This window comes from Mus caroli, unplaced genomic scaffold (assembly GCF_978045245.1).
Source record: "Mus caroli unplaced genomic scaffold, Mus_caroli_1 scaffold_13, whole genome shotgun sequence".
Lineage (NCBI taxonomy): Eukaryota > Metazoa > Chordata > Mammalia > Rodentia > Muridae > Mus > Mus caroli.
In genome coordinates, this window is record NW_028227268.1 from 102,060,415 (window position 1) to 102,132,503 (window position 72,089).

Sequence of the window (72,089 nt, forward strand, 5' to 3'; positions counted from 1 at the left end):
TGATTTCTCCTCTGCTGTAATGTTTCATGTGAATATTAGGATACCCAGATGCTGTGGGATGTTCTGGGGAGAATTATACTTGATGTTAATTCCATTCTCATGTGAGTTGTGTTTTCATTACCGGGGCATATTTAAGTTGGAGATTTATGGCAACACCCAAATGTAACAATGAGAGACTAATATGGAAAATAAAAGCTAAATGAATAGCCTGTTTGCTCCAGTCTGAGCTTGTCTCAATCTTAGAAGATCACTGAAGTATTTGAAAAGTTGGTTAACTGAGAATGCTCTGACAGGTCAAATGTCTGTCTCTACATGAAAATGATAGCAGCAGCCAGATAAACAATTAATAAATAGGACCTCATGAAACTGAAAGGCTACTGTAAGATGAAAGACACCATCATGCTGACAAAGCAACAAACAATAGACTAGGCAAAGATTTTTTTTTTTTACCAACTACACATCCAATAGACTAATAGGCAAAATATAAAGAGAAATCAAGAAACTAGATACTAAAGAGGGAAAAAAAAACCCAAACAAAAAAAACTTAAAAATGGAATACAGATATAAACAGTAAATGCCCAAAAGAGGAAAGGAGAATGTCTAAGAAACACTTACAGAAATGTTTAACATCTTTAACCATCAGGGTCATGCAAATCAAGAGAACTTTGAGATTTTACCTTACACACATATGAATGGCTGAGAAATTAGGGCTCCACCTCTGCTGCTTGAATCCCACGCCTCTATCTGCATAACCCTGAGCCATAATGATCCTGCAACAGCCCCTGTAGCAAGGTCCACCAAGTCAGGACCACAGGCTACCACTGGGGTGATTTGTGGCCTGGACATCAGGGAATATTTCCACAAGCAGTTCTTGATTGAGAACATGGCCACACATTTCTCCTGACTCAGCCTACATAATGACCACCCCTACTGCAGCCCCTCTGTGACTTTTCCCAAAGCCCTGCCACCACTTAGGAGCCCTTGCTCAGAGCTGCATCTCTGGTACTATCCTGGAGCCTGATTCCTGATACCCTCAGGTTGCTGAGGCTGGGGGATACCACCAGTCCCTACTACTCTGCATCTCCAACTGGGATATCATGGAGCTCTGAGTGTGGATGGCCTGTGTCCCTCACCATCTTCTTCCTGACATCAAACAGCAGCAATTCCCAGAAAGGGATGAAGTCCTTCTCCAAACCAGGTGCCTGGCCAGGAGGAAATACAGAATGGATAGAAGGTACTATATAAGGTCAGTTGTAGAAACGAGAGTTATAAGTGGTATGAATGCTTCTGTTTTAGTTTGTTAGGAATACATGTTTTTGTATAGATATTTGCACTTTCTTCCAATTTCTTTAACATCAATTATGAGAATCTCCATCAGTATTTAAGTTGAGATACTAAAAGAATGTTACCTCCCTACCTATTCAACATTGTACTTGCAGTCCTAGCCAGAGCAATTCAACAACAAAAAGAGATCAAAGGAATACAAATTGGAAAGGAAGAAGTCAAAATATCACTTTTTGCAGATGATATGATACTATATGTAAGTGACCCTAAAAATTCCACCAGAGAACTCCTAAACCTGATAAACAACTTTGGTGAAGTAGCTGAATATAAAATTAACTCAAACAAGTCAATGGCCTTTCTCTACACAAAGAATAAACAGGCTGAGAAAGAAATTAGGGAAACAACACCCTTCTCAATAGTCACAAATAATATAAAATACCTTGGCATGACTCTAACTAAGAATGTGAAAGATCTGTATGATAAGAACTTCAAGTCTCTGAAGAAAGAAATTAAAGAAGATCTCAGAAGATGGAAAGATCTCCCATGCTCATGGATTGGCAGGATCAACATTATAAAAATGGCTATCTTGCCAGATTCAATGCAATCCCCATCAAAATTCCAACTCAATTCTTCAATGAATTAGAGAGAGCAATCTGCAAATTCATCTGGAATAACAAAAAACCTAGGAGGGCAAAAACTCTTCTCAAGGATAAAAGAACCTCTGGTGGAATCACCATGCCTGACCTAAAGCTGTACTACAGAGCAATTGTGATAAAAACTGCATGGTACTGGTATAGCGACAGACAAATAGACCAATAGAATAGAATTGAAGACCCAGAGATGAACCCACACACCTATGGTCTCTTGATCTTTGACAAGGGAGCTAAAACCATCCAGTGGAAAAAAGACAGCATTTTCAACAAATGGTGCTGGCATAACTGGCAGTTATCATGTAGAAGAATGAGAATTGATCCATTCCTATCTCCTTGTACTAAGGTCAAATCTAAGTGGATCAAGGAACTCCACATAAAACCAGAGACACTGAAACTTATAGAGGAGAAAGTGGGGAAAAGCCTCGAAGATATGGTCACAGGGGAAAAAATCCTGAATAGAACAGCAATGGCTTGTGCTGTAAGATGGAGAATTGACAAATGGGACCTCATGAAACTGCAAAGCTTCTGTAAGGCAAAAGACACCATCAATAAGACAAAAAGACCACCAACAGATTGGGAAAGGATCTTTACCTATCCTAAATCAGATAGGGGACTAATATCCAATATATATAAAGAACTCAAGAAGGTGGACTCCAGAAAATCAAATAACCCCATTAAAAAATGGGGCTCAGAGCTAAACACAATTCTCACCTGAGGAATACCGAATGGCTGAGAAGCACCTGAAAAAATGTTCAGCATCCTTAATCATCAGGGAAATGCAAATCAAAACAATCCTGAGATTCCATCTCACAACAGTCAGAATGGCTAAGATCAAAAATTCAGGTGACTGCAGATGCTGGCGAGGATGTGGAGAGAAAGGAACACTCCTCCATTGTTGGGATTGTAAGCTTGTACAACCACTCTGGAAATCAGTTTGGGGTTCCTCAGAAAATTGGAAATAGTACTACCGGAGGATCCTGCAATACCTCTCCTGGGCATATATCCAGAAGATGTTCCAACTAGTAAGAAAATATGTTCATAGCAGCCTTATTTATAATAGCCAGAAGCTGGGAAGAACCCAGATGCCCCTCAACAGAGGAATGGATACAGAAAATGTGGTACATTTACACAATGGAGTACTACTCAGCTATTAAAAGGAATGAATTTATGAAATTCCTAGGCAAACGGTTTGACCTGGAGGGCATCATCCTGAGTGAGGTAACACAATCACAAAAGAGCTCACACAATATGTACTCACTGATAAGTGGATATTAGCCCAGAAACTTAGTATACCCGAAATATAAGATACAATTTGCAAAACACATGAAACTCAAGAAGAATGAAGACCAAAGTGTGGACACTTTGCCCCTTCTTAGAATTGGGAACAAAACACCCATGGAAGGAGTTAAAGAGACAAAGTTTGGAGCTGAGACGAAAGGATGGACCATCTAGAGACTGCCATATCCGGGGATTCATCCCATAATCAGCCTCCAAACGATGACACCATTGCATACACTAGCAAGATTTTGCTGAAAGGACCCTGATATAGCTGTCTCTTGTGAGACAATGCCGGGGCCTAGCAAACACAGAAGTGGATGCTCACAGTCAGCTATTGGATGGATCACAGGGCCTCCAATGGAGGAGCTAGAGAAAGTACCCAAGGAGCTAAAGGGATATGCAACCCTATAGGTGGAACAACATTATGAACTAACCAGTACCCCGGAACTCTTGACTCTAGCTGCATATGTATCAAATAATGGCCTAGTCGGCCATCACTGGAAAGAGAGGCCCATTGGACATGCAACCTTTATATGCCCCAGTACAGGGGAACGCCAGGGCCAAAAAGTGGGAGTGGGTGGGTAGGGGAGTTGGGGGGAGGGTATGGGGGACTTTTGGGATAGCATTGGAAATGTAATTGAGGAAAATACCTAATAAAAATATTTTTAAAATAAAAATAAAAGAATGTTACCAAGGGACATTGATCTATTCTAAATTTACAATGCATTTGCATATGACTGTATGAGGATAGTCATGTCATATTAGGTGTATTCATGCCCTGGTTATTGTTTCATTTGGACATGATATATGATTTGTGTCAGGTTGACAAGGAGTGGATTGTGATGGCTGTTCCTGGTTGTCATCTTGATAACATCTGGAATGAATTACAATCCAGAAATGGAAGGCACACCTATGATCCAGATCTTGAGGCTGAAAGACATAGGCTTCTGACCCAGATGATGACATGGGGATCTTGAGACATAGCAGACATGAAAAGATTAGGCCCTGGCAAGATAGTACAAACCTTTAATCCCAGGAGGTTGAGGCAAGCAGATCTCTGAGTTCAAAGTCAGCCTGGGAAAATGCAATTTACAGATCCAGTTGTGGTGAGACACACCTTTAATCTGAGCCATACCTTCTGGAGACCTACTTCAGGACAATGGAAGAAGGAAGACTCACTCTTCCCCTGCTTGCCTTTGCTTGCCAGCACATCTGTTCGATCCTACTTCTACAGAAAACCAGCTGAAATAACTAACCTTGAGGGCTGAGCAACTACTAGACTTTTGAACTTCCAATTCACAGCTGCCTTTCATTGGGTTAGTTGAATTGAGGCTGTTAAGTCATTACAATGAATTCCCTTAATATTCAGAGACATTCCATAAGTTCTGTGACTCCTGTGAACGCACACATGCACATTCACACGCATATGCATACACACCCACACATGCACACAGAACTTGTAAGGGTGGAGTAACCCACAGTACGGTGGCATCTCTCAAATCATTAATTCAAGAAAATGGGTCCTATAACCTTCCAACAACTGAAAAATCACAAGCCCAATTTCAGGCACTCAGCACATTAAACCTCTTTTTTGTGATCCATGACTCTGGGGAAATGGCTGGATGAGGAAAATATTATATTGAGTTGACGAACCAAGATCTAGATAGTCAAATGCCATTAGTTCTTTATATCTTTATATCCCAACCACTAGATGTGAGTACAAAACCTGAAGGAAGTGATAGTTGAAGTGTTAACTAGTAGGACTTGACACCTATCCTTGTATTTTGAACTTTGGCTTTAGTGAAGAGGCTATCAAGCAGGACACTATACTGAGGTTTGTATTTGTATTGGGACTTGGGCTGTAGGGCAGGGGTGCCTAGCAGGAGCTGAACCCTAACTCTGTATGTGTATGTGTGGCTTTGACCATTTGTGTGGTATTTTGGGAGAAAATACAACATAGAACCAGACACAGCCATGTACTGTATGAAGATTTTGGTTGCAGGGGAGGAGACACCTAGACCAGCATCTAGATGTCTGTGTGGAACATTGGTTGAATATTTAGCAGTAACTGACACTTAGTCTGAATGAGTGTGTGTGTGTGTGTCTGTGTGCCTGTGTGTCTGTGTGTACACAGAGCTTTGTATCTAGCATGACCTAACAGTTTGCCATGATAGCATGCTCACATCTGTATAAAAATCTAGGTATCTGTGATTTGTGGTTTATATATATGCTTGGCCCAGAGAGTGGCACTATTAGAATATGTAGCCCTGTTGGAGTAGATGTGGCCTTGTTGGAGTAAGTGTGTCACTGTGGGTGTGGGTTTTAAGGCCCTTATCCTAGCTGTCTGGAAGCTAGTATTCTGCTAGCAGCCTTCAGATGAAGTTGAAGAACTCTCAGCTTCTTCTGTATCATGCCTGTCTGGATGCTGCCATGTTCCTACCTTGATGATAATGGACTGAACCTCTGAACCTGTAAGCCAGCCCCAATTTAATGTTGTCCTTATAAGACTTGCCTTGGTCATGGTGTCTTTTCACAGCAGTAAAATTCAAGCTAAGACAGAAGTTGGTACCAGGGACTGGGGTTTTGTTGTCATAGGCCTGACCATGCTTTTGGGGACTTTGGATTTGGAAAGCAGTGGATTGCTTTAAGTGGGGCTTAATGGGCTATTATAGTAGGAATATAAAAGACTTTGTTACTGAGAGGTATTTGAACTGTGTGGACCTGGCCCAAGAAGTTTCAGTGGAGAATTTCATTTATTTATTTTTCTTAATATATGAGTACACTGGTGCTGTCTTCAGACACACCAGAAGAGGACATCAGATCCTATTACAGATGGTTGTGAGCCACCATGTGGTTGCTGGGAATTGAACTCAGGACCTCTGGAGGATCAGTCACTGCTCTTAACTGTTAAACCATCTCTCCAGCCCTCAATGGAGAATTTCAATGTGTAGCCTAGAGACTGTTTGTTGTTGGTGTTGGTGGTGGTGGTGGTGGTGGTGGATTTTGGTGAAGAGTGTGGCTACTTTTTGTCCTTATATGAAGAGTCAGAGGCTAATACAAAGAGATTTATATTAATTATATTGACAAAGGAAATCCACAAAACGCCCAGCAGAGACTTTGATCTGGGGTTAAGTTTCAAAAAGAACATTTTGACCAAGTGGAGCAAGCTTAGAAAGGAAAAATGTAAAAATATGGTATTAAAGGTTATCAGGAAGTTAGATGGAGCTGAATTCTTTGTTCAAGGATTAAATTAAATCAAGGGGGAAGTGACCACCCAGCTAAATTTAGGTCCAAGCATGGTAGTATAAACCTTTAATACCAGGAGGCAAAGACAAGCAGATCTCTGAGTTCAAGGCCAGCCTAGAATACCTCAAATTCTAGGTGAAGAAAAGTTTAAGTCCAGGTGTGGTGGACCACACCTTTAATCCCATTGCTTAGGAGATAGGCATGCAGATCTCTGATTTCAAAGTCAGTTTACAGAGCAAGTTCCAGGACAGCCAGACTTAGGCAGTGAAGGAACAGAAAGCTAGTGATAATGTAATAGAACAAGGAGGCCATGTTTCAGCTTCTGCAACCAGCAGAGCTTGGTAGGTGTGGCAAGTAGCTCTGGCTTTAGAGTCCAGAATAGAAGGAACTACAGGGACAATTGATGCTGATTTGCTGGAGCTATGAAATTAGGTGATTAAGAAGAGACCAGCATTACTGAGGTGAAATGTGGGAAGTGTTTTCTGAGAGCACAAAGAAGTTGTGTCCCAGAGATAGCCAAGGTTGTGTACCTCATGCTCTAGCTTCTCTTATGGGGAAGTGTATTGGTAGCAAGAGTTGACACATCTGTATGAGGGCTCTAATTGTAGAGGAAGGGATACACAGTAGGACCTGATACCTAGCCTATGTGATTGCAGGTTTTTGGATATAGAAGAGGGTGCCAGACTAGTCACATGGCATGCATGTGAAGCTTTGGCTGGAGTGGAAGAGAGAAATAGAACTTGACTCTAGGCTAGTATAAATATGCAGAACTATAGTTTTGGGGCAGAGGGTATATAGAAGGTTATAATACCTGGTGGGGTTAAGATAGTTATATAGCATAAACTTGTACATGGGCTTTTCCTGTAAGAGAGAAGAGCCTTAGCAGGGACTGAGAACTAAAATATGTGACGCACATTCTCTGTAAAGCAGTGGGTGTCTAGGTGGCCTTGTCCACTACCACTGTATTTGCATTTGCATGTGTCTGTGTCTGTGAATGTACCTGCATGTGTGTGATAGACAGAGAGGGGAGAGAGAGAGAGAGAGAGAGAGAGAGAGAGAGAGAGAGAGAGAGAGAGAGAGAGAACAGAACATTTACTTATAGGTTTGTATGTAGGCTTTGGCAGTAGTGAAGGGAGAAATGGCCCCCCATTGTGTGTGTTTGATTTGGCTATGTTTGAGAGGGAGCCGAGCAGGAAGTGATACCTATCCACACGTGAGTTTCAATTTAGAAGAGTGGGTACACAAATTAGGTAAAATGATGTGCTGCCTATAATATATATGCATGTAGGCTTTGTTTGTGAGAGGGGACAACTTGAAGAACCTGAATTCTTATAGTGCTTGTAGTCTCTCTCTCTGTGTCTCTATCTCTCTGTCTGTCTGTATGTCTCTCTCTCTCTCTCTCGTGTGTGTGTGTGTGTGTGTGTGTATGTGTGTGTGTATGTGTGTGTGTATGTGTGTGTCTGGTTTGGCTGTAGAAACAGGTATACATAGTAGGGCATGTATATCTTGATCTGTGGGGCTTTGTTTGTAGAGAAGGTGCTACTGTAAGAACCTGAACCATAATAGGGTATAGGGGGCCTTTGACTGTAGGTAGGTGTATCAGCCAATCTAGCTCTGTCCAAAAGAGCAAGCAACTGAACATCTCTGGTATTTCTTCCTCTTTGGGAGATGAATTTTACTGGCCATCTTTGGGATGATGTTTGTACAGCTCCAGGTACAAACAGCTCCTGTTGACAGCAACTCTCCAGGTATGTTCATCTGGTAGACAGCAAGGGAAGGAGAGTGTGAGTCTGTGAGTGTGGCCCTAATAAGCTGACTTCTTTTTTCTCAGATAACAGGCTAAAGGCAGCAACACATTCCCTACAGTGACTGGAACACAAAATGCCCGCATTATACTCTTCTGGCTTCTTGAGCATCAACTCTGCACTATGAGATTCACATTCTTAGAGTCAATGACACATGCTTGTAGCTACAGACCACTTGTGCTCTCTCTATCTCTCCTGGGACTCTGTTATAAGGCTACTACTCAAGTCTCTCTTTGCTCCATTCCTGTTTTCAGTAAAGTGCATCAGGATCGAGGTTCGTTTAACTGTCACTAACTGACAAGCAGATCAGCTATCAGCCAAGGGAAAAAAATGGTTACCTGCCTCTTGACAGACTTTCTCTGCTAAGTTGTATGCACTCTCATGATCAGGGCGCTGGAACCCAATACAAATGCAGTAATAACCCAGTGGCAGAATGAATATCAAGACATAGATGTGAGTGAAGATGCTCAACCTGTTTCAAACCTTGCTCTTCAACTGTTTTAGGACAGACAATCAGCTATGCAAAGTTATCTCAGGTTCCCTTTGAGGTCATTCCTTAATATCTCTCTCTCTCTCTCTCTCTCTCTCTCTCTCTCTCTCTCTCTCTCTCTCTCTCTCTCTCTCTCTGTCTCTCTCTCTCTCTCTCTCTCTCTCTCTCTCTCTCTCTCTCTCTCTCTCTCTTTTATGAACTGTAATTAGAGGTCAGTGACTCGTTCCTCTCATTCCTTGGGGATTGTGAGAAGCCTGCCTGGACAGACTTATGGTTCCTGACCTGTAGACCAGTATGAAGTTAGGCGAGATTTCAAGAGCTTATCTTTTAGAATCACTGTTATAGGCTAAGTAAACCCTATGAACCTTCCAAAGTGTGGCAGCGTCTATGTATTCCATGTATAGTGGTACCCAATTCCCTCCAGCTTGCAGGTACTCTCCAGTGAGGAGACAGATATGGTTCTGAGAAAATTCTGCACACTGAGGCTCCTTAGCACACAGATTAAACTGAGCCAGCATTCAGTGAACTATGACTTCTGTGCTGGGAGGGATACAGGACTAAAGGCAGGCTGCAAACATAGCAGCAGGGAGGGGACCTAGAGGAAGGAGGAGATGGAGCTGTTCTGTCCTCATGTGGATAATCTGATGAGAATGAGAGAAATGAGTATTGCTGTGGTATTTCTCTACAGGTTTGGGCACAGAATTGGCACATTCATGGGCAGCTTGGTCATGGTATTGGCTCAAAGTGTCCTATGAAAACTTACTGTGAGAGGCCAGGCCTGGGCCATGTTTCCTTATTAACTGTGGTTCCCTGTGGAGAAACCCAGGGTAGATGGTTTAACTCTTCCTGTGTTGGATAGAGGCCTCTATGCTGGGTAAACATGCATTCTGTTCTCTGGATTTCTTGCAGGACCTTTCTTCATTATGCTCTCTTAGTCCACAGCAGGCAATCCCGTGTTTCAGAATATATAAAGCTTATCCCTTCAAAGAAGAATAATATGTGAAAGGGACCTTGTAAGACAGTAGTTCTCCACACTCCTAATTCCTCAAAACTTCCCACAGTTCCTGCTGCCTCCACAAACTCTGCTTCTCATCCTCTGCTGTCCATCTTGAGCTCAACTCCTTCATTTTACATAGAAGCAAGAAATTCTGGGGTACTGCCATTTTGAAATCAGATTTTTAAAATTTCATACCCATCCATGGAAAACAATTAATGTGTCTGTTTTAATGTAATAAGACAATCTCAAAAAGAAAAAAATTAATGAAAAACTTATATGAAGAGGATACAAGGAAAAAAAACACACTGTCAGCCTCAATGATGAAAATTTTCAGAAACAGATCAAAATGAATGGCCTATGTGTCACAAGCCTTTCCACAAAGACACAGATGGTTTCTTTTCACTCATATACAAGTTTGGTGGTTAGGAGCCTGAACATCAATGACAAAGTTGTAATGACATGGAATAGGACAGTGGTCTCCCTGAGATGTTCAACAACTTTTCGGGATGCAGACAGCTCACCTCTCCCATCACAGACACTCCAGAGTATGCTGCACAGTGCTTTGGGTGGTTCAGATCTGAAATTATTGCGTCCCTGGCTCTCTGTTTCCCAGCCAGGATGAACTAGTTTCAGTGGTTTAAATCTCAATCCAAAGTGGTTTGACAAGGAGAAAAGCACTGTGGGACCCATGAAAGCCAGACTAGAGCATAGAAGTCAGAAGATGATCAGACCATATCTGGGTGTTGGATCAAGAGAACAGGATGCTCTTCTCTGCCTTGGTGACCATGAAGTGAAAACTGCCTTCAACAATACGATACAGGCACCAGTTATCTCAGTGACCTACCTTGAGTCCTGATGTGTAACCTCTTGGCTCAGATGAAAAGAACTCTGTCAATCAGACTGGCTAGCCAGGTTAGCGTGTCCTGGGTTGTCAGGTTGAGGTCATATGTCTTGTGCCTGGACAGCACGTGAGAGATCCACTGAAAACAGGCAAGGTTATAGAGTCACACTCTGTGGCTTATTATCAAGGGTATGTCAGCTAGGGCACACTGACATCTCTCCACATACATACTCCAGATCAAATTCCCACCTCTGTTTTTCATTCCCATGGGAACATAGTGTTCAGTTCTGAAGGTGAGATTTGAGGTTGGTTGGCTGCCTGTGTCTAGTCCTCCCTAGATGGATTGGATGGAAGTGCCTCCAGTTCAATTCCTGTCTGTGACAAAATATAAACAAGCATAGAACTGATAGAATTCTACACTGAAAGATGAAAACAATTTATGATTGCTGCTATAAACTACTTTATGTCAGGTAGGGCAGTACAGATGCTTGGGAGATCTCTGAGAGTTTTAGAGCCAACAATGCTACATAAAATTTCCAGGGAAGTAAGGACTATGTAGACTTCCTATTTCAAAACCTTAAAAACCGTTTGGGATAGATAATTTTCCTCTCTCATTCATAGAATGCAACAGAACTCCCAAACCTTCCACAGCCATAGCTTCATTTATGTGCAATAGAAACACAGGTTGGCCCCATTTTATACCCTATATGTTAAAATTACTTTCACCCATTAGGCAAACAGTTTTTTATTCTGTTCATATGGGAATCACCAGATGATTCTGATTCTAGAACATATTGACAGCCCAAGCTTCCTCTCATAATTCTCGGAAGATGATTTGGCTAATGCTGTCAATATGCCCAAGTGTTTGACGGTACAACATTATTATAGTTCTTTGTGTTAATTAAGGATGTAGACAGAAGGAGGGTTTGCCCATTGGCCTCTGACTGTTGGGACAAGCTTGGTCTGGATAGGCTTGGCTGCTGTCCTAGCACCAACTCTGAAGTTATACTCTTCCTGAAAAAAAAAAAAAAAAAAAAAAAAAAACTTGTTCTCTAAGAACAAGTTGGCCAAGTTCCTCCGAGTCTGTCCCCAATATTTTCTCCATTGTAAGGTGGACGCCTGTGAGCTATGCTTGACTAATGTGTGTGAAGAGACTAGAATACAAAAGCTGTTAGTGACTGTAATTTCTAGCACTAATCAGTGTGAGACAGATGGAGTTAGACCATGTATGAGTTTGCCTATTTTCTGGGCTATTCACCTGTGTTATTTCTCCCACAGCATCGTGGCCTATGCCTGTAATCCCAGGACTCAGGATGGAGGAAGAATCTATGGGAGTTCAAATCTAGCTAGGAAGAGTGCATTTTTAGACTTCAAATATTATCCTCTTTCATGGTTTTTCCCCCTGAAAACTCCCCTGTCCCATCTCTGCTCCCCATGCTCACTAATCCACCCACTCCTGCTTCCCTGTCCTGGCATTCCCTACCCTGGGGCATAGAGCCTTCACAGGATCAAAAGCCTCTCCACTCATTGATGTCTCACAAGACCATCCTCTGCTACATGCAGCTGGTGCCATGGGTCCCTCCTTGTGTACTCTTAGATAGGTGGTTTAGTCCCTGGAAGCACTCGGGGTACTGGTTGGTACATATTGTTGTTCCTCCTCCTATGGGGCTGCAAAGTCCTTTAGCTCTTTCTGTCCTTTCTCTAGCTCCTCCACTGGGAACCCTGGGCTCAGCCCAATGGATGGCTGTGGGCATCCACTTCTGTATTTGTCAGGCACTGACAAAGCATCTCAGGATACAACTATATCAGGCTCCTGTCAGCAAGCAATTGTTGGCATCCACAATAGTGTCTAGGTTTGGTAATTGTATAAGGGATGGAACCCCAGGTGGGACAGTCTCTGGATGGCCTTTGCTTTAGTTTTTACTCCAAACTTTGTCTCTGTATCTCCTTCCATGGGTATTTTGATCCCCCTTCTAAGGAGGACCAAAGTATCCACACTTTGATCTTCCTTCTTTTTGTGCTTCATGTGGTCTGCAAATTGTATATTGGTTATTCCAAACATTCTGGGCTAATATCCACTTATCAGTGAGTGCATACCATGTGTGTTCTTTTGTTACTGGGTTACCTCACTCAGGATGGTACTTTCTAGTTCTTTCCACTTGCCCAAGAGTTTCATAAATTCATAGTTTTTAATAGCTGAGTAGTACTCCATTGTGTAAATGTACCACATTTTTTGTATCCATTCCTCTGTTGAGGGACATCTGGGTTCTTTCCAGCTTCTGGCTATTATAAATAAGACTGCTATGAACATAGTGGAACATACATCCTTATTACATGTTAGAGCATCTTCTGGGTATATGCCCAGGAGTGGGACATCTGGGTCCTCGGGTAGTACTATGTCCAATTTTCTGAGGAACTGCCAAACTGATTTCCAGAGTGTTTGTATCAGCTTGCAATCCCACCAGCAATGGAAGAGTGTTCCTCTTTCTCCACATCCTTGCCAGATTCTGTTGTTACCTTTTTGATCTAAGCCATTCTGACTGGTATGAGGTAGATTCTCAAGGTTGTTTCAACTTGCAATCACTTGATCACTAACGATAAACTTTTCTTTAGGTGCTTCTCAGCCATTGGGTATTCCTCAGTTCAGAATTCTTTGTTTAGTTTTGCACCTCACTTTTTAATAGGTTTATTTGGTTCTCAGGAGTTTAACTTCTTGAGTTCTTTGTATATATTGGATATTAACCCTCTATCAGATGTAGGGTTGATAAAGATCTTTTGCCAATCTATTGGTTGCATTTTTGTCCTATTGACAGTGTCCTTTGCCTTACAGAACTTTGCAATTTTATGAGGTCCCACTTGTCAATTCTTGATCTTACAGCATAAACTATAGGTGTTCTGTTCAGGAAATTTTCCCTTGTGCCCATGTGCTCAAGGCTCTTCCCCACTTTCTTTTCTATTAGTTTCAGTGTATCTAGTTTTATGTGGAGGTTTTTGACCCACTTGGACTTGAGCTTTCTACAAGGAGATTATATTCTACATGCCAATTGCCAGTTGAACCAGCACCTTTTGTTGAAAATGCTGTCTTTTTCCCACTGGATGGTTTTAGCTCATTTGTGAAAGATCAAGTGACCACAGGTGTGTGGGGTCATTTTTGGGTCTTCAATTTTATTCCATTGATCTACCTGCCTGTCACTGTACCAATAACATGCAGGGTTTTTTTTAATCACTTTTGCTCTGTAGTACAGATTGATGTCAAGGATGATGATTCCCCCAGAAGTTCTTTTATTGTTGAGAATAGTTTTGGCTTCATCCTCATTAAACTCTAAAAAGTCTTTCTTTGTTTCATCCTTGACCACGTTCTCATTGAGTAGAGTGTTTTTCAGCTTCCATGTGTATGTGAGATTTCTATTATTATTGTTATTATTAAAGAGCAGCCTTAGTCCATGGTGATATGGTATGATGCATGGAATTATTTCAATCTTCTTCTATCTGTTTAGGCCTGTTTTGGACCAATTATACTGTCAATTTTGGAGAAGGTACCTTAAGGAGCTGAGAAGAATGTATATTCTTTGTTTTAGGATAAAATGGTCTATAGATCTCTGTTAAATCCATTTGGTTCATAACTTCTGCTAGTTTTACTGTGTCTCTATTTAGTTTCTATTTCCATGATCTGTCCATTGATGAGAGTGAGGAGTTGATGTCTCCCACTACTATTGTGTGAGGTGCAATGTGTGCTTTGAGCTTTAGTAAGGTTTCTTTTCTGGATGTGGATGCCCTTGCATTTGGCACTAAAATGTTCAGAACTGAGAGTTCATCTTGGTAGATTTTTTTATTTTTTGATGAGTTTGAAGTGTGCCCCTCCTTATCTCTTTTGATAAATTTAGGTTGAAAGTCCAATTTTATTCAATATTAGAATGTCTACTACAGCCTGTTTCTTGGGACCATTTGCCTGGAAAATTGTTTTGCAGCTGTTTATTCTGTCTTTGTTACTGAGGTGGGTTTCTGGTATGCAGCAAAAGGTTGGATCCTACTTACATAGCCAGTTTGTTAGTCTATGTCTTCTTATTGGGGCAATTGAGTCCATTTATGTTAAGACATATTAAGGAAAAGTGATTGTTACTTCCTGTTTTTTCTATTGTTGTTGTTAGAGATGGAATTATGTTTATGTAGCTATAAACATAATTTTGTTTTTTTAAAGGAAGATTGTTTCTTGTGATTTCTAGGGCATAGTATCCGTCCTTATGTTGGACTTTTCCCTTTATCATCTTTTGCATGGCTGGATTTGTGTAAAGACATTGGGTAAATTTGTTTTTGTCATGGAATGTTTTTATTTCTCCACCTATGGTAATTGAGAGTTTTGCCCGGTGTAGTAGTTCAGGCTGGCATTTGTGTTCTCTTAGGGTCTGTATGACATCTTCCCAGGATCTTCTAGCTTTCATGGTCTCTGGCAAGAATCTGGTATAATTCTGATAGGTCTGCCTGTATATGTTTATTGACCTTTTTCTCTTACTGCTTTTAATATTCTTACTTAGTTTTGTGCATTTGTAGTTTTGCTTGTTATGTGACAGGAGAAATTTCTTTTCTGGACCAATCTATTTGAGTTCTGTCAGCTCCTTGCAGGTTCATGGGCATCTCTTTCTTTAGGTTGTTGAAGTTTTATCTATAATTTTATGTTGAAGATATTAACTGGCCATTAAATGTGGGAATCTATGCTTTCTTCTATACCTTTATCTTTAGGTTTGGTCTTCCCATTGTGACCTAGATTTCCTGGACATTTTGGGTTATGATTTTTTTGCATTTTCAAATTTCTGTGAGTGTTGCTTCAATGTTTCCTATGGTATCTTCTGCAATGAGATTCTCTGTTCTGCCTCTTGTATTTTGTTGTAAATGTTCACATCTATGACAGCTGATCTCTTTCCTGGGTTTTCTATCTCCAGAACTGATCTCTTTATTGTTTCTACTTCCATTTTAAGATCCTGGATGGTTTTGTTCAATTCCTTCAACTGTTTGGTTGTGTTTTCCTGTAATTCTTTAAGGGGTTTTTATGTTTCCTCTTTAATGGCTTCTACCTGTTTACTTCTGTTCTCCTGTATTTCTTTAAGGGAGTTATTTATGTCCTTTTTAAAATCCTCTATCAGCATCATGAGATGTGGTTTTAAATCTAATCTTGCTTCTCTGGTGTTTTGGGGTATCAAGTACTTGCTGTTGTGGGAGAACTGTGTTCTGATGATGCCATGTAGCCTTGGTTTCTGTTGGAAGGTTCTTGTGCTTGCCTTTGGTCATCTGATTATCTCTAGTTTTAGTTGGTCTTGCAGTCTCTGGCATGAGCTTGCCCCTCCTGTGTTCCTGAAAGCCTGTGGTCAGCACTCTTGGGAGACCAGCTCTCCCCTGGGCAGGACCTGTACACAGAGGGCTTATAAGTGCCCCAACTCCTGGTGTACATGGAGGCTGGATGGACACTATCCCAGCTCCTCAACTACCCCTGTGCACTCCTGTCTGCTCCCCAAGAGTGTAACTTCTGAGTCAGAAACTTTGGGGTCCATCATGATATCATGTGGCCACTGGCTGGGTTTTCTGGAGGAACAAGATAAATGCCCTAGCTCTCAGAAGATCTTCTTGCTTTTATTTTTCTGAAGATAGAAATAGAAAACTTAATTCCTGAGTGACTCATTGTCAGAGCATCTTACTTTGTCTCAAATGGGAAAAAGTAAGTGGGGTAGGAGGCACAGGGTGTTGGTCCAAATCTGTTGGTAGGAAGCTGTTTCTAGTCATATGTTCTCAGAGATATTGGCAGGACAGCGACAAGCCTATCCAGGCCAAGCTTGTTCGAGCAGACAGAAGCCACTGGGGAAACCCTCCATGAATGAACACAGGAAAGTAGATGCATTTGGTATATGCCTATTTTGAGCCTCAGGAGAGCAGCAAGGGTGAACTTGCTGTTCTCTGTGTAGGCAGGAGGGCTTCTTCCTGGGGAATACAGGAATTTGTACAAACTTGTTCATTTCTCTAGAATAGACTCCATCATTCCTCATATAGGTAGATAATTTCTTATGCATCTTCCATGTTAATCTGTCCTGAAAGAGGCACAAATAGTTTAGACATATTCTAACATGACAGTCTCTTAACAAATAACCAAAGAGAATCGCTGGTTGCTCCTGTGTGTAGCTACACTGGTGATTTTGAAAGAAATATGTTAGAATACCAAGGGCTCTCATGCTGGTGACTGCAAAATCCAAATAAGCAGAGATCAAGGGAAAAGTTTTACTAACTGTAGCAGGTAAGGGGATTGAATGGCCCTATTTGGAATGCAAAGTCTTCCTGGAACAGGGAACATGTACATATTTTCAGATATGCGATTAAATTCATGAGGATGAAAATTAAAGGAGGATAACACTATTAAACATGGACAGTTTCAAGTCATGGATCCCATCCTTTTTAGACTTAAATGAGAAGAGGGCATGGGGAGAGAAAGACAACCTGGTTGACTGTGAAGTTCATGGCAACTAGAATGGAAGTCTACCCTGGCTGAGTAGAGAAACATGCTTAAGATTACACTGGTGCTACTTAGAAAAGACATGGACATGTCAGAGCAATTGTGGGATTGGAAATGTCAGGTAACCAACTGTACAGCTATGCTGATGTGCACGGCATGGGTAGCTCCCATTATGTTGAATTATGCCCCCTGTAAATCTGAAGCTAAACAAAAACTTCCTCCTACAAGTAGACCCTTGTCTACATTTGATTACAACCATGAGAATACTTAGTATTATAGAAGTTGTGGGTCCCTTCTGGTCGGTGCCAGCACTGGGTCACCTTGGGCACAGAGTGGGCAGACACCCCCAAGGTCCCTAGAGGACTCCCCATGCAATCTTAGGACCTCTGGTGAGTGGAACACAACTTCTGTTCCAATCCAATCTCACAGGTCCTGAGACAGCATTAATTAGGGAAGCAGAAAACCCGGACTGATCAGAATCACAAGTCCCTTTCAGTCAGGGCCAGCACCAGGTCACCTTGGGCACGGAATCAACAGACACCCCCAAGGTCCCTAAAGGACTCTCCACACGATCTTAGGAGCTCTGGTGAGTGGAACACAACTTCTGCCAGGAGGCAGGTCTGAACACTAAATATCAGGGCACCTTCCCTGCAAGAGGAGAGCTTGCTTGCAGAAAGTGCTCTGACCACTGAAACTCAGGAGAGAGCCAGTCTCCCAGGTCTGCTGATAGAGGCTAACAGAATCACAGGAGGAACAAGCTCTAACCAGAGACAACTATAACAACTAAATCCAGAGACTACCAGATGGCAAAAGGCAAATGTAAGAATCTTACTAACAGAAACAAGACCACTCACCATCATCAGAACACAGCACTCCCACCTCACCCAGTCCTGGGCACCCCAACACACCTGAAAAGGTAAACCCAGATTTAAAAGCATATCTCATGATAATGGTAGAGGACATCAAGAAGGACTTTAATAACTCACTTAAACAAATACAGGAGAATACGGCTAAAGAGTTACAAGTCCTTAAAGAAAAACAGGAAAACACAACCAAACAGGTAGAAGTCCTTAAAGAAAAACAGGAAAGCACATCCAAACAGGTGATAGAAATGAACAAAACCATACTAGACCTAAAAAGGGAAGAAGAAACAATACAGAAAATGCAAAGTGAGGCAATGCTGGAGATAGAAATCCTAGGAAAGAAATCTGGAACCATATATATGAGCATCAGCAACAAAATACAAGTGATGGAAGAAAGAATCTCAGGTGCAGAAGATTCCATAGAGAACATCTGCACAACAATGAAAGAAAATGTAAAATGTAAAAAGATCCTAACTCAAAACATCCAGGAAATCCAGGACACAATGAGCAGACCAAACCTAAGGATAATAGGAGTAGATGAGATGAAGATTTTCAATTTAAAGGGCCAACAAATATCTTCAACAAAATTATAGAAGAAAACTTCCCAAACCTCAAGAAAGAGATGCCCATGAACGTATAAGAAGCCTACAGAACTCCAAATAGACTGAACCAGAAAAGAAATTCCTCCCAACACATAATAATCAGAACAACAAATGCACTAAATAAAGATAGAATATTAAAAGCAGTAAGGGAAAAAGGTCAAGTAACATATAAAGGCAGGCCTATCAGAATTACATCAGGAGGGAAGCAGAAACCGGCCTGAGTAGGACCACAGGCCTCACCCGGCTGGATCAGCGACGGGTAGCGGGAGCGCAGGGTTGCCTGACACCCGCCAGCTACCCACGACCCCCGCCGCAGGATTTTGGGACTGCTGGTGAGTGGAACACAGCTTCTGCTCCAATCCAATTGCGCGGGACCTGAGACTGCATTAGTTAGGGAAGCAGAAACCGGCCTGAGTAGGGCCACAGGCCTCATCCGGCCGGATCAGCGCCGGGGTAGCGGGAGCGCAGGGTTGCCTGACACCCGCCAGCTACCCACGACCCCCGCCGCAGGATTTTGGGACTGCTGGTGAGTGGAACACAGCTTCTGTTCCAGTCCAATCACGCGGGACCTGAGACTGCTCTGGTTGGGGAGAGAGAAATCCGGCCTACATAGGGCCACAACCCTCTTCCGGTCAGAAAAGCACCGGGGCAGCTGGGGCGCAGGGTCGGCTGACACTCACCAGCTACCCACAACACCCACCACAGGATCTTAAGACTTCTGGAGAGTGGAACACAGCTTCTGCTCCAATCCAATTGCACGCGGGACCAGAGACTGCATTAGTTAGGGAAGCAGAAAAACGGCCTGTGTAGGACCACAGGCCTCTTCCGGCTGGACCAGCACCGGGGTACCGTCAGCTACCCACGACCCCCGCCGCAGGATTTAGAGACTGCTGGTGAGTGGAACACAGCTTCTGCTCCAATCTTTAAACAGTGACAATGATAACAACTAACCCCAGAGATTACCAGATGGCGAAAGGTAAACGTAATAATCTTACTAACAGAAACCAAGACCACTCACCATCATCAGAACCCAGCACCCCCACTTCGCCCAGTCCAGGGCACCCCAACACACCGGAAAAGCTAGACACGGATTTAAAAGCATATCTCCTGATGATGATAGAGAACTTCAAGAAGGACTTTAATAACACACTTAAAGAAATGCAGGAGAACACTGCTAAACAGGCAGAAGACAATAAAGAGAAAGCACAAAAATCCCTTAAAGAATTGCAGGAGAACACTGCTAAAGAGTTACAAATCCTTAAAGAAAAACACGATAACATAATCAAACAGGTAGAAGTCCTTACAGAAAAACAGGAAAACACACCCAAACAGATGATGGAAATGAACAAAACCATACTAGACCTAAAAAGGGAAGTAGACACAATAAAGAAAACCCAAAATGAGGCAACACTGGAGATAGAAACCCTAGGAAAGAAATCTGGAACCATAGATACGAGCATCAGCAACAGAATACAAGAGATGGAAGAGAGAATCTCAGGTGCAGAAGATTCCATAGAGAACATCCGCACAACAATCAAGGAAAATGTAAAATGCAAAAAGATCCTAACTCAAAACATCCAAGAAATACAGGACGCAATGAGAATACCAAACCTACGGATAATAGGAGTGGATGAGAATGAAGATTTTCAACTCAAAGGACCAGCAAACATCTTCAACAAAATTATAGAAGAAAACTTCCCAAATCTAAAGAAAGAGATGCCCATGAACATACAAGAAGCCTACAGAACTCCAAATAGACTGGACCAGAAAAGAAATACCTCCCGACACATTATAATCAGAGCAACAAATGCTCTAAATAAAGATAGAATACTAAAAGCAGTAAGAGAAAAAGGCCAAGTAACATATAAAGGCAAGCCTATCAGAATTACACCAGATTTCTCACCAGAGACTATGAAAGCCAGAAGATCCTGGACGGATGTTATACAGACACTAAAAGAACACAAATTCCAGCCCAGGCTACTATACCCAGCCAAACTCTCAATTAACATAGATGGAGAAACCAAAGTATTCCACGACAAAACCAAATTCACACATTATCTCTCCACGAATCCAGCCCTTCAAAGGATAATAACAGAAAAAAACCAATACAAGGACAGGAACCACGCCCTAGAAACAACAAGAAGGTAATCCCTCAACAAACCTAAAAGAAGACAGCCACAAGAACAAAATGCCAACTTTAACAACAAAAATAACAGGAAACAACAATTACTTTTCCTTAATATCTCTTAATATCAATGGACTCAACTCCCCGATAAAAAGACATAGACTAACAAACTGGCTACACAAACAAGACCCAACATTTTGCTGCTTACAGGAAACTCATCTCAGAGAAAAGGATAGACACTACCTCAGAATGAAAGGCTGGAAAACAATTTTCCAAGCAAATGGCATGAAGAAACAAGCTGGAGTAGCCATTCTAATATCTGATAAGATTGACTTCCAACCCAAAGTCATTAAAAAAGACAGGGAGGGACACTTCATACTCATCAAAGGTAAAAATCCTCCAAGAGGAACTATCAATCCTGAATATCTATGCTCCAAATACAAAGGCAGCCACATTCATTAAAGAAACTTTAGTAAATCTCAAAGCACACATTGCACCTCATACAATAATAGTGGGAGACTTCAACACACCACTTTCACCAATGGACAGATCATGGAAACAGAAACTAAACAGGGACACAGTGAAACTAAGAGAAATTATGAATCAAATGGATCTGGCAGATATCTACAGAACATTCTATCCTAAAACAAAAGGATATACCTTCTTCTCAGCACCTCATAGTACCTTCTCCAAAATTGACCACATAATTGGTCACAAAGCAGGCCTCAACATATATAAAAATATTGAAATTGTCCCATGCATCCTATCAGATCACCATGGACTAAGGCTGATCTTCAATAACAAAATAAATAATAGAAAGCCAACCTTCACGTGGAAACTGAACAACACTCTTCTCAATGATACCTTGGTCAAGGAAGGAATAAAGAAAGAAATTAAGGACTTTTTAGAGTTCAATGAAAATGAAGCCACAACATACCCAAACTTATGGGACGCAATGAAAGCATTTCTAAGAGGAAAACTCATAGCTCTGAGTGCCTCCAAAAAGAAACTAGAGAGAGCACACATTAGCAGCTTGACAACACACCTAAAAGCACTAGAACAAAAGGAAGCAAATTCACCCAAGAGGAGTAGATGGCAGGAAATAATCAAACTCAGGGGTGAAATCAACCAAGTGGAAACAAGAAAAACTATTCAAAGAATCAACCAATCAAGGAGCTGGTTCTTTGAGAAAATCAACAAGATAGATAAACCCTTAGCCAGACTCACTAGAGGGCACAGGGAAAGCATCCTAATTAACAAAATCAGAAATGAAAAAGGAGACATAACAACAGATCCTGAAGACATCCAAAACACCATCAGATCCTTCTACCAAAGGCTATACTCAACAAAACTGGAGAACCTGGATGAAATGGAGAAGTTCCTAGACAGATACCAGGTACCAAAGTTGAATCAAGATCAGGTTAATGATCTAAACAGCCCTATATCCCCCAAAGAAATAGAAGCAGTCATTAATAGTCTCCCAACTAAAAAAAGCCCAGGACCAGATGGGTTTACTGCAGAGTTCTATCAGACCTTCAAAGAAGATCTAATCCCAGTTCTTCACAAACTATTCCACAAAATAGAAACAGAAGGTACTCTACCCTACTCATTCTATGAAGCCACAATTACTCTGATACCTAAACCACAAAAAGACCCAACAAAGATAGAAAACTTCAGACCAATATCCCTTATGAATATTGATGCAAAAATCCTCAATAAAGTTCTTGCTAACCGAATCCAAGAACACATCAAAACAATCATCCATCCTGACCAAGTAGGTTTCATCCCAGGGATGCAGGGATGGTTCAATATACGGAAATCCATCAACGTAATCCAGTATATAAACAAACTCAAAGACAAAAACCACATGGTCATCTCCTTAGATGCGGAAAAAGCATTTGACAAGATCCAACACCCATTCATGATAAAAGTCTTGGAAAGATCAGGAATTCAAGGCCCATACCTAAACATGATAAAAGCAATCTACAGCAAACCAGTAGCCAACATCAAAGTAAATGGTGAGAAGCTTGAAGCAATCCCTCTAAAATCAGGGACTAGACAAGGCTGTCCACTTTCTCCATACCTATTCAACATTGTACTTGAAGTCCTAGCCAGAGCAATTCGACAACAAAAGGAGATCAAAGGGATACAAATTGGAAAAGATGAAGTCAAAATATCACTTTTTGCAGATGATATGATAGTATATATAAGTGACCCTAAAAATTCCACCAGAGAACTCCTAAGCCTGATAAACAGCTTCGGTGAAGTAGCTGGATATAAAATTAACTCAAACAAATCAATGGCCTTTCTCTACACAAAGAATAAACAGGCTGAGAAAGAAATTAGGGAAACAACACCCTTCTCAATAGTCACAAATAATATAAAATATCTTGGCGTGACTCTAACTAAGGAAGTGAAAGATCTGTATAATAAAAACTTCAAGTCTCTGAAGAAAGAAATTATAGAAGATCTCAGAAGATGGAAAGATCTCCCATGCTCATGGATTGGCAGGATCAACATTGTAAAAATGGCTATCTTGCCAAAAGCAATCTACAGATTCAATGCAATCCCCATCAAAATTCCAAATCAATTCTTCAACGAATTAGAAAGTGCAATCTGCAAATTCATCTGGAATAACAAAAAACCTAGGATAGCAAAAACTCTTCTCAAGGATAAAAGAACCTCTGGTGGAATCACCATGCCGGACCTAAAGCTCTACTACAGAGCAATTGTGATAAAAACTGCATGGTACTGGTATAGTGACAGACAAATAGACCAATGGAATAGAATTGAAGACCCAGAAATGAACCCACACACCTATGGTCACTTGATCTTCGACAAGGGAGCTAAAAACATCCAGTGGAAGAAAGACAGCATTTTCAACAAATGGTGCTGGCACAACTGGTTGTTAACATGTAGAAGAATGCGAATCGATCCATTCCTATCTCCTTGTACTAAGGTCAAGTCTAAGTGGATCAAGGAACTTCACATAAAACCAGAGACACTGAAACTTATAGAGGAGAAAGTGGGGAAAAGCCTTGAAGATATGGGCACAGGGGAAAAATTCCTGAATAGAACAGTAATGGCTTGTACTGTAAGATCGAGAATTGACAAGTGGGACCTCATGAAACTACAAAGCTTCTGCAAGGCTAAAGACACCATCAATAAGACAAAAAAACCACCAACAGATTGGGAAAGGATCTTCACCTATCCTAAATCAGATAAGGGACTAATATCCAATATATATAAAGAACTCAAGAAGGTGGACTCCAGAAAGTCAAATAACCCCATTAAAAAATGGGGCTCAGAACTGAACAAAGAATTCTCACCTGAGGAATACCGAATGGCAGAGAAGCACCTGAAAAAATGTTCAACATCCTTAATCATCAGGGAAATGCAAATCAAAACAACCCTGAGATTCCACCTCACACCAGTCAGAATGGCTAAGATCAAAAATTCAGGTGACAGCAGATGCTGGCGAGGATGTGGAGAAAGAGGAACACTCCTCCATTGTTGGTGGGATTGCAAGCTTGTACAACCACTCTGGAAATCAGTCTGGCGGTTCCTCAGAAAACTGGACATAGTACTACCGGAGGATCCAGCAATACCTCTCCTGGGCATATATCCAGAAGATGTCCCAACCGGTAAAAAGGACACATGCTCCACTATGTTCATAGCAGCCCTATTTATAATAGCCAGAAGCTGGAAAGAACCCAGATGTCCCTCAACAGAGGAATGGATACAGAAATTATGGTACATTTACACAATGGAGTACTACTCAGCTATTAAAAAGAATGAATTTATGAAATTCCTAGCCAAATGGATGGACCTGGAGGGCATCATCTTGAGTGAAGTAACACAATCACAAAAGAACTCACACAATATGTATTCATTGATAAGTGGATATTAGCCCAAAACTTAGGATACCCAAGATATAAGATACAATTTGATAAACGCATGAAACTCAAGAAGAATGAAGACCAAAGTGTGGACACTGTGCACCTTCTTAGAATTGGGAACAAAACACCCAGGGAAGGAGTTACAGAGACAAAGTTCGTAGCTGTGATGAAAGGATGGACCATTTAGAGACTGCTGTATCCAGGGATCCGTCCCATAATCAGCTTCTAAACGCTGACACCATTGCATACACTAGCAAGATTTTGCTGAAAGGACCCAAATATAGCTGTCTCTTGTGAGACGATGCCGGGGCCTAGCAAACACAGGAGTGGATGTTCACAGTCAGCTATTGGATGTATCACAGGGCTCCCAATGGAGAAGCTAGAGAAAGTACCCAAGGAGCTAAAGGGATCTGCAACCCTATTGTTGGAACAACATGATGTACTAACCAGAACCCTGGAGCTCTTGTCTCTAGCTGCATATGTATTGAAAGATGGCCTAGTTGGCCATCAATGGAAAGAGAGGCCCATTGGACTTGCAAACTTTATATGCCCCAATATAGGGGAATGCCAGGGCCAAAAGAATGGGAATGGGTGGGTAGGGAAGTGGGGGGCGCTATGGGGGACTTTTGGGATAGTATTGGAAATGTAATTGAGGAAAATATGTAATAAAAATAAAAAAAAAAAAAAAGAATTACATCAGACTTTTCACCAGAGACTATGAAAGCCAGAAGATCCAGGACAGATATTATACAAACACTAAGAGAACACAAATGCCAGCCTAGGCTACTATACCCAGCAAAACTCTCAATTACCATACATGTAGAAACCAAAGTGTTCCACAACAAAACCAAATTCACACATTATCTTTCCACGAATCTAGCCCTTCAAAGGATAATAAAGAAAAAAACCAATACAAGGACAGAAACAACGCCCTAGAAAAAACAAGAAAGTAATCCTTCAACAAACCAAAAGGGACAGTTACAAGAACAGAACACCAACTCTAACAAAAAAATAATAGGAAGCAACAATTACTTTTCCTTAATATCTCTTAATATCAATGGATTCAATTCCCCAATAAAAAAACATAGACTAACAGACTGGCTACACAAACAGGACCCAACATTTTGCTGCTTACAGGAAACCCATCTCAGGGAAAAAGACAGACACTACCTCAGAGTGAAAGGCTGGAAAACAATTTTCCAAGCAAATGGTCTGAAGAAACAAGCTGGAGTAGCCATTCTAATATCGAATAAAATCGACTTCCAACCCAAAGTCATCAAAAAAGACAAGGAGGGGCACTTCATACTCATCAAAGATAAAATCTTCCAAGAGGACTTCTGAATTCTGAATATCTATGCTTCAAAGACAAGGGAAGCCACATTCATTAAAGAAACTTTAGTAAAGCTCAAAGCACATATTGCACCTCACACAATAATAGTGGGAGACTTCAACACACAACTTTCATCAATGGACAGATCATGTAATCAGAAAGTAAACAGGGACACAGTGAAACTAACAGAAGTTATGAATCAAATGGATTTAACAGATATCTACAGAACATTTTATCCTAAAACAAAAGGATATACTTTCTTCTCAGCACCTCATGGTACCTTCTCCAAAATTGACCATATAATTGGTCACAAAACAAGCCTCAGCAGATACAAAAATACTGAAATTGTCCCATGCATCCTATCACATCACCATGGACTAAGGCTGATTTTCAATAACAAAATAAATAGTAGAAAGCCAACATTCACGTGGAAACTGAACAATACTCTTCTCAATGATACCTTGCTCAAGGAAGGAATAAAGAAATAAATTAAGGACTTTTTAGAGTTTAATGAAAATGAAGCCACAACATACCCAAACTTATGGGACACAATGAAAGCATTTCTAAGAGGAATACTCATAGCTCTGAGTGCCTCCAAAAAGAAACTAGAGAGAGCACACACTAGCATCTTGACAACACACCTAAAAGCTCTAAAACAAAAGGAAGCAAATTCACCCAAGAGGAGTAGACTGCAGGAAATAATCAAACTCAGGGGTGAAATCAACAAAGTGGAAACAAGAAGAACTATTCAAAGAATGAACCAAAGGAGGAGCTGGTTCTTTGAGAAAATCAACAAGATAGATAAACCCTTAGCCAGACTCACTAGAGGGCACAGGGACAGCATCCTAATTAACAAAATCAGAAATGAAAAGGGAGACATAACAACAGATCCTGAAGAAATCCAAAACACCATCAGATCCTTCTACAAAAGGCTATACTAAACAAAACTGGAGAACCTGGATGAAATGGACAAGTTTCTAGACAGATACCAGGTACCAAAGTTAAATCAGGATCAGGTTAATGATCTAAACAGTCCTATATTCCCTAAAGGAATAGAAGCAGTCATTAATAGTCTCCCAACCAAAAAAAGCCCAGGACCAGATGAGTTTAGTGCAGAGTTCTATCAGACCATCAAATAAGATCTAATTCCAGTTCTTCACAAACTATTCCACAAAATAGAAGCAGAAGGTACTCTACCCAACTCATTCTATGAAGCCACAATTACTCTGATACCTAAACCACAGAACGATCCACCAAAGATGGAGAATTTCAGACCAATTTCCCTTCTGAATATCTATGCAAAAATGCTCAATAAAATTCTCATTAACCGAATCTAAGAATACATCAAAACAATCATCCATCCTGACCAAGTAGGTTTCATTCCAGTGATGCAAGGATTGTTTAATATACAGAAATCTGACAACATAATCCACTATATAAACAAACTCAAAGACAAAAACCACATGATCAATCTCGTTAGATGCGGAGAAAGCATTCAACAAGATCCAACACCCATTCATGATAAAAGTCTTGGAAAGATCAGGAATTCAAGGCCCATACCTAAACATGATAAAAGCAATCTACAGCAAACCAGTAGCCAACATCAACGTAAATGGTGAGAAGCTGGATGCAATCCCACTAAAATCAGGGTCTTGACAAGGCTGCCCACTTTCTCCATACCTATTCAACATCGTACTTGAAGTCCTAGCCAGAGCAATTCCACAACAAAAGGAGATCAAGGGGATACAAATTGGAAAAGAAGAAGTCAAAATATCACTTTTTGCAGATGATATGATAGTATATATAAGTGACCCTAAAAATTCCACCAGAGAACTCCTAAACCTGATAAACAGCTTCGGTGAAGTAGCTGGATATAAAATTAACTCAAACAAGTCAATCGCCTTTCTCTACACAAAGAATAAACAGGCTGAGAAGGAAATTAGGGAAACAACACCCTTCTCAATAGTCACAAATAATATAAAATACCTTGGCATGACTCTAACTAAGAATGTGAAAGATCTGTATTATAAGAACTTCAAGTCTCTGAAGAAAGAAATTAAAGAAGATCTCAGAAGATGGAAAGATCTCCCATGCTCATGGATTGGCAGGATCAACATTATAAAAATGGCTATCTTGCCAAAAGCAATCTATAGATTCAATGCAATCCCCATCAAAATTCCAACTCAATTCTTCAACGAATTAAAAAGAGAATTTGGAAATTCATCTGGAATAACAAAAAACCTAGGATAGCAAAATCTATTCTCAAGGATAAAGGAACCTCTGGTGGAATCACCATGCCTGACCTCAAGCTGTACTACAGAGCAATTGTGATAAAAAAAAAACTGCATGGTACTGGTATAGCGACAGACAAGTAGACCAATGGAATAGAATTGAAGACCCAGAGATGAACCCACACACCTATGGTCACTTGATCTTTGACAAGGAAGCTAAGACCATCCAGTGGAAAAAAGACAGAATTTTCAACAAATGGTGCTGGTATAACTGGTGGTTATCATGTAGAAGAATGTGAATTGATTCATTCCTATCTCCTTGTACTAAGGTCAAATCTAAGTGGATTAAGGAACTCCACATAAAACCAGAGACATTGAAACTTATAGAGGAGAAAGTAGGGAAAAGCCTCGAAGATATGGGTACAGGGAAAAAAAATCCTGAATAGAACAGCAATGGCTTATGCTGTAAGATTGAGAATCGATAAATGGGACCTCATAAAGTTGCAAAGCTTCTGCAAGGCAAAAGACACCATCAATAAGACAAAAAGACCACCACCTGATTGGGAAAGTATCTTTACCTATCTTAAATCAGATAGGGGACTAATATCCAATATATATAAAGAACTCAAGAAGGTGGACTCCAGAAAATCAAATAACCCCATTAAAAAATGGGGCTCAGAGGTGAACAAAGTATTCTCACCTGAGGAATACTGAATGGCAGAGAAGCAACTGAAAAAATGTTCAACATCCTTAATCATCAGGGAAATGCAAAACAAAACAACCCTGAGATTCCACCTCACACCAGTCAGAATGGCTAAGATCAAAAATTCAGGTGACAGCAGATGCTGGCGAGGATGTGGAGAAAGAGGAACACTCCTTCATTGTTGGTGGGATTGTAAGCTTGCACAACTACTCTGGAAATCAATCTGGTGGTTCCTCAGAAAATTGGACATAGTACTACCGGAGGATCCCGCAATACCTCTCCTGGGCATATATCCAGAAGATGTTCCAACCAGTAAGAAGGACACATGCTCCACTATGTTTATAGCAGCCTTATTTATAATAGTCAGAAGCTGGAAAGAACCCAGATGCCCCTCAGCAGAGGAATGGATACAGAAAATGTGGTACATTTACACAATGGAGTACTACTCAGCTATTAAAAAGAATGAATTTATGAAATTCCTAGCCAAATGGATGGACCTGGAGGGCATCATCTTGAGTGAAGTAACACAATCACAAAGGAACTCACACAATATGTACTCACTGATAAGTGGATATTAGCCCAGAAACTTAGAATACCCAAGATATAAGATACAATTTGCTAAACGCATGAAACTCAAGAAGAATGAAGACCAAAGTGTGGACACTGTGCACCTTCTTAGAATTGGGAACAAAACACCCATGGAAGTAGTTATAGAGAAAAAGTTTGGAGCTGAGACGTAAGGATGGACCATCTAGAGACTGCCATGTCCGGGGATCCATCCCATAATCAGCTTCCAAATGCTGACACCATTGCATACACTAGCAAGATTTTGCTGAAAGGACCCAGATATAGCTGTCTCTTGTGAGACTATGCTGGGGCCTAGCAAACACAGAAGTGGATGCTCACAGTCAGCTATTGGATGGATCACACAGCCCCCAATGGAGGAGCTAGAGAAAGTATCCAAGGAGCTAGGGGGATCTGCAACCCTTTAGGTGGAAAAACAATATGAACTAACCTGTACCCCCTGGAGCTCGTGTCTCTAGCTGCATATGTGTCAGAAGATGGCCTAGTTGGTCATGCAACTAGGCCCATTGGTCATGCAAACTTTATATACCTCAGTACAGGGGAATGCTAGGGCCAAGAAGTGGGAGTGGGTGGGTGGGGGAGTGGGTGGGGGAGCGTGTGGGGGACTTTTGGGATAGCATTGGAAATGTAAATGAAATAAATACCTAATTTAAAAAACTGCAAAAAGGAAAATAAAAAGAAATAGCTAATCCACTATATGAAGCCACCAGAGGACCTTCTGAAAGCTTTGTCTGGACAGAGGGACATCAGAAAGTCTTCAACACCTTAAAGAAGTCTTTAATTTCTGCTCCAGCCTTAGGGTTGCCAGATGTGACTAAGCCCTTTCATTTCTTCGTGGATGAGAGATCTGAAAGAGCAAAAGGATTATTGACTCAGACTCAGGCCCTGGCAAGGCCAATGACCCACTTTTCAAAGAAATTATACCAGATTTCCAGAACCTGGCCACCCTTTTTGCACATCATCATAGCCACAGCCCTCCTGGCTAAGGATGATGACAAACTGTCACTGGGCCAAAGTTTAAACATAACCACAGCTTCAATCTATCAAAGGGGTATTCAAACAATCCCGCCCCCAGGGATGGCTCACCAATGTCAGAATTACTTATTTCCTGTCTCTCCTCTTAAATCACCCTAGGATAACCTTTCGGACACCAACTCTCCTGAGCCCACCTACCCTGTGGCCTGACCCAGACCTCAGTTACCTCGATGGGCAACTGATGATAGCTCACATACATGGGACTAGACCAGATCTTCAGGTAGCTTCATTCAGGATGGACAGAGCTTTGCTAGGAGAGCAGTAGACTCAAACACTGAGATCATAAGTGGGGGAGCCAGCACAAGCTATATGCCTTTGTCACTGCTTATGTCTATGGGCTATTTATAGGGAGAGAGGCCTTCTTACAGCAGAAGGAATGACTATCAAAAATAAAGAGGAAATCCTCTCCCTACTGAGAGCTTTATGAGGGCCTAAGAAGCTGGCCATCATCCACTGCTTAAGACTCTAGAGAGGGGAGGGCCTAGCTTCAGAAGGCAACAATAGGGCAGATGAAGCAGCCTGACACACTGACATAGAAAGCAGACTTCTCTTGCCCCTGACTTTCCTGAATCCAAGTGATCCTACACTCCCTGACCACCCTAAGGATTCAAAAGATGACATAACCTGAGCTAGTAATTTGCCCATGTTTCAAAGAAATAAAAAGATGGTAGAGAACAGCATATTGCAAACCCATTGTGCCAGAAGAAATGTGACTACACATATTTTGGAAGATCAACCACTCCTCCCACATGGGTATTGAAGAATGCAGAATTTGATACAAGGATTAGAGATGCCAACTAGAAGATAGCTGGAAATGTCAAGAACTGTAAAGCCTACCAGCTAACTAATACAGTGGCTAATGAGAAGAATCCAGGTAATAAGTTCAAAGGCAGAAAGAAACCCCAGCATCTACTGAGAGACAGACTTCACAAAGATATATAAATATTTACTGGTGTTTATACATACCTTTTCAAGTTGGACTGAGACTTTCCCCACCAAGCATGAAAGTACATCCACAGTGACAAAGAAGCTCTTAGAGGACATACTGCCAAGGTATGGGTTTCCTCAGATGATAGGGTCAGACAATAGACCAGCTTTTTTGTTCCAGGGAGCTCAGGGACTAGCCAGTATTCTGGAGATTAATTGGAAACTTTATTGTGAATATAGACCCCAGAGTTCAGGAAAAGTGGAGAGAATGAACAAAACACAACAAACAACCTAACTAAACTGACCCTAGAGACTGGCGATGACTGAAATACTCTCCTTCCCCTTCACTCTCTGCTGGATATGAAACTCCCCTTAACAGATGGAACTCATCCCTTTTGAAATCATGTTCAGGATACCACTGTTCCTCCAACACACACACACACACACACACACACACACACACACCCTGTTCTTAACATACAAGCAAAAGTCATTGCTGAGTTCGAGAACTACTAATCGCTAGACAATCTTGAAGATGTCCAATGGGCTCATAAACACATTTGCCCTAAAATTAGTGTTCTCTATGAAATAGGTCCCCCTCTAGTCAGGAGTCATTAGTGCCTCATTAAAAGGTCCCTATGCTTTCATCTTGACCACACCCCTGCACTGAAGGTTGATGGGATTGCACTGTGGATCTACCACATATCCATTTGCAGCTGAAGACAGCCCTGACCAGCAGGAGGAAACTCAGCCTCAGGACTTTCCCCTAACTCTAACTGTTATGGCCCCTACCCAAACCCCAGGGACACCATGAGGACTGGATGATGACAACCCTGACCTCCCTCTAAAATATGATGGTCCAGTCCTTTCAGGTGATCTAGGCCTAAATTAACTGAGTCATACTGGTTAAGTTATGAGATAATATTTCCCACCTCCAAGAGTCTCTAGGCTCCTTGGCAGAGATAATAAAAAACCGAAGAGATCAAGATACAATAAGGAAGACTATATACAGCCCTCAAAAAAATAATGTTTCTATAGTGACTATTCAGAGATAGTCAGAAAATCAATGGCCAGAGTTAGAGAAGGCCTTACTAAGTGTAAGAGAAACTTGGGACTATTCAGCTTATGGTCACCAGGAGTCACTATCAGTCCCTCTAAAACCCAGACAATAAAGCCTAGTAGCTCCAGGAAGCCCCATGATTGTGTTACCAGAGAAAGTGGGGAAAGAGAGACCAGATCTTTTGGGTTCAAACTCCATCTTAGAGAACCTGACCTAAGGTTGAACTCGAGTTAACTAATAAGCCAGCACCTAGCACCAATTTCCAAGTTATTCCCCAACAAGCCAGTGTCTAGCACCAGTTTCCAGATAACTCCCCAACAAAACTGCACCTGCCCCTGGCACTTCACTTCCTAATAACAGAGGAATCAGGAAGAAAACAGAAGTTTATGATTTGGATCCCAACATAAGACAATTAGGTTAAAAGCCACAATGCCACCCAACCCCCAATAAAATGTGTGGCAGGCTAGAAACAACCTTGCTTGTTTGCTTGCCTCTATAAACCCTTGCCTAAAACAAGGCTCAGGGCTCCAACTTCCTGTTCTGTGATGTCAGGATTAGCAGGGAACCCAAGCTCAAGCTTGTAATAAAGAGTGTCTAGCCTTCTGGTTTCCATCTGCATCTGGAACTGACCCTGTGACACAGTTCTCCTTACCCAAATCCCACCGGGAGAGAGCTAGTCTCCTAGGAATGTTGACACACCCGAGAGCACAGGTAAGACCACCACTACTGTTCAAATACCTGGCCCAAGAGGGAGCTGCCCAGAGCCATCAGGACACAGAAACTAAGGAACAGCCTGGGCCAGCATCATTCTGGTTTCTGTCTGCCTCCTGGAGCTAATCCTGTGCCACAGTTCTCCATACCCAAATTGCTCCAGGAGAATACTGGTTTTCCAGAGGTGCTGACACACAGACTTAAAGGAGGAGGAAACTACAGCTAGGAACAGCAAGACCAACTAACACCAGAGATAACCAGATGGTGAGAGGCAAGGACAAGAATATAAGCAACAGAAACCAAGGCTACTTGGCATCATCAGAACCCAGTTCTCCCACCACAGCAAGCCCTGGATACCCCAATACACCAGAAAAGCAAGACTGATTTAAAATCACATCTCATGATGAGGCTAGAGGACTTTAAGAAGGACATAACTAACTCCCTTAAAGAGATACAGGAGAACACAGGTAAACAAGTAGAAGCCCTTAAAGAGAAAACAAAAATCCCTTAAAGAATTATAGGCAAATACAACTAAACAGGTAAAGGAATTGAACGAACCATCCAGGATCTAAAAACGGAAATAGAAACAACAAAGAAATCACAAAGGGAGACAACTCTGGAGATAAAAATCCTAGAAAAGAGATGAGGAGTTATAGATACAAGATCACCAACAAAATACAAGAGATAGAAGAGAGAATCTCAGGGGCAAAAGATACCATAGAAAACATTGACACAAGGAAAGAAAATGTAAAATGCAAAAATCTCCTAACCCAAAATATTTAGGAAATTTAGGCCACAATGAGAAGACCAAACCTAAGAATAATAGGTATTGGAGAGAGTGAAGATTCCCAACTTAAAGGGCCAGTAAATATCTTCAACAAAACTATAGAAGAAAACTTCCCTAACCTAAAGAAAGAGATGCTCACAAACATACAAGAAGCCTACAGAACTCCAAATAGATTGGAGAAATAAATTCCTCCCATCACATAACAGTCAAAACACTAAATATACAAAACAAAGAAAGAATATTAAAAGCAATGAGGGAAAAAGATCAAGTAACATATAAAGGCGGACCTAGCAGAATTACACCAGACTTCTTCCCAGAGACTATGAAAGCTAGAAGATCCTGGACAGATGTCATACAGATCCTAAGAGAACACAAATACCAGCCCAAGCTACTATACCCAGCAAAACTCTCAAATATCATAAATGGAGAAACCAAGATATTCCAGGACAAAACCAAATTTACCAATATCTTTCTGCAAATCCAGTCCTACAAAGGATAATAGATGGAAAATTACAATACAAGGAGGGAAACTACACCATAGAAAAAGCAACAACAACAATAATAATCTTTCAACAAACCCAAAAGAAGATAGCCACATAAACATAATTCCACCTCTAACAAAAAAAAAAAAAAAAGAAAAGAAACAATCACTATTTCTTAATATCTCTTAACATCAATGGACCATTTCCCTAATAAAAAGACATAGACTAACAGACTGGCTATATAAACAGGACCCAGAAATTTGCTGCATTCAGGAAACACACTTCAGTAACAAAGACAGACACTACCTCAGAGCAATAGGCTGAAAAACAATTTTCCAAGCAAATGGTCCCAAGAAACAAGCTAGAGTAGCCATTCTAATATCAAATAAATTGATGTTCAACCAAAAGCTATCAAAAAGGATAAGGAAGAACACTTCATACTGGTCAAAGGAAAAATCCACCAAGATGAACTTTCGATTATGAACATCTATGCTCAAAATACAAGGGCACCCACATTCATAAAAGAAGCTTTACTAAAGCTCAAAGCACACATTGCACTTCCCTCAGTAATAATGGGAGATTTCAATAACCAACTCTCATCAATGGACAGATCATGGAAATAGAAACTAAACAGAGACACAGCAAAACTAGCAGAAGTTATTAACCAAATAGATTTAATAGATATCTATAGAACATATCATCCTAAAAGAAAAGAATATAGCTTCTTCTAAGCACCTCATGGTACCTTCTCTAAAACTGACAATATAATTGGTCACAAAACTGGCCTCAACAGATACAAGAAGATTGAAATAATCCCATTCATCTAGTCAGATCAGAAGGCTGGTCTTCAATAGCAACAAAAACAAGAGAAAGCCCACATATACATGGAATCTGAACAATGCTCTACTCAATAATAACTTGCTAAAGGAAGAAATAAAGAAATTAACAATTTTTTTTTAGAATTTAATGAAAATGAAGGCACAAATACCCAGACTTATGAGACACAATGAAAGCAGTGCTAAGAGGAAATCTCATAGCTCTAAGTACCTCCAAAAAGAAACTGGAAAAAGCATACACAGTAGCTTGACAACATACCTGAAAGTTCTAGAACAAAAATAAGGAAGTGCACCCAAGAGTAGTAGATGCCTGAAATCAACCAAGTAGAAACAAAAAAAGAACTATATAAAGAATCAACAAAATTAGGAGCTGTTTCTTTGAGAAATTCAACAAGATAGATAAACCCTTAGCCAGAATAACCAGAGGGCACAGAGACAGCATCCAAACTAACTAACAGAAATGAAAAGAAAGATATAACAACAGAAACTGAGGAAATTTTTTTAAAAATCAGATCTTACTACAAAAGCCTATACTCAGAAAAACTAGAAAATCTGGATGAAATGGACAATTTTCTAGACAGATACCAGGTACCAAATTTAAATCAGGATCAAATAAACCATCTCTACAGTCCCTAACCCCTAAAGAAATAGAAGCAGTCATTAAAAATCTCCCAACAGAACACCCGCCACAGGATCTTAAGACTTCTGGTGAGTGGAGCACAGCTTCTGCACCAATCCAATTGCGCGGGACCTGAGACTGCATTAGTTAGGGAAGCAGAAACCGGCCTGAGTAGGGCCACAGGCCTCATCCGGCTGGATCAGCAGCGGGGTAGCGGGAGCGCAGGGTTGCCTGACACCCGCCAGCTACCCACGACCCCCGCCGCAGGATTTTGGGACTTCTGGTGAGTGGAACACAGCTTCTGCTCCAGTCCAATCACGCGGGACCTGAGACTGCTCTGGTTGGGGAGAGAGAAATCCGGCCTACATAGTGCCACAACCCTCTTCCAGTCAGAAAAGCACCGGGGCAGCTGGGGCGCAGGGTCGGCTGACACTCACCAGCTACCCACAATACCCGCCACAGGATCTTAAGACTTCTGGAGAGTGGAACACAGCTTCTGCTCCAATCCAATTGCACGCGGGACCAGAGACTGCATTAGTTAGGGAAGCAGAAAACCGGCCTGAGTAGGACCACAGGCCTCTTCCGGCTGGACCAGCACCGGGGTACCGTCAGCTACCCACGACCCCCGCCGCAGGATTTAGAGACTGCTGGTGAGTGGAACACAGCTTCTGCTCCAATCTTTAAACAGTGACAACGATAACAACTAACCCCAGAGATTACCAGATGGCGAAAGGTAAACGTAATAATCTTACTAACAGAAACCAAGACCACTCACCATCATCAGAACCCAGCACCCCCACTTCGCCCAGTCCAGGGCACCCCAACACACCGGAAAAGCTAGACACGGATTTAAAAGCATATCTCCTGATGATGATAGAGGACTTCAAGAAGGACTTTAATAACACACTTAAAGAAATACAGGAGAACACTGCTAAACAGGCAGAAGACAATAAAGAGGAAGCACAAAAATCCCTTAAAGAATTGCAGGAGAACAATGCTAAAGAGTTACAAATCCTTAAAGAAAAACAGGATAACATAATCAAACAGGTAGAAGTCCTTACAGAAAAACAGGAAAACACATCCAAACAGATGATGGAAATGAACAAAACCATACTAGACCTAAAAAGGGAAGTAGACACAATAAAGAAAACCCAAAATGAGGCAACACTGGAGATAGAAACCCTAGGAAAGAAATCTGGAACCATAGATACGAGCATCAGCAACAGAATACAAGAGATGGAAGAGAGAATCTCAGGTGCAGAAGATTCCATAGAGAACATAGGCACAACAATCAAGGAAAATGTAAAATGCAAAAATATCCTAACTCAAAACATCCAAGAAATACAGGACACAATGAGAAGACCAAACCTACGGATAATAGGAGTGGATGAGAATGAAGATTTTCAACTCAAAGGACCAGCAAACATCTTCAACAAAATTATAGAAGAAAACTTCCCAAATCTAAAGAAAGAGATGCCCATGAACATACAAGAAGCCTACAGAACTCCAAATAGACTGGACCAGAAAAGAAATACCTCCCGACACATTATAATCAGAGCAACAAATGCTCTAAATAAAGATAGAATACTAAAAGCAGTAAGAGAAAAAGGCCAAGTAACATATAAAGGCAAGCCTATCAGAATTACACCAGATTTCTCACCAGAGACTATGAAAGCCAGAAGATCCTGGACGGATGTTATACAGACACTAAAAGAACACAAATTCCAGCCCAGGCTACTATACCCAGCCAAACTCTCAATTAACATAGATGGAGAAACCAAAGTATTCCACGACAAAACCAAATTCACACATTATCTCTCCACGAATCCAGCCCTTCAAAGGATAATAACAGAAAAAAACCAATACAAGGACAGGAACCACGCCCTAGAAACAACAAGAAGGTAATCCCTCAACAAACCTAAAAGAAGACAGCCACAAGAACAAAATGCCAACTTTAACAACAAAAATAACAGGAAACAACAATTACTTTTCCTTAATATCTCTTAATATCAATGGACTCAACTCCCCGATAAAAAGACATAGACTAACAAACTGGCTACACAAACAAGACCCAACATTTTGCTGCTTACAGGAAACTCATCTCAGAGAAAAGGATAGACACTACCTCAGAATGAAAGGCTGGAAAACAATTTTCCAAGCAAATGGCATGAAGAAACAAGCTGGAGTAGCCATTCTAATATCTGATAAGATTGACTTCCAACCCAAAGTCATTAAAAAAGACAGGGAGGGACACTTCATACTCATCAAAGGTAAAAATCCTCCAAGAGGAACTATCAATCCTGAATATCTATGCTCCAAATACAAAGGCAGCCACATTCATTAAAGAAACTTTAGTAAATCTCAAAGCACACATTGCACCTCATACAATAATAGTGGGAGACTTCAACACACCACTTTCACCAATGGACAGATCATGGAAACAGAAACTAAACAGGGACACAGTGAAACTAAGAGAAATTATGAATCAAATGGATCTGGCAGATATCTACAGAACATTCTATCCTAAAACAAAAGGATATACCTTCTTCTCAGCACCTCATAGTACCTTCTCCAAAATTGACCACATAATTGGTCACAAAGCAGGCCTCAACAGATATAAAAATATTGAAATTGTCCCATGCATCCTATCAGATCACCATGGACTAAGGCTGATCTTCAATAACAAAATAAATAATAGAAAGCCAACCTTCACGTGGAAACTGAACAACACTCTTCTCAATGATACCTTGGTCAAGGAAGGAATAAAGAAAGAAATTAAGGACTTTTTAGAGTTCAATGAAAATGAAGCCACAACATACCCAAACTTATGGGACGCAATGAAAGCATTTCTAAGAGGAAAACTCATAGCTCTGAGTGCCTCCAAAAAGAAACTAGAGAGAGCACACATTAGCAGCTTGACAACACACCTAAAAGCACTAGAACAAAAGGAAGCAAATTCACCCAAGAGGAGTAGACGGCAGGAAATAATCAAACTCAGGGGTGAAATCAACCAAGTGGAAACAAGAAAAACTATTCAAAGAATCAACCAATCAAGGAGCTGGTTCTTTGAGAAAATCAACAAGATAGATAAACCCTTAGCCAGACTCACTAGAGGGCACGGGGAAAGCATCCTAATTAACAAAATCAGAAATGAAAAAGGAGACATAACAACAGATCCTGAAGACATCCAAAACACCATCAGATCCTTCTACCAAAGGCTATACTCAACAAAACTGGAGAACCTGGATGAAATGGAGAAGTTCCTAGACAGATACCAGGTACCAAAGTTGAATCAAGATCAGGTTAATGATCTAAACAGCCCTATATCCCCCAAAGAAATAGAAGCAGTCATTAATAGTCTCCCAACTAAAAAAAGCCCAGGACCAGATGGGTTTACTGCAGAGTTCTATCAGACCTTCAAAGAAGATCTAATCCCAGTTCTTCACAAACTATTCCACAAAATAGAAACAGAAGGTACTCTACCCTACTCATTCTATGAAGCCACAATTACTCTGATACCTAAACCACAAAAAGACCCAATAAAGATAGAAAACTTCAGACCAATATCCCTTATGAATATTGATGCAAAAATCCTCAATAAAGTTCTTGCTAACCGAATCCAAGAACACATCAAAACAATCATCCATCCTGACCAAGTAGGTTTCATCCCAGGGATGCAGGGATGGTTCAATATACGGAAATCCATCAACGTAATCCAGTATATAAACAAACTCAAAGACAAAAACCACATGGTCATCTCGTTAGATGCGGAAAAAGCATTTGACAAGATCCAACACCCATTCATGATAAAAGTCTTGGAAAGATCAGGAATTCAAGGCCCATACCTAAACATGATAAAAGCAATCTACAGCAAACCAGTAGCCAACATCAAAGTAAATGGTGAGAAGCTTGAAGCAATCCCTCTAAAATCAGGGACTAGACAAGGCTGTCCACTTTCTCCATACCTATTCAACATTGTACTTGAAGTCCTAGCCAGAGCAATTCGACAACAAAAGGAGATCAAAGGGATACAAATTGGAAAAGATGAAGTCAAAATATCACTCTTTGCAGATGATATGATAGTATATATAAGTGACCCTAAAAATTCCACCAGAGAACTCCTAAGCCTGATGAACAGCTTCGGTGAAGTAGCTGGATATAAAATTAACTCAAACAAATCAATGGCCTTTCTCTACACAAAGAATAAACAGGCTGAGAAAGAAATTAGGGAAACAACACCCTTCTCAATAGTCACAAATAATATAAAATATCTTGGCATGACTCTAACTAAGGAAGTGAAAGATCTGTATAATAAAAACTTCAAGTCTCTGAAGAAAGAAATTATAGAAGATCTCAGAAGATGGAAAGATCTCCCATGCTCATGGATTGGCAGGATCAACATTGTAAAAATGGCTATCTTGCCAAAAGCAATCTACAGATTCAATGCAATCCCCATCAAAATTCCAAATCAATTCTTCAACGAATTAGAAAGTGCAATCTGCAAATTCATCTGGAATAACAAAAAACCTAGGATAGCAAAAACTCTTCTCAAGGATAAAAGAACCTCTGGTGGAATCACCATGCCGGACCTAAAGCTCTACTACAGAGCAATTGTGATAAAAACTGCATGGTACTGGTATAGTGACAGAAAAATAGACCAATGAAATAGAATTGAAGACCCAGAAATGAACCCACACACCTATGGTCACTTGATCTTCGACAAGGGAGATAAAAACATCCAGTGGAAGAAAGACAGCATTTTCAACAAATGGTGCTGGCACAACTGGTTGTTAACATGTAGAAGAATGCTAATCGATCCATTCCTATCTCCTTGTACTAAGGTCAAGTCTAAGTGGATCAAGGAACTTCACATAAAACCAGAGACACTGAAACTTATAGAGGAGAAAGTGGGGAAAAGCCTTGAAGATATGGGCACAGGGGAAAAATTCCTGAATAGAACAGTAATGGCTTGTGCTGTAAGATCGAGAATTGACAAGTGGGACCTCATGAAACTACAAAGCTTCTGCAAGGCTAAAGACACCATCAATAAGACAAAAAAACCACCAACAGATTGGGAAAGGATCTTCACCTATCCTAAATCAGATAAGGGACTAATATCCAATATATATAAAGAACTCAAGAAGGTGGACTCCAGAAAGTCAAATAACCCCATTAAAAAATGGGGCTCAGAACTGAACAAAGAATTCCCACCTGAGGAATACCGAATGGCAGAGAAGCACCTGAAAAAATGTTCAACATCCTTAATCATCAGGGAAATGCAAATCAAAACAACCCTGAGATTCCACCTCACACCAGTCAGAATGGCTAAGATCAAAAATTCAGGTGACAGCAGATGCTGGCGAGGATGTGGAGAAAGAGGAACACTCCTCCATTGTTGGTGGGATTGCAAGCTTGTACAACCACTCTGGAAATCAGTCTGGCGGTTCCTCAGAAAATTGGATATAGTACTACCGGAGGATCCAGCAATACCTCTCCTGGGCATATATCCAGAAGATGTCCCAACCGGTAAAAAGGACACATGCTCCACTATGTTCATAGCAGCCCTATTTATAATAGCCAGAAGCTGGAAAGAACCCAGATGTCCCTCAACAGAGGAATGGATACAGAAAATGTGGTACATTTACACAATGGAGTACTACTCAGCTATTAAAAAGAATGAATTTATGAAATTCCTAGCCAAATGGATGGACCTGGAGGGCATCATCTTGAGTGAAGTAACACAATCACAAAAGAACTCACACAATATGTATTCATTGATAAGTGGATATTAGCCCAAAACTTAGGATACCCAAGATATAAGATACAATTTGATAAACGCATGAAACTCAAGAAGAATGAAGACCAAAGTGTGGACACTGTGCACCTTCTTAGAATTGGGAACAAAACACCCAGGGAAGGAGTTACAGAGACAAAGTTCGTAGCTGTGATGAAAGGATTGACCATTTAGAGACTGCTGTATCCAGGGATCCGTCCCACAATCAGCTTCTAAACGCTGACACCATTGCATACACTAGCAAGATTTTGCTGAAAGGACCCAAATATAGCTGTCTCTTGTGAGACGATGCCGGGGCCTAGCAAACACAGGAGTGGATGTTCACAGTCAGCTATTGGATGTATCACAGGGCTCCCAATGGAGAAGCTAGAGAAAGTACCCAAGGAGCTAAAGGGATCTGCAACCCTATTGTTGGAACAACATGATGTACTAACCAGAACCCTGGAGCTCTTGTCTCTAGCTGCATATGTATTGAAAGATGGCCTAGTCGGCCATCAATGGAAAGAGAGGCCCATTGGACTTGCAAACTTTATATGCCCCAATATAGGGGAATGCCAGGGCCAAAAGAATGGGAATGGGTGGGTAGGGAAGTGGGGGGCGCTATGGGGGACTTTTGGGATAGTATTGGAAATGTAATTGAGGAAAATATGTAATAAAAATATTAAAAATCAAAAAAAAAAAATCTCCCAACAAAAAAAGCCCAGGAGCAGATGGATTTAGTGAAGAATTCTATCAGACCTTCAAAGAAGAACTAATACCAATACTCTTCAAATTATTTAAAAAATTAGAAAGAGAAGGAACAGTGACCAATTTGTTCTATGAAGCTACAATTACACTGATACCAAAGCCACACAAAGACCCAACAAAGAAAGAGAACTTCAAACTAATTTCTCTTGTGAATATCGATGCAAAAATACTCAATAAAATTCTCGCAAACCAAATCCAAGAACGTAACAAAATGATGATTCACTATGATTCAAGTAGGCTTCATTCCAGGGATGCAGGGATGGTTCAATCTATAGACATCCATCAACATAAACTGCTACATAAACAAATTCAAAGAAAAAAACCCCACATGATCATGATGCTGAAAAAGCATTTGACAAAAGTCAACATCCCTTCATGGTAAAAGTCTTGGAAAGATAAGGAATTCAAGGCCCATACCTAAACATAGTAAAAGCAATATACAGCAAACCAGTAGCCAACTTCAAACTAAATGGAGAGGAACTTGAAGCAATCCCACTAAAATCAGGGACTAGACAAGGGTGCCCGCTCTTTTCCTATCTATTCACTATAGTACTTGAAGTCCTAGCTAGATCAATTAGAAAACAAAAGGAGTTCAAGTGGATACAAATTGAAAAGAAAGAAGTCAAAATAACACTACTTGCAGATGATATGATAGTATACTTAAGTGACCCCCAAAATTCCACCAGAGAACTCCTACAGTTGATAAACAACTTTAGCAAAGTGACTGGATATAAAATTAACTCAATATCAGTAACCTTTATATACTCAAAGGATAAATAGGCTGAGAAAGAAATTAGAGAAATGACACCCTTCACAATAGTCACAAATAATATAAAATATGTTGGTGTGACTCTAACCAAGCAAGTAAAAGAGATGTATGACAAGAACTTCAAGTTTCTGAAGAAAGAAATCAAAGAAGACCTCAGAAGATGGAAAGATCTTCCATGTTCATGGATTGTCAGGATTAATATAGTAAAAATGGCCATCTTGTCGAAAGCAATCTACAGATTCAATGCGATCCCCATCAAAATTCCAATTCAATTCTTCATAGAGTTAGAGCAATTCTTAAATTCATTTGGAATAACAAAAACAAAACAAAACAAAAAACAGAATAGCACAGTGTCCACACTTTGGTCTTCATTCTTCTTGAGTTTTATGCGTTTAGTAAATTGTATCTTATATTTTGGGTATCCTAAGTTTTGGGCTAATATCCACTTATCAGTGAGTACATATTCTTAGAATTGGGAACAAAACACCCATGGAAGGAGTTACAGAGACAAAGTTTGGAGCTGTGATGAAAGGATGGACCATCTAGAGACTGCCATATCCAGGGATCCACCCCATAATCAGCTTCCAAACGCTGACACCATTGCATATACTAGCAAGATTTTGCTGAAAGGACCCAGATATAGCTGTCTCTTGTGAGACTATGCCGGGGCCTAGCAAACACAGAAGTGGATGCTCACAGTCAGCTATTGGATGGATCACAGGGCTCCCAATGGAGGAGCTAGAGAAAGTACCCAAGGAGCTAAAGGGATCTGCAACCCTATAGGTGGAACAACAATATGAACTAACCAGTACCCCGGAGCTCTTGACTCTAGCTGCATATGTATCAAAAGATGACCTAGTTGGCCATCACTGGAAAGAGAGGCCCATTGGACACACAAACTTTATATGCCCCAGTACAGGGGAACCAGTACAGGGCCAAAAAAATGGGAATGGGTTGGTATGGAAGTGGGGGGGGGAGGGTATGGGGGACTTTGGGGATAGCATTGGAAATGTAATTGAGGAAAATACGTAATAAAAAATATTAAAAATTAAAAAAAAAACAGAATAGCAAAAACTATTCTCCACAATAGAAGAACATCTTGGGGAATCACCATCTCTGACTTCAGCCTATACTGCAGAGCAATTTTGATAAAAAACAAAACAAAACAAAACCTGCATGGTACTGGTACAGTGACAGGCAGGTAGATCAATGGAATAAAATTGAAGACCCAGAAATGAATCCACACACCTATGGTCACTTGATCTTTGACAAAGGAGCTAAAACTATCCTGTGGAAAAAGGACAGCATTTTCAACAATAGTGCTGGTTCAACTGGTGATCAACATGTAGAAGAATACACATTGATCCATTCTTACATCCGTATACAAAGCTCAAGTCCAAGTGGATCAAGGGCCTCCACATAAAACCAGATACACTGAATCTAATAGAAGAGAAATTGGGGAAAAGCCTTGAACATATGGGCACAGGGGGAAATTTCCCTGAATAGAACACCAATAGCTTATGCTCTAAGATCAAAAATTGACAAATGGGACCTCATAAAATTACAAAGTTTCTGTAAGGCAAAGGACACTGTCAATAGGACGAAATGGCAACCAACAGATTGGAAAAAGATCTTTACTAAACCTACATCCAATAGAGGGCTAATATCCAATATATTAAGAACTCAAGTAGTTAGACTCCAGAGAACCAAATAACCCTATTAAAAATGGGGAATAGAGATAAATGGAGAATTCTCAACTTAGGAAACCTGAATGGCCAAGAAGCACCTAAAGAACTGTTTAACATCTTTAGTCATCAGGGAAATACAAATCAAAACAACCCGGAGATTCCACCTCACACCAGTCAGAATGGCTAAGATAAAAAACTCAGATTACAGCAGATGTTGGTGATGATGTGAAGAAAGAGGAACATTCCTCCATTGCTGGTGGGATTGCAAGCTAATACAACTACTCTGAAAATCAGTCTGATGGTTCCTAAGAAAATTGGACATAGTACTACCTGAGGACCCAGCTATACCACTCCTGGGCATATACCCAGAAGATGCTCCAACATGTAACAAGGACACATGCTCCACTCTGTTCATAGCAGCCTTATTTATAATAGCCAGAAGATGGAAAGAACCTAGATGTCCCTCAACAGAGGAATGGATACAGAAAATGTGGTATATTTACACAATGGAGTATTACTCAGCTATTAAAAACAATGCCTTCATGAAATTTGCAGGCAAATGGATGGATCTAGAAAATATCATCCTGAGTGTGGTAACTCAGTCACAATAGAGCACACATGCTATAAACTCACTGATAAGTGGGTATTAGGCAAAGAGCATGGAATACCCACGGTACAACTCACGGACTACATGAAGTTCAAGAGGAAGGAAGACCATAGAGTGGATGCTTCAGTTTTACTTAGAAGGGGGAACACAATAATCAAGGGAAGTAGAGGGTAGGAGGCACTTGGGAGGAAAAGAAGAGGGGGAGAACAAAAAGAGGAGAAGAATCAGGTATGGGAGGAGATGGAGGAGATGTTCAGAGGGTCATGAAATTGACCCTCTGTACAGAGGTCTGTAGTAATGGGGCATGGGGAACTGGGGGGTAGCAACCAGAAAGTCTCAGATGCTAGGAAAGCAAGATCTTTCCAGGACCCCATGGGGATGACATTAGCTGAAATGCCCCACAAAGGGGAGGGAGAACCTGTTGACACCATATCCAGAGGTTAGAAGCAAGGGGAGGGGGAATGGGATAGGGAGTTTGCAGAGGGGAAACCGGGAAAGGGAATAACATTTGAAATGTAAATAAATCAAATACCCAATTACAAGAAGAGAACACAGTCACACCTACAGCACTTGAGACTATTTTTAAAGGTACTGAATTTTCACAAGAGTCATCAGAATGGTATAGCAGCCCTAAATGGGAATGAGTTGCTACTTGTCAATTTCATATAACTTATTTAATGTTATTTCATAAGGTTTTGTGTCCTAGATGAACATAATTCATAAATTCTTAGTTGTTCACTTAGGACAGACATATAAGTCAAACATAAACAAAATTCCTACATTAGTTTCCTTTTAAGTGAATTTGAAGCTAATATTCTAGTGTGACATTGAAAGGGCACCAAATGAATTGAGTCTTGGGGGCTGCGTGGTGGGGTGAAAGCTTCTAATCCCCGTACCTGGAAGGTGGAAGCATAAGAAGATAAGGTGTTCAAGTCACTTTCTGCTATGCGGTGAGTTCCAGGACAGCCTTGGGCTATATGGAACCATGGTCCCAAAAGCAGTGGTGGGGACAAAATGGCTCAGTGGAAAAAAGCACTTACTGAGTGTAATCCATGGAACCCATAGGTGAAGGGAAGAACTGATTTCTAAGAGTTACTCTTTGACTGTGGCATGCTTATACCCACCTTACTCTCTACACAGAAATAAATAAAATTTAAAAACAACAGCAAACTAACAAACAAAAAGAGATCCTAGTACGATTACATTGGAATTGGCTCCTTGGTGATCTTTTGGGGCTCAGGAACACTTCCTGGCACAACAGAGGGTGTCTTAGATTGAGTTTCCATAGCTGAGAAGAGACACCATGACCAAGGTAACTTTTATAAAGAACATTTTATGGGAGCTAGTTTACAGGTTCAGAGGTTCAGTTAATTATCATCAATGTGGGAACATGGCAGCTTCTAGGCAGACATGGTTCTGGAAGAGCTGAAAGTTCTATGTCTTGTGTTGAAAGCAATCGGGAGGAGACTGTCTCCCTTGTGACTAGGAGGAGGGACTCAAAGCCCACCCACACAGTGACACTCTTTCTCTAACAAGGCCATGCCTACTGTAACAAGACAACTCTTCCTAATAGTGCCACTCCCTGGGCCAAGCGTATTCAAACCACCACAGAAGGGGAGGGGAAGAAGGGTTGAGGGAGGAAATGGTATGAAAACCTAGTGCAAATTCCTATAATATATGAAGGTGATTCTAATGGATCTCCTAATAATAGGAGAGACAGAGTCCCAACTGACCAACTCTTCTCACCAAACAAGGCTTCCAGTACCAGGACTGGGTTGCATTCAATTGAGTTGTTGACTAAGGGGGTCTCATGAAAAACCATAAACAACCGTGGCTGCTACCAGACAGGGGTGGGTGAAGGTGGGTGGGGATGGGTGGGGGAGTGGCTGTTGGCCCACCACCACCTGGACAGGTGCTGGGCTGTTCGAAAGTGCTGAGACGTAGCTCCTAGGGTAGAAAAACCGCAGTCTGAGATGTGGGAAAGCAAGAGCTGGTCCGGGGGTCCCCGGGCCTGCATCAAGGCCAGGGTCATGGAGTTCTCATACTTTCAGACATCCAAGCACTGCTGGGAGTCTGAGAAATTGGAGTTGGGGGCCACAGGCTGGGGGACAAGGGAAGCTCCGACTTGTCTCACAGAGTGATTATCCTTAGCTTTGCGGATCCTCACGGTGGATCTTGATGAAACAGATAGTCCATGCTTCCAAACAGTTTATTGGTTGTTAATGGCAGAAAATGGATGCATAATGTACCATACCCAACTTTTCAAGGTGGGCCCGAGATTAAATACCTTTTACAGGGAGGGATGTCTGGGAAGGGAAGCTTATTGGCTAAGTCCTCCGGACCTCTAGGTACCTTATTAGCATAAAGAGTTCAGTTTTATGCCTATGTGACCATAGGGCACATTTCTTTTATGTGAGAAGCATGGCATGTGTTCCAAGTCAGGAGTCTGGCAGGGAGCTGGGAATCACTTAAGCTGCAGGTGTGTGCCTACTGAGCCTCTGGGTCTTGGCTTATTCTACCTTACCAAACTTCATGGCATGGTTTTATATCCCACATGTGGGGATGGGTGTGGTGGGGTATGGTAGGTGGGTGAGTGGGGTGTGGTAGGTGGGGTGAGTGTGGTAGGTTGGAGAATTGCCAAGGACAACACCCACACAACTCATTGAACATAGAGAAGTAAGCTGTTACCTATATGGAGCCATCACCCATACATTCTAGTCTTTGGGGTAGGAAGATATTCTTCAGGCTACCAAACCAACCCACCCACAAAACCTTGGACCTGCACTCTGTCCTGCCTGCAAGATATGTTAAGGCAATGGTGGCACAGAACTTGTGGGAGTAGCCAACACATGTCTGACTTGTTAAGGCCTACTTCATGAGATGGAACCCATATCAGACACTGTTTGGGTGACCAAGAACCAGAGACTAGATAGCTCAGAGAACTAAGGTAAAGCCAAACACTCATGGTCAGAAAAAAAAAGTATTCAATAAAATGACTCTTAATGATATTCTGCTCTACTCAGATCAGTGCCTTTATTCAGTCATCATCGGAGGCTTCCCTCTGCAGTAGATAGGAACATATTCAGAGACATACAGCCAGACTTTATGCAGAGAGAGAGAGTCTTGGAACACACAGCTCTAAATGGGATGTCTTCATCAAACCTCTCCTCTCAGAGCTCAGAGAACCCTATGGAAGAGGAGGCAGCAAAAGTGTAAGACCCAGAGGGGATGGAGGTCACCAGGAGAACACAGCCCTCTGAATCAACTAAGCATATGAACTCACAGAGACTGAAACAGCAAGCGCAGGGCCAACATGGGTCTGCATATATTATAGCTATTAGCTTAGTATTTTTATGGAACTCCTAAGTCTGTGAACAAGCCAGTCTCTGAATCTTATGACTGCTCTTGGGGCTATTTTCCTTCTGTTGGGTTTCCTTGTCCAGTCTTGGTGTGATGGTCTTCCTTTAATGTACCTTATTATATTTTATTTTGTCCTGTTCGGTTGTTATCTCTTAGAGACCTGTTGTTTTCTAGTAAGAGAAGGAAGGGAGTGGGTCCAGAGAAGAGGAAGAGTAGGGAAGAATTTGGACAACTAGAGGGAGAGGATATACTGTATGAGAAAAGAATCTATTTTCAATAAAAAGAAAAAAGATACATTGAGTCTGGTAAGAGAAAACGTGATAAATAGCTTTGAACTCATTAGCATAGGAAAAGACTTTCTGAACAGAACACCCATTAGCACAGGCACAAAGATCAACAGTGAATTATGAGATCTCATTGTTAGCATTCTGTCTAAGCTCGGCCCCACAGTTACCTGGCGACATCCAGGTATGCCTGACTTACTATAAAAGGGGCTGCTTGCCCCCTCCTCACTCTCTTGTTCTCTTGCTCCCTTGCTCTTCCTTTTCTCCCTCTGTCCCCCATTATCTTCCCCCCCTCCACATACTCATGGCCAGACTCTACTTCTTTACTCCTCTACTTCTGTTCTCTCTCTCTCTTTCTCTCTTTCTCTTTCTCTTTCTCTCTCTCTCTCTCTCTCTCTCTCTCTCTCTCTCTCTCTCTCTCTCTCTCTCTCTCTCCTTTTCTCTGCCTCTACTACCCTCTTAACTCCCCTCCCTGTGCCCTTAATAAACTCTATTCTATTCTGTACTATACTGTCCTGTGACTGGTCCCTCAGGGGGAAGGGGTGCCTCAGCATAGGCCCGCCAAGGCACCCCCTTCCCCCACACCTCCATAGAACATATCCTGTCTCTCTTTATCTTTTTATAAACACAACACTCATAAAACTGAAAAGTTTCTGCACAGCATTGTCATGGGCTGTACTCGGTCAGTCCCTCAACCCAGGGGAGAAATCAGGATCCCGGTACTCAGGTGGGCAAGGAGTCAGCAAGTGACAAATAGACACTATCACAAAAGAGTGTTGGATCTGAATGTAATTTCTCAAAGAGAGCATCAGACTTATATTACAGAAGAAAACAAGGAAGTTAGGTGATACATCAGCCAAGGTACATTGAAGTCATCCAATGCATAATGACACAAAGCAGAGAAATGTATACATAAAGACTGACAGGAATCAGGCAGTGATTAATTACATCTGAGATAAAAGCAGCCCTATCTAAAGTCAGCTATTCCAGGAGCCAGGTGAGGATTTCACACCCTAGTCACAAGGGTCCCTTAGTAAGCACCTAATTATGCTATTCCTCTGAGCCTTGTGAAAACTTGCTCCAGGGAGGTTCCACTCTTGCTAACCTTTTCATGAATAATGCAATACTCTAGATCCTCCTTAAACCACAACCCTCCTTCTTCCTAGATCATTTTAAATTGCTGCACATGGGAGTGACTTAGCTGTTATTTTAAGTATCCTTGGGGAACCTCCATTTGTTGGAGGAGCCCACCAACTTTCTTCTAATATGTAATGCAGTCTGCCATACCTGACTATAATGAGAATTCTATGTTTACTTTGTAGAACTTGCCCTGAGATTTCTACTCTTATCCAGTAAACTGCAATGCTTGATTTCTTTCACTATGTCTCTTTCAACACTGGAGGCATTTTGTCTGAATAAGTCAAATCATTCCTTGAGGGCACCTATAATAAAACAATACTGAAGGTAAGACCCTCCACCAACTATCACAGGGACAAATCTGAAACACATCTGTGTTACAGGATGCCAAAGAACTTCCAGGAGACCAGTTTCCATGAAACTTTTTGCCTCAGGACTATGGCCAAGCTTTTGGCTTTGTCACACAGACTCTACTGGAGTGGGTGTGGCACAGTATAACCTACAGAAGGGATTTTTACCAACTACACATCTAAGAGAGAGCTAAGATCCAAACCTGAGACAAGATAGCCCAGGAACCTAGGTTATAACCAACTACTACTGTTGTACTAAGAGTATGTAGCAATGAAATGACTCCTAATGACAGTAATGTGCTGTACTCATAGACCAGTGCCTTGATCAGACATCTTTAAGAGAAGCCTCCTCCTGCAGCAGATGGGAACAGAGACCTATAGACAGACATTATGCAAAGAAAGAGAGTCCTCAACAGGACATCTCTATCAAATCCCTCCTCTGAGGCCTCAGGAACCCTGTGGAAGAGGAAGCAGTTAACATAAGCCAGAGAGGGTGGAGGACACCAAGGAAAACAAGGCTATTTCAATCAACAGAATTGGTGGATTTCGGCAGTCTATGTTAAAAACACAAGTAGAGAGCTGTAAGGTGATAATTATGAAAATGGGTAAAATTTACCTGTGATTATTCCATTGCAGAGTTGTAAAAAGCAAACTAAATTCCATAAAGACATCCCACAATGATAGGGGGTGGGATGAGTGGGAATCCATGTAATTCAAGAAAATAATACAAAATATACAACTGTTTCTTGATCTCTAACAGCACATTCCTACATATATTAAAATCTGTGTGTTCAAATACTTTCTATAAAATGTATGTTGTTTGTATAATCATAAACATGCCCCTCTTTATACTTAAATAATCGGTAGACTATTTACTCCTCCAGTTGGCAGTGGGACCTGGAGAATAGAATTGATGCATGAGGAGGACTACAGTTGCATGCAATCACCAACTTTCTTCAGAGCATCAGAGAATATATACTCTGTGGGTTAAGAGGAGACACATGATCAAAGTGCACACTCAGAGGGAAAGCACGTGCCTGGCATGTAAACAAATGACAATGGCCATGCGTGATGAATAATCTGAAGTTAACTCACTCTTATCTGCTACACCTGGGAGACACGTGCAAGCACATTCCAAGAACAATTACTTGTTTTGGAAAAAACTGAAGTCACAAGGCTCTTGTTTTCTTGGAGTTTTTCTCACAAGCACTCAGAATTCTCCTCATTCGACTCCATTTTTGCACACGTCCCCACAGTAGATCACCAACAATACCCAGCATGCTCTAAGTACTCTTGACAGTGTCCATAGTGCATTGTTTAGGGAAGAACAGCAAACATAGAACACATGTTTAACACAGACATGGGCACCTTTCCCTATGTTATTTTCCACTCAAAGTTATCTTAATACACAGGTGCAGAACCTGTGGGTATGGAGGGTGAATTGAAGTACTGTGTATCATATTGGGAAAGTCAACATGTATGTATAATTAAATATGTGGTTGTTGGGAATTTAACTCAGGTCCTCTGCAAGAGCACTCAGTGCTCTCAACCACAGAGCCATCTCTCCAGCCCCAAAGATAGAAATCTGAAAGTATGAAAATGGTGTGTGTGTTGGGGGGGGGTCCCCTGGACAAGCTGTGCTCACATGCACATGTGAACAGAAAGGGCAGTTGTTATAATAAGGATGAATACAGGTGAGATCTTTAAAGCTAGGAGTTCATCTTGACCTAATAGAGCACTGCTAATGTAAAGAGATAGTAATGAGGCTGCCATAGGAAGAGATCAGATAGGATGTTCTCTTTTGTAATGAATGTTTGAAAGAAGAAAGATGTTGATCTATATACATACACTTAAGTTTGTACATGCTATTAAAAGTGCATGTGTGTGCTTATGTGTATGTGTTTCTATCCTATTAGCCAGAAGAAGTACACAAAAACCTGTTAGACAATTAAAATAATTCTGTAATATTTGGACATGCTCATTTCCACCCAGGACCCTCTTCTTCATCATTCTAAGTGACCCTGATTATTTTGTTCTTGAAGAAACTGCTTCTAGGTATTATTTGGGCTACTGATTTCTAGCTATCCCCTTATGGGGAGTGCATGATGTTCAAAAAGCATAACTTTAAATTCATGGGGAAAACTTACATTATCTGTAATCCACCACTGACCAGAAGATGGCTCCAAAGAGCAGCAAAACTCATGTGCCATTATTAAAGGGTAATGTACTTGTCATGCTGTACTTGTCATGCTAGAAACCTTCCTGTCACTCTGTGAGTCACTTTCATATTCATGTTAAATTGACTAAATGACAAAGTTGACTTGCTAAATTAGTTTATGTAAATTAAATACTCTGATAAAATTTAAGAAGCAAACACTTGAAATTCGGTGTGAAGATGTTTGTTTTTTAATTATCTTTAATCTTTTTTTTTTACAGTCCAGTCATTATCCCCCTCCCAGTCCATCCGCTGATAGTTCCTCATCCCATTCCTCTCCTGCACCCACCACTACCACCACCACCCCCATCTCCAAGAGGATGTCCCCACTCCCACCCTGCCAGGCCTCCCCACTCCCTGGAGCCTCAACTCCAGGGTTAGGTGCATCTTCTCTCACTGAGGCTAGACCAGACAGTCCTCTGCTGTATATGTGTTGGGGGTCTCGTACCAGCTAGTCTATACTACCTAATTGGTGGCTCAGTGTCTGATAGCTCTCAGGGGTCCAGGTTACTTGAGATCCATTATTGTCCCTGCAGTTCTTTTAGACAGGAACAATTCTGGGTCAGAGTTTTTGACCATGGGATGGCAATCCCATCCCTCTACTTGATGCCCTGTCTTTTTACTGGAGATGGACTCCACAAGTTCCCTCTCCCTACCATTGGGCATTTCATCTAAAGTCTCCCCCTTTGAGTCCTGAGAGTCTCTCATCTCCCAGATCTCTGGCACATTCTAGAGGCTACACACACACACATACACACACACACACCTCCCAAGGTTACCTGTTCCCATTCATAATGCTGACCCTCAGGGCTTCACTCCTATTTCCCCTCCCAATACCCGATCTTGTTCCCCTTTCCCCTCTTCCTCCCTTGTTCCTCTTCTGCCCTCCCAACCCCGACCCCAGTGACTGCTTACTTCCCTCTCCCAAATGGGATTGAAGCATCCTCACTAGGGCCCTTTGGCTTATTACCCTTCTTGAGTCCTGTGGATTGTATTCTGGATAGTCTTTACTTTTTTGGCTAATATTCACTTATTAGTGAGTACATACCATGCATGTCCTTCTGGATCTGAGTTACCTCACTCAGGATGATATTTTCTAGTTCCATATTTATTTTGTCTATCTATCTACCTACCTACCTATCTACCTACCTGCCTATCTCTCACTAGTGTAACACAGACAGCAATAGTAAACCATGTGAACCATTTGTCACTGTTAAGTAGCATTTACAAACACTATAAACAAGGATTGGGAATAGTTAGCATGTTAAAGCAATATTAATGTACAAAAATCTTTTCTAGATTGGTCTTATTTGGCTTTTAAAAATATTAAACATTAAAATACAAAATGGCATAGGCATAAAACTCATTCTGAATAACAAATCTAAGAAATATACATAATATCTTATAACTCACATTTTTATATGATATGTGATATTTTTTAATAACAGTTCTAGGAATGACAAATATATTTGTAATTAGTAAAATATAATACATTATATACCATATATCATATATTTAATATATTATATAATCAATATTATAATTCAAAATATAATATATAAGAACTATATATTATATGTGTTATATATAACATATAATTATATGTAATATATAAGTATAAAATATAAATAATGCTATATTTTATATTAGCTAGAATTCTCTCTAATCTTGCCTAAAATACATTATTTCTGAATGACTCAAGTAAGTAACATTGAATAAATACTTGCTATGTTCTATAGAAGCTGTTTGGGTACTTTATATATATAAATTAATTTAATTTTCAACACTACTCTGTAAAGTAGATACCATTATTATTCCTATTTTTCAAATAATACAGAGGCATAGAGTAATTAATTTAAAATCAACTAAGTGGTATGGGCAAATACAAACTGTAGTGGTTTAAATCTTGTTCCAGTGGCCCCTTATGCATTCACTCATGTGTAAATAGCCAGTGCTTTCCAAAATATCATACAAAACACATGTCTAGCCTCCATGAGGGGTGATGATATTAAATTATGGGGATGATAATGTATAGTTGTCTCTCTATACTTAGAATAGGTTCCAGTATCTTCATGAAGACCAAAATCTTTACATGCCCACATCTGTTTAATAGAATGATATTATATTTACAGATGACCTACATCTACTCTGCATGCTTGATATATCTCTAAGTGATAATTTGTAATACAGTGTACATGCTACATAGCTGTCAAGCTGAATTTTAGACAATAATAAGAAAGGAATCCTTACATATTCAGTAAAGATACATACTTTTTAATTTTTTCCATCAGCAACAAGACTCAGTAGAGTGAGCCACTCAGGCATTGGAGCAGTATGACATAAAAAAGAATATTTCAGTCTATATCAAGAAAAAATTTGACATGAAATACAGCCTCACCTGGCACTGCATGGTAAGGCAGAACTTTGGTCGTTATATGGCACATGAAACCAAACATTTCATCTCCTTCTACCTGGTGGCCACACTTCTGTTCAAATCTGGTTAAAAGCATGGACTGTGTCAAACATCCAGTGATCATTCCAAAAACAAAGACTGCATCTATCTATTTTGGTCATGAGCCTAGCTTTTAGCACCTGAGCCATCTCTCCAGCCTGGGACTGCATCCTAAATTCCAAATACCAGAGACTGAATCTTCAGCCTTGCTAAAGGAAAAACTTATTTTTAATCTATTGTGTTTTTTTTTCTCTAAATTTTTTTAATTAGGTATTTTCTTCATTTACATTTCAAATGCTATCCCAAAAGTCCCCCATACCCTCTCCCACCCACTCACTCGAACTTCTTGGCCCTGGCGTTCCCCTGTACTGAGGCATATAAAGTTTGCAAGACCAAGGGATCTCTCTTCCCAATGATGGCCGACTAGGCCATATTCTGCTACATACGCAGCTAGAGACACGAGCTCTGGGGGGTACTGGTTAGTTCATATTGTTGTTCCACCTATAGGGTTGCAGACCCCTTTAGCTCCTTGGGTACTTTCTCTAGCTCCTCCATTGGGGGCCCTGTGTTCCATCCAATAGCTGACTGTGAGCATCCACTTCTGTGTTTGCCAGGCACCAGCATAGCCTCACAAGAGACAGCTATATCAGTGTCTTTTCAGCAAAATCTTGCTGGTGTATGCAATAGTGTCAGCGTTTGGAGGCTGATTATGGAATGGATCCCCAAGTGTGGCAGTCTCTAGATGGTCCATCCTTTCGTCTCAGCTAACTCCTTCCATGGGTGTTTTGTTCCCAATTCTAAGAAGGGGCAAAGTGTCCACACTTTGATCTTCATTCTTCTTGAGTTTTGTGTGTTTTGCAACTTGTATGGTGCACGCCTTTAGTCCCAGCACTTGGGAGGCAGAGGCAGGATTTCTGAGTTCAAGGTGAGCCTGGTCTACAGCGTGAGTTCCAGGACAGCCAGGGCTATGCAGAGAAACCCTGTCTTGAAAAACCAAATAATCTATTGTGTTTTGTACAGAGTATCATGCTCTGTATGAGTTTGTGGTTATAAAATAATTAGGAAAACCGTTTACATTTGTACTTATTTTCTAGTCTATACTTCTGTGCCATTAGGCAATTCATTTAAAAATAAATGTGTTGGAGATGGGAAGAAAGAAACCAAAAAAGAAGAAGAAGAAGAAGAAGAAGAAGAAGAAGAAGAAGAAGAAGAAGAAGAAGAAGAAGAAGAAGAAGAAGAAGAAGAAGAAAAGAAAAAAGAAAGAAAGAAAACAGCAGCAATGCACAAAAAACAGTGGTGACAGCACATGCTATTAGTAATTAAATGCTATATTGATGGTGCATTCAGTAATTTAATCATCTAGCAAAATAAGCAGATAAAAGTTAACTGTAGTGATGAGAGTTGTGCAGAACAGTGGAGATTTGGGCAGGTAAGTAGGAAAGTGGTATTTTGACAGAGAGCTCCTAGAGTACAGTGCCTTACCTAAGAAATAAAGAGATCTGATTAGAACAGTTTACAAAGGTAGGCTGTGGGAAACACATTTGGAAAATTATTGGGGAATAAATTTTGGAGACTTTTGAATGACTTAGAAACGCTAGGAATGAGGGTTCCTCCATATTCCAGTCTACAACTTTGACTGCTTTCCAGGAAACCACTCCCTCACTAGGGACCCCAGATAAGACAGGACTCTCTGCCTGCTAACTCTGCTTAAAGCCTGCCCAACAGCCCAAACTTCATCACCTCCTCTGGACTCTGTATCCTTGACTTACAACTTCAACAGAAAACTTCTGCTTTACTGGAGCCCACGCTGTACTAGGAATTCTAGAGACCAAACAGGTACCTAGAACCACAGAGGCCACATAGGTACTTGGAACCCTAGAGGAAATGTTGGCATCCTAAACCCCAGAGGGCTAGCAGATCAAAAAACCCCAGTGGAGATACACTACTAGACCTGAAGACTCACTGGCTGGTCATCAGAACCCCAATTCACTCAGGTCAGAAGAACAGAAGAAACAGAAACCAAGGGAAAAAACATCCAAAAAGAAAAAAAATCCAACAAAGACAAACTTAGAAATCAGAACCTAAATTTATAATAACCTAAACCCAGATGGCTAAAGGCCAGTATAAGAACACAATCAAAAACAGCCAGACCCCAGCTCTCCTACTACAGCAAGCCCTGAATATTACAACACAACTAAAGCATAAGAAAACAATCACAAATCCAATTTTGTAAAGATAATAGAGGCCTTTAAAGAGGAAATTAATAAATTCCTTTTAAAAAAATCCAGGAAAATACACACAAGCAGGTGAGGAAAACAAATAAAACTGTTCAAGACTTGAAAATGGAAATAGAAGCAATAAAGAAGCATAAACTGAGGCAATTCTGGAAATGGAAAGTCTAGGTAAGCAAACAGGAACTACAGATGTAAGTATCACCCACAGAATACAAGACATGAAAGAAAGAAAATGTTAAATCTAAAAATTGCATGACACAAACATCCAGGAAATCTGGGACACTATAAAAAGACCAAATCTAAAAATAATAGGAATAGAAAAAGGAGAAGATTCACAGCTCAAAGTCTCAGAAGATATTTTCAACAAAATCATAGAAGAAAATTTTCCTAACCTAAAGAGGCAACTATAAATGTATGTACAGGCTTACAGATCACCAAATAGATTGGACCAGAAAAGAAAACTGTACTCTCCCCCATCATCACATAATAATCAAAACACTAGATGTACATAACAAGGAAAGAATATTGAAAGCTTCAAGGGGAAAATGCCAAGTAACATATAAATGCACACTTATTAATGCCCAACTTCTCAACAGAAATTCTAAAAGCCAGAAGGGTCTGAGCAGATGTCTTTCAGACTAACAGATCACAAATGCCAGCCCAGGCTAATATATCCAGAAAATTTTTCAATCACCATAGATGAAAAAAAAAAGATATTCTATGACAAAACCAAATTTAAACAACATCTATCCACAGAATCAGACCTACATAAGATAGTAAAAGAAAAACTCAAACCCAAGAAAACAGGAAAACCCAGCAAAACCAAAAGAGAAACACACACACATGTATGTAGGCATGGACTCACACATGCATATACACATGCACATATACTAACAACAAGAAAATAACAGGAATTAAAAACCATTAGTCATTAATATCTCTCAACATCAATGGACTAAAATCCCCAATAAAAAGACACAGGTGGACTGGAGAGATGGTTCAGTGGTTAGGAGCATTGACCGCTTTTTCAGAGGTCCTCAGTTCAATTCCCAGGAATCACATGTTAGTTCACAACCATCTGTAAAGGAATCTGATGCCCTCTTCTGGTGTCTTTGAAGACAACTACAGTATACTCATATACATAAAATAAATAATTTAAACAAAAAATAATAATTAAAAAAAGACACAGACTAAGAGAATGGATGCAAAAACAGGGTCCATCATTCTCCTGTATACAAGAAACATACATCAACATCAAAAGTAGACATTACCTCAGAGTAAAGGGCTATAAAAGATTTTCCAAGCACATGGACCCATGAAGCAAACTGGTATAGTCATTCTAATATCTAATAAAAATAGATTTTCAACCAAAATTAATCAAAAGAGATGGGGAAGTGTTGTGTCCGGCCAGCAGATCACAGCCTGGGTTCTAGCCTAGAAAGGCATTTTGACAAAATACAACACCCACTCAGGCTAAAAGTATTAGAGAGATCAGGAATTCAAGGCCCATACCTAAACATAATAAAAGCCATCTACTACAAATGAACAGCCAATATCAAATTAAACGGAGACATACTTGATGCAATCCCACTGAAATTGGGGACAACAAAAGCATGCCGACTCTCCTCATATCTATGAAATATAGTGCTTAAAGTGATAGCTATAACAATAAGACAACACAAAAGAGATCAAGGGGATACAAATTGGTAAAGAAGAAATAAAGGTATCATTATTTGCAGATGATATGATAGTATACATAAGGGAGCCCAAAAATTCTACCAGAGGACTTCTCCAGCTGATAAACAACTTAATTGAAGTAGCTGGATATAAAATATCTGAAATAAATCAGTAGCTTTCCTTTATACAAAGAATAAACAGGCTGAGAAAGAAATTAGGGAAACAACTCCCTTCACAATAGATACAAATAATATAAAATATCTTGGGGTAACTCTAACGAAACAAGTGAAAGACCTGTATGACAATAACTTCAAGTCTCTCAAGAAAGAAATCGAAGAAAATCTCAGAAAATGGAGAGCTCTCCCATGCTCATGGATTGCCAAAATTAACATAGTAAAAATGGCCATCCTACCAAAGGCAACCTATAGATTCAGTGCAATCCCCATCAAAGCCTAACACAATTCTTCAAAGACATGGAAAGAGCAATTCTCAAATTCATCTGGAAAGGCAACAAAACCAGAAGAACGAAAACAATCCTTAATAATAAAAGAACTGCTGAGGGAAATCACCATCCCTAACTTTAAGCTTTACTATAGAGCAATAGTGATGAAAACTGCATGGTACTGGTACAGAGACAGAAACATTGATCAATGGAATAGAATTGAAGACCCAGAAATAAAAACACACATTTGCAGACACTTGATCTTTGAAAAAGAAACCAAAAATATACAATGAAAAAAAGAAAGCATCTTCAATCAATGGTGCTGGTATAACTGGTTGTCTGTACATAGAAAAATGAAAATAGACCCATATTTGTCACCTTGCTCAAAGCTCAAGTCCAAGTGGATCGAGGACCTCAACATAAAACCAGACACACTGAATCTAAAAGAAGACAAAGTGGGAAAGAGCCTTGAACTCATTGGCACAGGGGGAAATTTTCTAAACAGAACTCCAATGGTTCATGCTCTAAGATCAAGAATTGATGAATGGGAGCTCATGAAACTGGAAAGCTTCTGTAAGGCAAAGGACACAGTCAATAAGACAAATCAGCAACTTACAGGTTGGGGATAAAAATCTCCAAATCTGATAGAGGGCTAATATCCAAAATATATAATGAACTCAAGAAGCTAATCAGCAAAAAACCAAACAACCCAATCAAAAAATGGGGTATAGAACTAAACTGAGATTTCATAACTGGGGAATTTCAAATGGCTGAGAAGCACCTAAAGAAAAAGTCGATAGTGATCAAAGAAATGTAAATCAAAATGACTCTGAGATTCTACTTTACACCAATCAGAATGGCTAATATCAAAACCTCAGGTGACAGCATATGTTGGTGAGGATGTAGAGAAAGAACAACACTCCTCCATTGCTGGATGGATTGCAAACTGGGGCAACCACTCTGGAAATTAATCTGGAGGTTCTTTAGAAAATTGGGAATAGATCTACCTGAAGACCCAAAAGAGACTCCATTATGCCACAGAGGCACATGTTCCACTAGGTTCATAGCGGCCTTATTTGTGATAGCCAGAAGCTGGAAACAACTCAGATGTCCCACAACAGAAGAATGGATATAGAAAATGTGGTTCATTTACACAATGGAATACTAGTCAGCTATTAAGAACAAGGACATCCTGAGATTTGCAGGCAAATTGATGGAACTAGAAAATATCATCCGGAGTGTGGTAAATCAGACTCATAAGGACATGCATGGTATGTACTCACTAATAAGTGGATGTTAGCCCTCCCCCCAAAAAGTACAGAATATCGAAGATACAGTCCATGGAAACTCAAAAACATCAACTAGCTAATGTGCCCAAGTGAGGATGCCTCAGTCCCACTTTGGAGGGAGAAGAAAGCAATCACAAGTGGGGAGGGAGGGAGGGATCTGGGAGGGAAAGTGGATGGGGGGTGCTGCAGAAGTGTCAGGGAGAAAGGAACCTGATCTGGTATTGATTGAGGGAAAAGCAAAAAGAAGGAAACAGGCAACCTCAGGAGATAGGAGGTTGGGGGGACTCTCCCGAATGCACCAGAGTCCTAGGAGGTGAGAGACTCTCAGGACTAAAAGGGGGGACCTTAGATGAAATGCCAGACAGTAGGGAGAGGGAACTTATAGAGCCCACCTCAAGCAGAAAGTCAAGTCATCAAATGAGGGAGAGGAGGGCCATCCCACAGTCACAACTCTGACCCATATTTGTTCCTGTCTGAAAGAATTACAGGGATGGAAATGGAGAGGAGCCTGAGGAAAAGAAGATCCAGCAACAGGCCCAAAGTGGGATCCAGCTCAAGGGGAGGTTCCAAGGCCTGACACTATTACTGAGGCTATGGAGCATTCACAAAAAGGGACCTATAAGACCCCAACAAGCAGCTGAAAGAGTCAGATGCAGATATTTGCACCCAGCCAATGGACAGAAGCAGCTGACCCCTGTTGTTAAATTAGGGAAGACTGAAAGAAGCTGAGAAGAAGGGTGATCCTGTACGAGGACCAGAAATCTCAATTAATCTGGACCCTGGAGATCTCTCAAACACTGGACTACCAAACAGGCAGCATACACCAGCTAATATGAGGCCCCCAAGACACATACAGAGAGGACTGCTGTGCCTGTGTTCATTCAGAGATGATGCACCTAACCCTCAAAGAGATTGGAGGCCCCAGCGAGTTTAGAGGTCAGGTGGGGTTGGGGGTGGGGACGTCCATGTGAAGACAAGGTTTTGATGATGGCTATGCAGTAAGAGGAAAAGGAGGAGGAAGTGGGAGGCGAGGTGCTCCACTACCACCAAGGGGGCGGGGAGTACCACCTCCAAGAGGTAGAACTGGCTATTCACAGAGAGGGGCACCTTTGGGACCACCAAGAGGCTCAAGGGGTGGCAGAGGGGGTCCTGCACAACAGAAGAGAGGCCGTGGTTCTCTGGAGCTAGGGGCAATCGAGGGGGCAATGCAGGAGGCCAGAGAAAGGCAGATGGGTACAACCAGCCTGATTCCAAATGTCAGACCAACAACCAAAAGAACTGGGGTTCCCAACCCATCATTCAGCAGCTGCTTCAGCAAGGTGGTGACTATTTTGGTAACTATGGTTACAATAATGACAATCAGGAATTTTATCAGGATGCTTATGGGCAACCGTGGAAATAAGTGAGGGCTCGAAAATGATTCTGTCAAGATCCAATTCGCTCTAGATCTACATTCTTCAAACAAAATTGGCGTAACTGTTTCATCTTTAAGTAGCAGTTTGCTGCCATTTGTATTCATCTGAAGAAGTCGCTATTGTGTATATACTCAAGGCTTCTTATTTTTCTTCTTTTCTAAATGCTCTTGGGCATGATTGGGCTTGCAGAGTTCCCTTATTCTGGGGTTACAGTGCTTTTATCGTTCCAAGCTTCATCTTAGCTTCAGAACAAACTGTTAAAGCATGGTTTTGCAAAGCCTTTGGTTTGGACAGTTCTGGTTTTTTATTTTTTTGTTTTTGGTTTTTTTGTTTTTTGGGGGTTTTTTGGGGGTTTTGTTGTTGTTGTTGTTGATTTGGAACAGATTACATAGGAATATGAAGTATGCTGTAAATAAAAGTACAAGCCAGTGCTTTGTCTTAGTAGTTTTAAGAAATTAACGCAGACTTAAGTTTCCTTGTATTGAAAATAACCTATGACTGTATGTTTTGCATTCCTAGAAGCAGGCTAACTGTGTTTGTAAGTTGTTATAACCACACCTTTTTTAAATCTGCCATACAAAATTTGTTTGGCTTAAACATCAAAGCCATGACAATTTGTTCTTGGATGTGATTGTATTTCCAACTTCTTGTTCATGTAAGATTTCAATAAAACTCAAAAATCTATTCAAAAATTTCTCTGTCCAATCACATTAGGGCAGTGGCAAGGCCTGTGATTGGACAGGAAAAGGGAGGCAGAGCTAGGAGTTTGGGGGACAGGGGCGGGGGGGGGGGTGAAGGGAGAAGCCAACATGGAGGCAGACTAAGAGGAAGATGATCCGGATCCCACATGGGTTTAAACAGCCACAAGAAGTAAGATGTTCACAAGGTTAGAATAATTAGGTTAAAGCTTTATCTTTATCAATTGGCTATGAAATTATTGTATGGGCATCGTGTAAATTGTTATCTTATTGTTATGTAAATGTGATTGGGTAATTAAGCTTTAAGAGTCATGTTTCTACTGGGTAATTAGGTGTTGAGATGGCTGATGGGGGGGGGGGGAGCGTAGCATAGAAGCGAGATGAATTAGGTAGCTGGGAGAGAGCATCTCCATGTGAGAACACACCGAGCTGGACCCCGCCGGGACATAGTGTTGTAGCCCACCGGGAACACGGAGCAGCGGGGCAGGAGAGATGGCGGGTTGACTTTTTAAATATTTCCCGAAACAACAAGTCAACTTATGAAAGACAGAGAACAGCTCAAAGAGATAAAAGCAAGAACACAGACAAATACAGCAGCCATTCTCAGAAGGGTCAGTCTCAGTCAACAGCTGCAGATTCGAGCTTGCTAAATGAAATCCTACAGCTGTTTGTTGCTTAAGGGTTTTCCATGTAGCCACATCATCTTCCAGGTCCCTCCATTTATAGGAAGGATACCAGAAAGTAAAACAATCATTCTCTTAACTACAGACAGGACTCAGAACCCCAGCGGCTTCTGTTCCTCTCTCATCAGCACCGGTCTGGAAAAGACAGTGACTCCAGGACTCAAAGTATCTACTCAAGCTTCTCTCAGGCCAAGCCATCAGGGTGGGTCACTCTATGGCAGATATTGGTGAAGAACCACAGACACTTCTATGACCAGAATCTGAAGACAGGCTTACTAGTGATACAATCTAGAAAGAAACACTGAATATTTGATTGTATGGTACCAGAAAATATAAATAATTTCTGATTATCAGCTTTCCAGGCTACGAGAAGCTCAAAGCCACTAAAGTAAAACACGTCTCCCTCACCTCCCGGCACTGTCTTTCTCCACAGCATGCTGCTATGCACTCTGTGACAGACACACAGTGGGGAAGCACATTTGTCTATCCCCACCGCGATGTTCACTGCAGCCTACTTACCACAGCTGGGGCACGGAAACAACCTGTCTGTCAATGTTAAAAGACAAAAAGAAGCTGTAATCAACTTATACAATGGAATGTTACTCAGCCTAGAAAAGAAGAAGTTTCTGCCAGATGCCACAACATTGAAGAACCTGGAGGACATTATGCAAAATAAGATAAGCCAAGAAAGAAAACAACTATCATATTTCATTTATATATGAAGTCTAAAGCGAAATGACAAGCACATAGAGGGAGAGAGTGATAGTGGCTACCAGGATGGAGACGGGGGAAAGAAGTGAAGAGACATGGGTCCAGAATACAAAAATGTCCTCTGGGGTTATAAGACAAAGAGAAAGATGGAGAATAACAGTAATTAATAACAGGGTATTGCATGCAGAGATCTTACTAAGTGATTATGGCCTCTCTTGACATGGGGTAGGGAAAGGTGAATGAATAACTGTTGGGCAATGACTATGCTAAATTCTTTTCACTATAATATCCATTTTATTACATGTATACATTATTCTATAGCACACCGTATATGTTAAATATGCACAATAAAATCAACACACAAACACAATGGAAAAGAATATTTGTCTCACTAGTGTTTATCCACCAAAAAGAAGCATCTTACATCTCTTAACACTATCCAACAATGTCTGCACTGTGCTCCATCCAAACAATGGAATCCTCTCTAGTCTTTAAAAGAATGTTAAAAAAAAAATCATCACTGTTGCTAACCCTTCAAAGCCCTTCCTCTCAGCCAAGCACTACTGTGAGCACGTGGCAACTGCTCCCTTGGATAACTCACAACTGTATGAAATAGGAATTATTAGTGGCCCCAACTTTACAATTGAGGAATCTGTAAAGTAATTATTTCAATTAAAGAATTAAAGGACATGTCCAAGGGCCAAATGACAGTCAAAATTCAAATGCAGTTGATCTAGCAACAGAGCTCATTCTGTGGCTCTTACATATCAAAGCAAATGTTAACCATTTACTATTGTGGGAGACAAATAGACTTTAAAAACAGGTTGAACATGAGATACACAGATGTGTATCTATACATACATGTGTTCCTGTACAAGCAAACATGCATTCACATACTCACACATACTACATACAAATTAACAGCTAAAATAAAATAGCTTGAAAAGTCTAATTCCCATCCAATAGCAAACATTTAAAAGATTATATAGCTATATGTCTTAGTCAGGGTTTCTATTCCTGCACAAACATCATGACCAAGAAGCAAGTTGGGGAGGAAAGGGTTTATTTGGCTTACACTTCCATGTTGCTGTTCATCACCAAAGGAAGTCAGGACTAGAACTCAAACAGGTCAGAAAGCAGGAGCTGATGCAGAAGCCATGGAGGGATGTTCCTTACTGGCTTGCCTCCCCTGACTTGCTCAGCCTGCTCTCTTGTAGAACCAAGACTACCAGCCCAGAGATGGTCCCACCCACAAGGGGCCTTTCCCCCTTGATCACTAATTGAGAAAATGCCTTACAGTTGGATCTCATGGAGGCATTTCCTCAACTGAAGCTCCTTTCTCTGTGATAACTCCAGCCTGTGTCAAGTTGACACAAAACTAGCCAGTAAAATTGACCCCTTGTCAACTTGACACACAAACACATCACTAGTAAGCCTCACCCTTACATTCTTATTCATCCCCAAAGTCTAAATAACTTTAAACGTCCCACAGTCTTCACATATTCTTAAAATTTCAATCTCTTTAAAATATCCATCTCTTTTAATTGTAAAAAGACTTTGGATTTTAAAAGTCTCTTAACTGTGGGCTCCACTAAAATAGTTTCTTCCTTCAAGAGGGAAAATATCAGGGAAAATAGCAGTCACAATCAAAAGCAAAAATCAATCTCCAACCGTCCAATATCTGGGATCCAACTTACAATCTTTGGGCTCCTCCAAGGGCTTGGGTCACTTCTCCAGCCATGCCCTTTGTAGTGCACACATCGTCCTCTAGGCTCCAGAAGCCTGTACTCCACTGCTGCTGCTGCTCTTGTTAGTCATCTCATGGTACTGGCATCTCCAAAACACTGCATGACCCCTTCAGTCCTGGTCGATCAACTGCAACTGAGGCTACACCTTCACCAATGGCCTTCCATGCCTCTCACAGTGCCAAGCCTCAGCTGCTCTGTGTGACCTCTTCATGTCTTCAAAACCAGTACCACCTGGGTGACCCTTACACATTACCAAGTCCCGCTGCAGCAGGAGTACAACCTTGGCTATCTCTGGAACACAGCCTCGTTGTGCTTTCAGAAAACACTTCCCAGAAGATGTCACCTCAACGATGCTGGTCTCTTCTTAATCACTGCTAATTTCTTAGCTCCAGCTAACCAGCATCAGTAGTCCCAGTAATGCAAAGTTTTTGCTTTAGTAGTTCTGGTATCTTGTTAATCACAGCTGATTCTTCAGCCCCAGCTAACCAGAACTACAGAATCTTCACAATCAAAACAGCAATGGCCCTGAAGAGTCTTTAATTTTCCCTCTGAAATTTCACAAGCCAGGCCTCCATCTTCTGCACTGTTCTCAACATTATCTTCCAAGCTCCTACACAACATCTGACAGAGCTCTTAACACCAAATGGCTCTTCTAGCCCAAAGTTCCAAAGTCCTTCCACAGTCCTCCCCAAAACATGGTCAGGTTGTCACAGAAATACCCCACTATGCTGGTACCAATTTGTCTTTGTCAGGGTTTCTATTCCTGCACAAACATCATGACCAAGAAGCAAGTTGGGGAGGAAAGGGTTTATTTGGCTTACACTTCCATGTTGCTGTTCATCACCAAAGGAAGTCAAGACTGGAACTCAAACAGGTCAGGAAGCAGGAGCTGATGCAGAAGCCATGGAGGGATGTTCCTTACTGGCTTGCTTCCCCTGGCTTGCTCAGCCTGCTCTCTTATAGAACCAAGACTACCAGCCCAGAGATGGTCCCACCCACAAGGGGCCTTTCCCCCTTGATCACTAATTGAGAAAATGCCTTACAGTTGGATCTCATGGAGGCATTTCCTCAACTGAAGCTCCTTTTTCTGTGACAACTCCAACTGTGTCAAGTTGACACAAAACTAGCCAGTACAGCTATACAAAGAAAAATTATTGCAAGGCTAAATAAACATACTATAATGTTAATAATAGTACCTCTAAGCAGTTACAATAGTTACTTCCTTATATTTTTCTATACTTCCTACATTTTCCATAATAAATATTTATCTAATTTAATGAGGACAATGTTTTTTAAGACAAAATTATTTGAGTAAAATAAGGTCAACAATATGAGCTTTGTGCAGGGCTTTCTGTTGTGAAAGGCGAAGAGAGTAACACACTAAAACAGCTCTCAAAGGACATGTCCAGATAGATCTATGATGAGGACCATTTTGCCTCAGAAGAAAATGAGCTTCAGATCCATTAGTGAGTACCAGGTAGATGATAGAGTGCTGGACTCAGGCAGGAACCTCCAACTTCTCAGATCTACTCCCTCCAGAATGTCTATAAAGAGACGGTATACATAGAAAGTCAAGTTGAGTACCTGAATGCCCTTACAGAAAATGTCATTTGTCTGCAACAAATTTATAAATCATTCCTCTCTCTCCACCCCTCCTCCTATCTCCGTGTAAAGACCCCGGGCTGGGCTGTTCTGGAATTCACTCTGTAGACTAGGCTGAGCCTCAAACTCACTGAGATCTACCTGCCTCTGCCTTCCAAGTGCTGGGATAAAAGGTGTGGGTGTGGTTTACAACTCATTAAATTTAGTCCCAGAATGGCCTGGCAATAGCAAGAGGACACTTGAGTAGATTTTATTTTCAGTGGATGTACAACTTTGCTAAGAAGAAAAGGCGGGGAGGGGTTCAGATGCACCACTTCAGGAAAGAATTGTGTATATGTGACTTATGCAGGGTGTTCCACATTAGCTGTGATGAAGAAGCTGCTACATGCAATGCTCTGCATGCGTGGCTCTCTTTTTCCAGGCTGTGACAAGTCTGGGTCACATTTGGTGCCTCCTCATAAGCGCCTGTGGAGACCTGTTTTCAACTTCCAGTCCAGTCTGGAGTTCCCAAGGGAAGCTATTACTTCGTTTGGCCTCACTAGCCCAAGACTTCACAGTGATTCATGTCTAGCAGACAGGGCTGGCCATCTAAATAGCATGCTTTTCTTGACCTTTCCCACAACCACTCCTAGTACTCAGGGAAAGCTGCCTGCCCAAGAGCAGCCACTCCTGTGGGCCCCCACCCTCATTCTCAAAGGAGCTTCAGGAGGGCTTCCCTCCTTCCCACTGTCTTACATCGCCTCATTGCTGAGGCTCTAGCTACCTTAAGGTGGCAGCTCTGAGCAGGATTCTTCTTGAGCTCAGAAAGAGTGCTTAGATTTAAAGCAAGCAAGCAGGCAAAGAACCTGTTCAAAATATCTTCAGTTGGTATTAAGAAACAAACATGTTTTTCATTGAATCCTACAATTTCAGTTGCAATCTTAAGAGTCTTCAAGCAATCTTCAGGGCTCTTAAGAGAACAGGCCAAACAAATGCATAAGTATTAAACTGAAAGAAAGTATAAGACACCAGCTGCCAGAGTTACAATAGCTCTGGGTCCTCAGAGGCTGGCGCTCAGCTGCCAGGTGAGCGAAGCTTTCTTTGAAGCAGCCCCTTTGGGCTGCACCTTAAAGATAGGCTGGGTTTCCACAGACCAAGCTAGGAAGGGGAGGCAGGGAGAATGAAGTTGATAGATGGAGAAAAATGGAGTTGTGAAAGAGGGAGCCTTTGGGTGGCAAAAAGTCCTGTTTCTGTAACTGAGGGATCCTGTAGCTAAGGTGAACCTAAAAAAGATGACATGAATCTATTGTAAGTTGCACTCGATTGCAGAAATGTTTGCAATGTTTTTTATATAAAAATACACATCTTGATGAAATCACCTATGTTGAAATTAAAAAGCATTACGTGGTAGAAGTTCTCAAAAACCAGGTAAAAAGGGTAGATAATAAAAACAAACAAACAAAAAACACCAAGGAGCCTCCAAAGGCTTCTAAGGAGAGGTGTAATGTTATGCCTACAGGGTTCTGGTTTCTTGGATAAGCCTGGTGTGGGATAGTTTGTGTTAGAACCAGCACACTAATATAGGTGGAGGGCACTGAAGAAGGGTGTGGGAATGGAAAGGCTTAGACACTGGAAAGCTTATGTGAGTCAACTTCACAGCAAGGCAACTGAATGAGAAATCCAAGATGGAATGAAGAATCTTATTGTTTCCTTGGTGTATATTTTTCTTCTGAGAAATCTCTCTTTCTGCCATGGTCTTGCTGTGTAATCCAGGCTGGCCCTGAACTTCAATCTGCCCTCCTCTCCTTCCCCCTCCTCCTCCCTTTTCTCCTCCCCCCTCCTCCTCTCCCTCCTCCTCCTGAATGTTGAGATAAAAGGCTTGTGCTCACCACACCCTGCTCATCTTCTGATTTTTACTTCATAATGCAATTTTTAATAATTCTTTTCGTCCTCTATCTAGTTTCAAAATATGTGAGTCATCAAAGCAAGCAAGCAAGCGACAGTCAAACACTGTAAGAGGCATTGCAAGCCATAGGGGGCAGGACTCAGTAATGGTGCTTGCCTATTACATGTGAGACATACATTTGAACCCCAACACTGCAAAATAATGTTTTGATGTCCACCTTTAGAGTGCTAACCTTTGCTTTATGTATCTCAGCCTATATTTTCATCCATGTTAATCTATCCATTCAGAGACAGAATAGAAGACTCGGCAGCCGCATTCTCCAGCATCCTCATCCTCTCTCCCACCCTATGCAGAGCTTTGGTGGTATCATACTTAGAATTCTATTTAGGTGTTAGATTCATACACATTTTATGCCTAGTCATGGATGCTTTTTGTGCTGTGCAAAAACATTCGCCATTAATAGGAGTAATTGAAAACCAACAAAAGCATATTGAACCCACCGGGACTTTGGTTTTGCTAATTCCTAATGACCTAATTTACAGCTGCTTCAGGTTTCAACTCCTTTGTAAGTACTACTTCCCTAAACTTTATTTTAACTTTCTTGCTCTTAAATTCTCATGACTGGATTAACATTTTCCCATTGTCACTTTAGGATGTTCCATTCCCTTTCCTGAGAGAAAGCCAGAAGGAACAGAGATATGTAAGAAGTGTTTTGAAGAAAAAGGACGGCTGCTGATTTCATATTAGCAAAAGTTATGGGTGTGGGGGGGGGGGCACGGTTCCTGAGTTTAGAAAAGCTAGCGGCTTAGGAGACAAATGCATAGTTAAAGCTAAAAGCCAAGAGGCAAACATGAGGTGACTCAACTGGTATAATCCTTACATTAGCTTAGAACATTATTGAAACTTTCAAAAGTAAAAAGGTAAAAGTGTTGGGTTTTACAACTTTGCTAGGCATCTTCCTTTGTTCCTCCAGACTGACTTACTATCTCCTTCACTCTGCTTTGACCCCAGGAGATGCTCTTAGGATTGCTGTCAGTACTCCAGCTTCCTACCTTAGTACTGGTTCAGAGTGGGTGAAGATAAGGGTGCTATGGAAAGCAGAGGTGAGGGAGCCATGAATATTTATTCTCCAGCTTATGATGCCACTGTGCCCAGCGTTGGGGGATTCCACTCCCAAAGGTCAATATTTTTGTCAGAACCTGGTAAACCTCGTTCCAGTCCCATGTCAGACTTGTGGGATAGTAGCCGCTTCTCATTGTTACTAACCCCATATACTACCCGAACTTCCCATAATTTCTGTAAACAATGTCATGACTTATAAAGAATGAATTACTAACAACTCTCCACTACCCATATGGAGTATTACAACTCTTTGCCAACTGATAGGGAGCCCTGAGACATTCACTAACCCTGTAGCTAGAGAAGCAAAGGCAAAAGCAAATGCACAAAGACACCATAGATGGACAAGATCAGAGCTTTTAGGGAACAATGGGAACCTATTGGGCTGAATGATTGAGGTGACACTGGCTTTTATTCATGTAAAGAGTAAGCATGTCCATTGCACAGACCCCATGTGGGGAATAAACTGAAAATACAGCCCATGGAAGAGGAGGGTTTTTTGTTTGTTTTGTTTGTTTTTCTTCTCCTTTTGGATTAAAGACCCATTTAACACTGTGCTTTGCAGTGTAGAGAAGTCTGAGTCAGGCTTCTGTTTTTGTCGGGAAAGAAAACAGTAGTCTAGAGAAGGAAGCAAGCATATCTTGGTAAGGAATGCCAGGTGAAGAAGCCTTAGGTCTGAAACAGACTGTCTGCATTCTAGCCCCACCCTAAAGCATATTCATTATCAGGATGCTCTCTCTAGATCAAAGGAAAACGGCTCACTTTCCTAAAAGGAAGTCCAGGGAAACAGAACAGTGGGCATCAGTGGGGAGAAACATGTCTTTGATTGAATAGCCTCTAAATGTAAAGGCTGAGAAGTCCAAAGGGAAAGAAAGCCTGGGATCGCTCTGGTTTAGAGTCAGGCTGTGCCAGCAAAGCTTCGGACAGAGTTGGCAGCACTGCAAGAGAGGCAAGTTGCTCTTGAAGGAGGGCTGATAGCAGAGAATGATGGGATGGTTTTGGTATAACCTGGAGGATGTTTTGTGTTGGCAAAAACTGAAAAGTTGGGTATATATGGGTTATTGCAGTTTTACAGGGCTAGGTTAAAGTGTCTGGCAAATCAGAAAGAATTTGTTGGTAGAATCTGAAACACATTCCTGATTTATTGAGAGTGAATCTAAGAAGCTCCACAGATTCCCCTGGAACTGCCTCTGGGGTCAAAAGGTATTATTTGTGATTTGATGGGAATCATTTCTCATGTTGGAGAGACGAGAATAATTTATGGATTCTTTACAAAGCTGATGTGATGTTGTGGTTCCTAT

At 41.0% G+C, this 72,089-nt stretch overlaps 1 pseudogene; it reads left to right on the forward strand.

The window, feature by feature from the left end:
- Positions 1-764: 764 nt before the first annotated feature.
- LOC110288199 (host cell factor C1 regulator 1 pseudogene) lies at positions 765-1,245 on the forward strand (annotated as a pseudogene).
- Positions 1,246-72,089: the final 70,844 nt, after the last annotated feature.